The 72,089-nt window shown below is 41.0% G+C and overlaps 2 protein-coding genes and 1 long non-coding RNA gene across 3 annotated transcripts in view; 1 reads left to right on the top strand and 2 right to left on the bottom strand.

Moving 5' to 3' along the window:
* LOC124279605 (prostaglandin reductase 1-like) overlaps positions 1 to 5,920 on the bottom strand; it is a 17,021-nt gene extending 11,101 nt beyond the window's left edge. The window contains 2 exon segments of the mRNA XM_046715449.1: positions 1,179 to 1,224; positions 5,804 to 5,920. Coding sequence (XP_046571405.1) covers positions 1,179 to 1,224; positions 5,804 to 5,909 — 152 coding nt within the window. The 5' untranslated portion in view covers positions 5,910 to 5,920.
* On the top strand, positions 530 to 17,990 carry LOC124279606. The gene is made up of 3 exons (XR_006899421.1): positions 530 to 546; positions 12,185 to 12,189; positions 17,795 to 17,990. It is a non-coding gene; the product is annotated as an uncharacterized LOC124279606 (long non-coding RNA).
* A 17,070-nt stretch (positions 17,991 to 35,060) lies between these two features.
* LOC124279625 (prostaglandin reductase 1-like) lies at positions 35,061 to 71,344 on the bottom strand. The gene is made up of 9 exons (XM_046715469.1): positions 71,180 to 71,344; positions 66,107 to 66,152; positions 53,747 to 53,797; positions 53,353 to 53,538; positions 52,873 to 52,990; positions 51,471 to 51,623; positions 50,076 to 50,181; positions 49,199 to 49,317; positions 35,061 to 35,754 (listed from the first exon to the last, which is right to left on the bottom strand). The coding sequence occupies exons 1-9, from the start codon at positions 71,283 to 71,285 to the stop codon at positions 35,644 to 35,646; spliced, it is 996 nt and encodes a 331-aa protein (XP_046571425.1). The 5' UTR covers positions 71,286 to 71,344; the 3' UTR covers positions 35,061 to 35,643.
* Between the last annotated feature and the right edge of the window lie 745 nt (positions 71,345 to 72,089).

The following is a 72,089-nucleotide window of genomic DNA, read 5'->3' as shown; positions in this document are numbered from 1 at the left end:
AGGAAGGGTGTTTACCTCTACGAGTACATGGGACAGCTGGGACAAGGTCGCCGAGACACGACTACCCCCATCACCCGATTTTACAGCAACTTGACCGACTCGGCCATCACCCAGGACGATTACGACCACGCCTCAGAATGTGTGGGAGAAACTGGGCTTCAGGAACCTGGGTGATTACCATGACCTGTACTTGAGAACGGACGTACTCTTGCTGGCTGACATGTTCGAGACGTTCAGAAAGACGTGTTTCAGGCAGTATCAACTCGATCCCGCATGGTACTACACCAGCCGGTCTCTCTTGGGATGTCTTGCTGAAAAAGACCGGGGTCAAACTAGAACTCCTCACCGATTACAACATGCACCTGGTCATCGAGAAAGGACTGCGAGGCGGGGATTTCCATGGCCCCCTAAACGCTACGCGAAAGCCAACAATGAGTACGTGAAGGGCTATGACTCTAGCAAGCCCACCACCCACATCCTCTACCTTGATGCCAACAACCTGTATGGCTGGGCCATGAGCCAGTATCTACCCACCGGGGATTCAAAGTGGATGCCTGAGACAGACGTCATGAGCATACCGCCTGATTTGGGGAAGGGGGTTACATACTCGAAGTGGACTTGGAGTATCCAGCAGCATTACGCAAGTCACACAATGGCTACCCGCTGAGCTCCCCGAACGTTTGGCGGACGGTGAACCCAGACTGGATGTCTGACTGCCAACGGAACTTGCTGGGGGTAATAAGCCGGCCAACATTGAAAAACTCGTGCCCAACTTGATGACCAAACCAAGTACATCGTTCACTATTGCAACCTGCAGCTGTACCTGTTGCTGGGTATGAAGCTGACTAAAATTCATAGGGTGCTCAAGTTCAACCGAACCCTGGATGGAGCCCTACATCAGAGCAAGGTGAACTGACAATGTGGATCTAAGTATCTTGTCCAAGGATACTACGCAAATGTGCCAACCTCGGGACCCGAACGTAGGTGCCTCCACCGGGGATCGAAACCGGGCCTTCAGCGTGAAATGCTATGCATGTGTGACCTTTTCATAGATCCATTCTATAAGCTTTGTATGCGTAATGTTATATAAGAGCTCGAACCTTGTAGTGGGGAAGTAGCGTAGTTTAACATTATCAAATAAAGTAACTAAGAGAATCATTAGTCCCTTGCGATCTTACCTCATGTACGGATCCACACTAAGATACACTGCATCACAGATGAATTCTGAAACATGTTTTCATAAAGATCTATAATCTACAGAGAAAGACCTTGTGTTGCTTAACGCCGCAATATTTCAACGATATGGCGGCGGTTTGTAGTGAGTGAGTTTAGTTTTACGCCGCGCTCAGCAATATTACGGCTATATGACGGCGGTCTGTAGTGAGTGAGTTTAGTTTTACGCCCACTCAGCAATATCCCAGCTATATAGCGGCGGTCTGTAAATAATCGAGTCTGGATCAGACAATCCAGTGATCAAGAGCATGAGCATCGATCTGCGCAATTGGGAACCGATGACATGTCTGTAAATATTCGAGTGAGGAATAGATAATCAAGTGTCTGACATCATGATCAACATCTAAGTAGAGAAATATTTAATACATTTCATTCGTTATATACTCATGCCAATAATGGCTATCACCCCCCTCCTCACCCCAACCCCCACACATAATACACCTCACACACCCTCTCCAATTAAAAAATTGAAGGGGTGACAACCATTATTGTCATGAGTATATGTCTTTAGAATATCGACGAAAGTGTTTTTGCTAGAATTGCTATGATATTTCATTAAATAATCTTTGATATATCCTAGAGAAGATAACTGTATGGTCAATAAATCAGATAGTTGTTAAACATTAAATGAAAAAAAATCCTGATCTTCCTTTTACACTTTTGATTTCAGATTTACTGAAAATGTTTCTTAAATTATGCTGATCCTATGGCTCAGAAAAGGCCGCTATCACACCTTCCTCTTATTGAATTGTACCTCGTGAAACGTCAGTCTGCCAAACTGTATAGTCATAAAAATAATCTATCTCCGTTAACCATATCCCAATGAGCTCTACATTTGTACGTTTAAGTTTCCTTTAAAATTATATTTAAACACATTTTACAGTGTATTTTGATTGTAAATGACCAACCCTAAACCTAACTCCAACAAGAAGACAATGTCATCAATATCAGTATTGATTGTAAATGACCAACCCTATACCTAACTCCAACAAGAAGACAATGTCATCAATATCAGTATTGATTGTAAATGACCAACCCTAAACCTAACTCCAACAAGAAGACAATGTCATCAATATCAGTATTGATTGTAAATGACCAACCCTAAAACCTAACTCCAACAAGAAGACAATGTCAGCAATATCAATATTGATTGTAAATGACCAACCCTAAACCTAACTCCAACAAGAAGACAATGTCATCAATATCAGTATTGATTGTAAATGACCAACCCTAAACCTAACTCCAAGAAGACAATGTCATCAATATCAGTATTGATTGTAAATGACCAACCCTAAACCTAACTCCAACAAGAAGACAATGTCATCAATATCAATATTGATTGTAAATGACCAACCCTAAACCTAACTCCAACAAGAAGACAATGTCATCAATATCAGTATTGATTGTAAAATGACCAACCCTAAACCTAACTCCAAGAAGACAATGTCATCAATATCAATATTGATTGTAAAATGACCAACCCTAAACCTAACTCCAACAAGAAGACAATGTCATCAATATCAATATTGATTGTAAAATGACCAACCCTAAACCTAACTCCAACAAGAAGACAATGTCATCAATATCAGTATTGATTGTAAATGACCAACCCTAAACCTAACTCCAAAAGAAGACAATGTCATCAATATCAATATTGATTGTAAATGACCAACCCTAAACCTAACTCCAAGAAGACAATGTCATCAATATCCCCCGCAGTGGTAAATACGCTTCATGAATATGTCAAATAGTTATCACTATGTCAAATGTTACATTGTTCTTTCATATTGATCTAACGAACACATACATATATAAACTATTCATATACAAGCAGACCCGTGAAGATCCGATAGAATAGGTCTTCAGCAACCCATGTGCTTGCCATAAAAGGCGACTATGCTTGTCGTAAGAGGCGACTAACGGGATCGGGTGGTCAGTTTCTCTGACTTGGTTGACACATGTCATCGGTTCCCAATTGCGCAGATCGATGCTCATGCTGTTGATGACTGGATTGTCTGGTCCAGACTCGATTATTTACAGACCGCCGCCATATAGCTGAAATATTGCTCAGTGCGGCGTAAAACTAAACTCACTCACTCATATATAGGCGTGCTGGTATCAACAACATACTGCCTGAGGAGTGCTTCTACGGTTTGATGTACATCAGCAATGTTGAAACAGGAGATAGAGTGGTACTGTTGATTTATTTCATTAGGTTCTTGAATACCCACAAAGTGGAATGAGAGTATTAAAACGTTTTGAGTTCTGCTCCGGAAAAGAGCACTACCACCAATTTCAGTCAAAATCAAATTCCTTTGCCATTATTTTACTCAGAAAATAATAACTTCCAGAAGGCACAAGTTCACCAGCAGACCTATCTATGTGCAAGGTTTGGTGAGGGCATATTAAACAGTTTTTATGTTCTGTTCACTCACTCACTCACTCAGATCATAAAGCAGCACGCTGAGTATCGAGAACGGATGGGGTCATGGGGATGGTCCACTGGTCCGTCAAAAGTCGATTTCTTTTGTTCATAACTGATGACCGAGCTCCTGTTGGCGCAACGGAAACACTGCATATGCACAACGGGATATACCTTGGATCAAGCACCGTTGGTGAGGGTTCACTTATGTTGTTGAGATACCTCTTACGTGACTGTAACGAATTCAATTTCCTTACACAGTGACATACCTGTCCCAGATTCGCACGCAGCCGCAATGTAATTGATATTCTGTCTGGTTTACGCCCCTCACGACGAGGGTGAGTTTATTATTATTATTTTTATTATAAGGTATTTATATAGCGCACATACCCAGGTAACTAGTGCATGCTCAAGGCGCTGGTATGTTTTTCCTCGATCATTGGATGTCAATCTCAACGGCACATCGTATTATCAATCTCAACTCCCTGGGAGTTTACAACTCTTGCAGCCACTAGGCGCACCGAGTTATTGTGAATTTCTCATCCTAACGAGGTACCCATTCACAGCTGGGTGGATTGGGACACATAGTCACAGTATTTTGTCCAAGTTCACTGCATCGTTTCTGTACCCGCAACTAGGTGTTTGCGCGTATTCATGTGGCCACCATCTGGTCATATACCAACGGATTAGTGGGTTCTTTTTAAGTACACAGGGTTGTGTACTGTTCACTTGGGGTTGTGACACCACTGAAAGAGTCTGCACGAAAAAAAGTTGAATCCAAGGTTTTACACCCGGTCACAGGTGGGCTCCATCCCGACACCTCAACCTCGCTGGATCACTAGCCTGGCGCCTTACACAGCTCTCCCACCGCGCCCCCACTGTAAGTAGCTATTCAAACGTTTTAAACATATCGTATTGTCCAAAAGACAAATTAAGGGATTGGGCACAAGTTCACCACTTATGGTCTCCTTCACCCTAGCTATTCAAATCATCGAGGTACACGTAAAGATCCGGGTAAGGCTGACAGGAATCAGCTGATAATCCTAATGTGTGTCTGTATTTTGAAGTCTAGTTTCATAAAACCATGGACCCGCGGAGATCCGGGTTAGAATTGATCTTCTGTAACCCATGCTTGTGGTAAGAGGCGACTAACGGGATCGGGTGGTCAGGCTCGCTGACTCGTCGTATTGAGTAGATCGATGCTCACTGGAGTGTCTGGTCCAGACTCGATTATTTACAGACCACCGCCATATAGCTGGAATATTGCTGAGTGTGGTGTTAAACAAACCAACCAACCAATCAAATCAAATCACCCCTGCCCTGTATCCAGCTGCAAGTACATGTATACAAATACCACCACGCATACGTGTATACAAATACCCCCAGTCAGTATGTCTGGTCTAAATTGAATAGAGGTTTCAGATCTGTCCGTGATAGACATATGATCAGGGCAGAAACTGAGGCGATTGGCTATCTGAGTGACGAACCTCTTCCCGCTTGTGACAGGACTGGGTATCCACAGTATATATTGAGCCAGTTCAAATTTAACCTGACTTTTGCTGTATTTCAAACCAAGTTCAGTATTACGAAACCAAGTTCACACACATACACAAGTCCATCACACCTGTAAGTAAGTATGGTTATGCGCTGCTTTTAGCAATAGTTCAGTAATATTCCAACAAGAACAGCAGAAATGGGCTACACACATTTTACCCTTGTATTGAACCAGGATCTTCGCTGTAGCTAACTAGGCTATTTTCGTCACAAGTGATTCGATAGGGCTTTCTTGCTTTGTTTGTCGGGGTACAGGGATACGAATACAAACACATCAGTAATTCACGTTTATACTGTGAGTGAGTGAGTGAGTGCAATATTTTTAAAAAAATGACAACACCGATGTGGTAATGGTAGACTACAAACAAGATGCTTTAAGCAAACGCAGAATGAAATATTTCCCCAGAACGGTCTCAATATCGTAACCGATATCAAGTAGCAACATTATCAATTTATAACTAAATAACCTGAGTATAAGCAACAGCAGAGGCAATGAATAACACGACAATTCATTAACAACGCCGAGCACCGTTATACACCCAGTTAGCTATACGCTAACCCACATCTCAATCCTTCGTCATGCAATATTCTCACCTCCGTCTTTCAAAGCAGGCAGTTCCTCCTCTTCAAGCTTGAAGTCGGAGTCCTTTGGCTCTCCTTCAAACTCTGCAGCAAGTATCCACTTCTTTGATTTAACCATTTTGTCGTCAGCCTGCTCGTTCGTGTTCCCCACGTATATGTGTACCTACTGAGCTGGGGATAATGACACAGCAAAAAGACAAGAGTTTTTACGGATGACAACTTTTTATTGTGAAGGGTCACGACGTTTCGAAGTATACTACTCAAAACAAGTTAAGGGTCAAAACTTTTAATGGCCATAACTACAAATATAAATAACAGTGAAATGTAGCGATCATATAACAACTCGAGCCAACATTTCATGATAACCATAACGGCAGACAAAAACAGCAGGAATGTCCGTAATTGCTGATCAATAAGGTCAAAGTGACCTACTGTCAGAAGTGAAAATTCAAACGCCAACATCGGACTAATGACGGATGTAACCACCCTCGAGCAGTAAGACAAGCAGTACACCTATGTCTCATACTGTTCACCAGACGTTGGAAGAAGCCTTGGGGTATTGCCTGCCATTCTGCAATGAGATACTGGGCCAGGTCTACACCGTTGTTTGGAGAGGAGTGGTTGTTACGAAGCCGACGTCCTAACTCGTCCCAAGCATGTTCCATAGGGACTAAATCTGCTTAATGTGCCGGCATTCCATGTGCTGAACATTGTTCTATATAAGGAAGTCCGTCACAACACGGGCACGGTGTGGTCGGGCATTGTCATCTTGGAATATGGATCCGACGCCGATACGTTGTAAACATGGCAAAACAAGGGGTCTGATAATCTCCCGTAGATAGCGATTTCCGGTCAGGTTACCATTAATGACATAGAGAGGTGTCCTTTGATGAAAGGAAAAACGCACCCCAAACCATCACACCCCCGCCTCCATATGGCAAACGTTGGTTGACGTTAACGTCAGCAAAGATCCCTCCTGGACGCGGATACACACGAGTTCTACCATCATTGAACTGTAGAGTAAAACCTACACTCGTCGGAGAAAGAACTGATGCCCACTGAGCACGTTGCCAACGAACATTGCGTCTACACCAGTCATGTCTTGCCGTCGTGTGTCGCTGAAGGAACGGTGGTCGTACTGCTGGTCGCCGTGCCCGAAGATTGTTACTCGTCAGTCGGTTCCTGACAGTCTGATCAGATACCAGGATACCTGTGGCAGTTCTCAGTTGTTCACAGAGTTGTCTGGCAGTTACTCTGCGGTGTGGGAGGGTCATATTAGTCAGGTATCGGTCTTCTAGGAGTTGTTGATGGAGACCTGCCCAGATCGTGGTCGATTATTCAGCGTTCCAATGACACGAAACCGGTGCCATAACCTTCCAATGACACTCTGACTCACATTTAGTCTCTCTGAGCCACACCTGCATTGAGGTTCGCCATCTTGAAGCCAAGCAAAAGCTCAACCTCTGGGTCTGTCATGCTCAGTTGACGTCTTGCTATTGTTGAATTTCAAGTGACAATAACATTGCGACAATCACAAGTTTTATAGGGAAACTAAGCATGCACAGACATAATCCCACGAAGAACACGTGCAAATGTTGTTCATGATGAAACATCATCTTCCACAAGCACGGTGGTGGCGCTTCTGTGAAGCACTCGATGTTTTAATTTGTTCCTTTTTAACACCCTACCACATGATGACTATTGGCACCACGGTTATCTGCAGCCTTTATCCAGGTTCTGCAATGGTTTGGGATAAAATACCATCCACGGAATGTTAGTGAGTGAGTGAGGTTAGTTTTACGCCGCACTCAGCAATATCCCAGCTATATGGCGGCGGTCTGTAAATAATCGAGTCTGGACCAGACAATCCAGTGATCAACAGCATGAGCATCGATCTGTGGGAGTGGGGAACCGATGGCATGTGTCAACCAAGTCAGAGAAACTGACCACCCGATCCCGTTAGTCGCCTTTACGACAAGCATAGTCGCCTTTAATGGCAAGCACATGGGTTGCTGAAGACCTATTCTACCCCGGATCTTCACGGGTCTCCACGGAATGTAAAATGTTATTCATGCATAATGCAACCAGCCTCGTCAATAACATTACATGATAACATCGCATGACCCTTAACTTGTTTTGAGTAATATTCTGATTCACCTGATGAAGGCATAAGAATTTGCTTCGAAAACGTCGTGACCCTTCACAATAATGAAGTTGTCATCCATAAAAAGTCTTGTCTTTATGTGTATCACTTCTAAATGCCCTTCAAAGACTCAATGACACAGCAGTAATACTGAAAGTCGAGCGTCCTGGCTGACAACCAACACATGCGTCAAAAGGTCGGGTAGAATCTTATCAGCTATCTGTAACTCTCCATACCTTTTACGATCTGGATTGTTCGTGCGAAGCACATACGAGTGGGATGTATATATTTCTCCGTGACTGTCCGATGATTTAGCTGTGCAATTTAGATTTGATATTTATGAAAATTATAAATGGAACTGCTGATGCAGCAAATATCGAAAACGTGTTGAGCTTTTATTGAGGGTTTTGAAGGCTTTGAGTGCAGCTGTTGGTGTAAAAATGAATTAGAAATGTGGCAAATGAAAAATGATGATTTGATGCAGAGGGAAACATATTGTTTGTTTGAACCTAAACTACTTGCAAGTCCTTCACATTCTCCTTACTTACTCGCCATTCACATTTTCTGAAGTTACATGATCTTCACTGTGGCTTTAATAATCCAGATATTCAGTAAATTTCAATACATGTTCATATTACACGGTGCCTTGACACAGATAGCACTGACACGCATTTCATTTTCAGATAAATACTTTCATAGGACAAAGTGCAAGGTTGGGTTTTAACGTGTGTTGGCCTGTCCTCTCTACAACAGCTCATTACTTCTGACCTGGCATATATACTACGTATTCTCGTTTACATACGTACGTACATACATAGAGAATACTACACGAGGTCTCATTACATACTATTTATACGAGTGAGTGAGTGAGTTTAGTTTTACTCAGCACTCTGCAATATTCCAGTGATATGGCCGCGGTCAGTAAAATAATCGAGACAATCCAGTGATTAAAGCATGAGCATTATCTACGCAGTTACGATACGACGACATGTGTCAACCAAGTCAGCGAGCCTGACCATCCGATATCGACAAATTATTCGAAGCTCGTGACCTTCCTATATACGAATTAGACGAAACGAGTGTCATAATCATACAAAAGCGAGGTCAGATACCATAGGAAGGTCACGAGTTTCGTAATGGGACCGAGTATGGTATTTTATTTATTAAACCCACGTCTTACCTGCATAAAATTGACAAAATAGTGTATTTTGGCTAATTCTATGGTTTCAAACCGAAATCGGTTTCACAAAGAGGTTGCGGAAGAATTTTCTTCTTACTTTTGCATGGCGTCACACTGTATTGACGTCACTACACCATTCTTGTCTGCCCCTTCGTTATCAAACGTTCCCTTGGCAACCGAAGACACGATACATGCCAGTTGTCATCGCTTCGTACAGCCCTCGTACAGTAACCTACTCTGTAGCACACCGTTTCTTTGTTTTCAGTAACTGTTACTTCACTCGGCTAACATCACTGGTGGAACATTATGCTTATGTTTTCGACGGATATAATGTCTCAGTTCGACTCACAATTACACAGCAACACTGCAACGTTCGCAATGTTTACATTCCCACAAATGCATCCTGGAATGTCACGTGACTAGGCAGCTCCATCTCCGTGTACTGATATAAACTATTATTATATGTTGTAGAATGAATGAAAGTAGTTCCGTCACAACGTGACCTAACTGAGGGTTATCGGTTATCCTATCAAATTGTCAGAATGTCACGTCTCAGGTCAACACGATAGGACACTATCAGCTCATACAGCGCATGGGGTGAGCAAGAAGAGTGTTTTACCCCAGAGCAAGCAGATATTTAGACATTGTTTCCAAACAACAGATGATATATTTATTCTTCATACAGTCGATAATAAATACTTATCATTATATACTACAAACACAAAAGTATGGGAACACCCTAACATTTCATAGTCATATATAAACTTAAACTTGATGAGGTCATTTATACTCTAAGGTAAATGCAACTTTTTGTGTGCTTAATGGACACTTTAGATGACATGTTAGAACTTGCAGTGAAGCAACTGATTCAATATTCGTTGCGTTTGAGTTAAATGAGACATTGTTAAAAACTGCGAAAAGCAAGGGTGATGAAAGACACCAGCAAGAGGTTTGATCCAAACGCCCAAACACAACAGCCTAGTGCATGTGGAAGACAGACTTCCCGTGCAGCTTGAGAGTATATAAGGGTTTATAGTTTATTTTACTTGAAATGTGAAAGGAAAGACGTTTTCTTTACTTACAAATATGTACCAAAATGTAATAAAAGTCATAATGTCTCACTTAAAACAGGTTATACCTCTTTTTTGAGCGTATGTATGGAGTACGTCAAGGATGTCAATTATGTCCATTTTGTTTCTCCTTTTCATTAATGACCTAGTTGTCTGCTAATAGCCAGAGATTATCGATTTAGATCTGCTGTTCGTTGCCCACATTGTTCTATTTGATGGCACGGTTCTTGGGCTGCAGAGGAATAAGTTAAGCACATACTGCAATAAATGGAAACTTAAAGTAAACCTTGATAAGACTAAAATTATTGTTTTTAGAAAATCAGGTAGACTTAGGAAATGTGAAAAAATCTTTTTAAAAGGAACCCCTCAGAGATAGTTTCATCATATGTACCTATAAATATCTTGGCGTTCATTTCTCTTGCTCTGGAAATTGGTATCAAACTAAAAACACTTTAGCAGAACAAGCCTGGAAATTACTATCTATTGTCAGATCTTCTATAAAACAAAACAAATTTACCATTGAAAGTCTTATTACATATATTCCATGTTAAAATTCTTCCTGTCATCATGTATGGTTCAGAAATTTGGGGTTATCATCCCTCACCAAATATACAAAAATATGACAAGTTTTGTAAGCAAATACTTCACCTCTCTGTTACTATTCCGAGTAGCATTGCACTTTGTGAAAAGGGTCACTATTCTTTGAAGGTTAATACTTACTATAGAATTGTGAAATACTGATCTAGGTTAATAAGTCAAGATAAAAATATTATTTTGTATAAAGTATATAAATATCAGTATCGTTTAGCTGAAAAAGAATCTTGATTTGAGAGTAAAGAAACTTTTCTTCAGTCATGGTTTTGGACATGTTTGGGTTGATCAAAAAACTACAAATGTAAACAATTTCCTGATACAGTTTAAGCAGAGGTGTATTGATATTGATCTTCAAAGGTGGGACTCAGATCTTGAAAAATATACTAAACTAGATATTTTCAGACTGATAAAATGACTGTGTCAGAAGAAATATTACATTAGTGCTGTAAATGTGAAGGTATATTGCGTTGCCCTTTGTAGATTTCGCTGTTCAAATCATATGTTAATGATTGAATATGGAAGACGTTTAAATCTTATACGCAACGAGCGTTTGTGTCCCTTGTGTATCATTCCAATGATCGAATCTGAATACCATTTTTGCCTTGAATGTCCATTCTATCACGATCTAAAAACATGTCTCATACCACGTTTTTATCATGTATATCCTTCTTAAATCAAGTTAGCCCTACTGTTTACTTCTCAAAATAGTATTGTTATAAATAATCCTGCTAGATATATATCTTTAGCTATGAAAAGACTAACGAAATATTTTGCATCATGCTGATCTTGTGTTCACATCTCTGTTTACAATTACACCTCTGTATCCATTCCGTCACCTGTATGACGCTTCATGTCATATCTTAAACCCTTCTGATATGTATGTGTATAATGGGCCGGTAGCTCCCTTACTGAGTAAACACATACACTCGTACAGCCATTAGGCGTACCAAGTTAATGTGGCTTTCCCATCCTTACGACTACCCATTCACAGCTGGGTGAACTGGGACACATAGTCATAGTACATTGTCCAGGTTTACTGCACGTTGCTGTACCCACAACTCGGTGTTTACACGTATTCCACCGTCTGGTCATTTACCAACGGATTCGTGGGTTTTTAAGTGAACAGGGCTGTGTACTGTACACTAGGGATTGTGACAACACTGAAAGAGTCTGCTCACAGGTTGATTCCAAGATGTCATCTCATGAGCGAGAGTCGTATGACGATCTTTAAAATGTTTACAAAGATTTTTGCTTGATTGTGCCTAGAAGCTGGGAGGCTGTGCCTTTTGCAATAGAACACTACATAACGGAATATGTGACTATTCGAAAGCTGATTTTTTTCCTCTATGTCAAACAGTCTTAAATTAAACCTGCTTTAACATTTCGAAAATGACAAAATGAAACAGATCAGGTAGAAGGGAACAATAAATGGTGTCCACGATAATATCTTACCCTAAATCATAGTTTTTTCAGTAAACTTCAGAATGGCAAATTGACCTGACGTTTCAGGACAGATTTATAGCTGTATCTATGGTCACCACCGTTTTTAACAAGTCACATGATCATGGGAAGAAATGTACCTTCAAGTCTGTGGAAAACATATCTGCCTACTCCCACTACAAGCTTATATTCTAAAACATCACAAGGAAAGAAGTGTTCCTTCAAGTGTGTGTGAAAACACATCTGCCTTCTCCCCACTACAAGCTTATATACTAAAACATCACAAGGAAACAAGTGTTCCTTCAAGTGTGTGGAAATTATATCTGCCTTCACCCACTACAAGCTTATATACTAAAACATCACAAGGAAAGAAGTGTTCCTTCAAGTCTGTGGAAAACATATCTGCCTTCTCCCACTACAAGCTTATATACTAAAACATCACGAGGAAAGCAGTGTTCCTTCAAGTCTATGGAAAACATATCTGCCTACTCCATCTGCAAGCTTACATACCTAAAACATTACAAGGAAAGAAGTGTCCCTTCAAGTCTGTGGAAAACATATCTACTCCCACTAGTAGCTTATATACTAAAACATCACAAGGAAAGAAGTGTTCCTTCAAGTCTGTGGAAAACATATCTGCCTACTCCAACTACAAGTTGATATACTACAACATCACAAGGAAACAAGTGTTCCTTCAAGTCCGTGGAAAATATATCTGCCTGTGTGAGAATATGATCATGTTTTGTCACTGGCGAATATAGCAGATACATATGTGTAATATAACTATCTATCCTATCGGACGTTGTTCACTTTGTCAACGGTCTAAGGGAAGTAACTCTGGGACAGCCACATTGATAGAAATTCACTTGTCCATGGTCTAAGGGAAACAACTATGAGACTATTGCATCGATGGAAATCCAGGCCACTGATTGGCTGGAGAGTGTCCCTGCCATGTTCGCTTTTGGAAGAATAAACTAGTGATCACTTGTCTTGACATTTTCATTCTATATTCCAGGTAATTCTGACATTATTGCATCCACTGTAATGCACATTTTCATGCCACATGTTGATGAACACAAATGTATATAAGTTATGTAACCTGAAATTGTGTGTACTGTAAATTTAGCGATTTTGCTATAACGCTATCTCCTGTGTTTTTCCCGCCATTGGCAAAAGGTCTGTTTCAGTACATATTTTGGGTTTAGAGTGTGTATATCATCAGTATATCACTGTAAATGTATTTTAAGGATGTATTATTACTTTTCCTGAAAGTCTAAATTATTTGGTCATGTCATGGACACGATTTTGACAATTTGGCGTTACCTGAATAAGCTAGGAAATTAAGCATTCGTAAAACTTCTTTACCATACATTTTATGCGTGTAAGGGAGATAATCGGTGTATGAATGAATATGGTTGCGGTATTGCTCAGACATCTCAAAACTCGTTTCTGACAGTAGAATAACAATTGTTTGGAGTCTAATTATGAAAACATGCTACCATCCAGTAAAGAATATGAGGTTCATTAGTATATTTTGATTGTTGTTTTTTTTACAAATCAACACTTATTGCAAATCATTGATAAACTGAATGTAAAACTGAATTTCTCTTGAAGAAATATTTATGCTGTAAATATTTCCTCTATTATACTACAAGTAGAGATTTATTCCAAATGTGTTGGAGTATTAATATCATTATGCTAGAACAAGGCCACATTGTCACTGCTAAGTAATTCCAAGCCCTGAACCAGGTTTACATATGTGTGAACTTTATCAATATATTAGCCGTTGCGCACGTGTCCATGGACATGTACATGTATGTAGTTTTGCATTATGATGTTCGGAGAGTGTCCCCGCCATGTTCGCTTTTGGAAGAATAAACTAGTGATCACTTGTCTTGACATTTTCCTCCTATATTCCAGGGTGGGTTACATATTTTTGGCGAGCGTGCCAGGATGACCACCAGCATGGATGAGGAAATTGGCACCTTGCTCTATGACATCAGTTACGTCCCTTCGAAGTACACGACAGCATTCCTGTAGTCTTTGTGAATTTGTATTAAACATCAACATAAAAGGAAACTACTAACCTCTAAATGGTATGTGGTGATGAGTGAACACTCTGCGTATACGTTCTGAGCATAAAATGGAGGATCTAGCCACATACAGGGCAAGGATCGGGACTTTTGTCACCCACCCGGCACCCGCCAAGTCAGCCACATTGACAGGTACACGCCATACACAACATGTGAGAGTACAGCTCCGATATGCCGCATCGCATTATTCTATGTACTTTGCTGCTCACTGTACACCTATCGCTGTCAGCATTACTCGTCAGTAATCAATGTGCACTTTTGCATTTTGAATTTGATCACTTTGTGCCGAAAGAAACTACATTCCTTTGTGTTTCATGTGACGTCACCAACTCGTGTTGTGACCCAGATTTTGTCATCCAACCTTGCCTCACATGCACGAGGAAAATGTTTCCTTGGGGGCGACGGGCTTCCCATGAGGGTCATAACACAGCTCTTACTGTTCTCTAACGATATAGAGACAAACCCGGGACCAACAACTCTTGAAGACGTACAGGCAACAATACTTACAGAAATTGGGGACATGAAATCTGAAATACGCAACGCTAAATCATATTTAAGTACTCAGATTTCAGAGCTAAAGAACGATGTATGCAATATAAATTCAAAGTGTGAAAAAATGGAATGTTCTATTACAGAACTTCATAGTTATCTAAACACCATGAAACAAAACCATGATATCATGTATGAGGACATCGACGCACTCTCAGGCAAGGTTGACGCTCTGTTTGATCACATTTCAAGAGTGGATGATGAACTGGACAGACTTGAGTCATATAGCAGACGTAACAATATTCTCATCCACGGTATCCCTGAAGCAGCAGGCGATGAAAAATCAATGGCGTGTAAAGACACTGTGCTATCTGTCCTCAATAAACATGCTAAATTCAAAACGTGGCAGTCGTTGGACATCATACGGGCTCACAGGCTTGTCGTTAAACGTGAAAATGCAACACGACCTCGCCCAATGATTGCAAAGCTACATATGTCTGACGACAAAGTTCGTGCCTTGAAAGCGAGACCAACATTCAAGGAAGGAGGACTTGGAATTTCGAGTGATCTTATGTCACGTCAATGTCAGCAGTTGCAGGCGCTTAAGGGGACCAACAAGTTTGGGTATTTCAAGGATGGACGATTGATAACAAAGCCTCGCACAGTAGAAACAACACCAACTTCGGCGATGTCTGGCACTACAGAAACGTAAGGAGACAGACGACCATTACCAAGAAGATCGCTCGGAAAATCATCCGCAAACGTGTCTGCTAGCTAGGGAACTGGCCGAGGCCCGGATATTAACCCACAAGGACATAACACGGTTAAAACCGGTGCTACAGTAAACGCTGACTGTCCCGGCGAAACATTCGCTTTCCTCTGTTGGAACATTAACGGTCTACGAAGCAAAATTGTTGACGATGATTTTATATCGTACTTAAAACAATTTCAAATAATATGTCTTGTGGAAACTTTTGTCGACTGCAGGATTTGGCAGTGACTGGTTAGTTGATTATGACATCTATTACAGCCCAGCAATAAAGTTATCTGACTACGGCAGGCTCTCAGGTGGTGTGTGTGTATGTGTCCATCAATCAGTAAGCAAATTTTGTAAAATGATTGAATCCGAGGTTCATAACCTCCTGTGCTTGAACATATCTAAAGTGTTACTTAAAACTGATAAAAGTGTAAACTTGCTATGTACATACATACCACCAGCTGGCTCGTCGTATTTTAACCACGTGAGCTCAGACTGTAGTATTGAACAGCTTGAAGAGTTTTTGTTAGATAATCAGTCGAAGTTTAGGGATTGTATTAGTGTGGTATGTGGAGATATGAATGCTCGTACAGGTGAAGTGAATAATCCTCTCGCCGATTGTTGTTCATAGTAGTTGTGTGTTTCCTGAAGATGAAAACATATCTGTTGGAGATCGGAAATCTCATGATACCATTATTAACAAATTTGGCCAGTTGCTGTTAGATATGTTGTATACATTCCAGCTGTTCATTGTCAATGGGAGAGTGTATGGAGATACCCTGAGAGAATTTACCCATTGTGGAAATCAAGGTGCTAGCGTTAATGATTACTTTATATGTTCTCCCGATTTCTTTGATTATATTGACATGCTGAATGTTGGCGCTCGTCTGGACTCTGATCACTTACCTCTAGAACTGACTTGTAGATTCCCCAATATGAATCAAACAATTAACAAGCTAACATCCGAGGGCGTCACTAAAAACAAATTAATATGGAATGACGAATTATCTGACAATTATCTGAATAAGCTTAATGAAAGTATAACGTCTATTACACACCTACTCTTCGATAAACTTGATAATAACATTGAGGGGGCAATTGATGATTTTGATCAAAAAATGCTGGATTCATCATCTTGTATGGGAAAAGAATTAAAATATAACATAAATGAAAAGACCTCACTTAATGCTGAATGCAGAACTGCAAGACGGAACGCCCGCAAGGTACTACGAAGATTTAGAATAACTCGTGCTAGTCTTGACCGAAAGAAATATTGCGAAAGTAGGAATAAATATAAGAATTGTTGTCGGAAATTCAAAGTTGATTTGCGTAGGCGTAAACAAGACAAATTGGTAAATTCTATGAACAACGCTTCATCTTTCTGGAAAGAAATACGATCCCTCAAATATCGGTCCCTGCTAAGGATATCGGTCCCCTGCTAAGGATAACATATCAAAAACACAGTGGCTTAGTCATTTTAAGAAGGTATTTTCAAATAAAACAATATTAGACATGGAAATTGATGACATGCAAAATGATTTTACTGAATGCTAGCTATACTGATGCTGATGAACTAGTGCTAGATTCACCCACTAATGAAAACGAAATATTCTGTGCAATAGATCACCTAAAAAGGAAGAGCAGCAGGCCCAGACGATATAATTATTGAAATGTTGAAGTGTTCCAGGTTTCTAGTTATGCCTTTTCTAGGCAAATGCTTTAATAAGCTATTTGAGAAAGGTATTTTCCCAAACAGCTGGTCATGTTCTATAATAATTCCACTGCATAAAATGGGGATCGGAATGACCCAGACAACTACAGGGGTATTTCTTTGATGAGCATCCTTGAAAAGTGTTTACAACAATACTAAATAATAGAATTTCTAAATGGGCGAACATGCGTGATAAAATTCCTGAATTTCAAGCTGGCTTTAGAAAGAATTATTCAACATCAGATCATATATTTACTCTTCATGCACTTATCCAAAAGACTTTGTCACGACGAAAGCATAAATTGTTTGTAGCATTTGTAGATTTCAAAAGAGCTTTTGATTCGGTTGACCGCTCTAAGCTATGGAAATGTCTTCGGAAAGCTGGACTACGGGGAAAATGTTTGTTATTATAAAAGCAATATATTGTAATGTGAGGTCATGTGTTCGTAGCAGGGAGGGTGAAACAGATTTCTTTGATTGTCCTTTGGGTTTAAGACAAGGCTGTATTCTGAGTTAAGTCCAGGAGGAGGCTCAGAAAAAGAGTTTGTTCAACACCTACTACATAAAAGGTCTGCCTACACAGTTTGATCCAGGAGAGCCTACTGAACATTTCTAGGTACTATGTAATCCCAAATTATAGGGTAGGTAAAAAGTTAGGGGTCATTCTTTGGTCCTACCCCTATAGCAAAATGCAGGCAAATGTTCGAGAGAAGGTGCAACATTGTGTCCCAGGACTTTCTTTTTAGTGAGCATCTTCATTATCATTATATGATTTTGTGAAGTTTATTTGAAGATTATGCAAAATCACTTAATTTTATTAACACCAAATAAATATAGATGACAAAAAAAATGAAATTTCTTGAAAAAATCTTGTATTCTTGAAAAGAAATTCTGAAAACCACCAACATTTTAATCTTCAATATTCTGTTTAGTTATCAAATGAAAATATTATGTATATATCGCTACAATGGCAATTGAAAAGGATGATTGTAACAATATAATACACCGAATTGCAAGAAAATGTTTAATATATTAACCAAAACACTTTTCTTAATAATCGTTTAGATACATGTTAAAAAAAACCTCAATCATATTTTGAAAACATGATAAATATTCTCGAGTAAATAAAAATATTTGTCTTAGCATTTTTTAAACCTTTTAACAATGGATGTTTGTCACAATCTGATATGTCTCTGATAGTATATAGTATATATACATGTGAATAATGACTGGTCCCTTGCCTGGATCATGACAAATGTGATGGAACATTGTCAGTTCATCACGTTACAGGCTCAAAGCAGATGATCACAATGCTGAACAGAATGGGACACTGTGCTTCATACGGTCAAGCTGAAATCATAGACACTTGTCTTGCTGAGGAAATCATTGCCAAATCTGAGATGCATGGTGTTGTTCCAACCAACATCGTACCTGGTGTCTTTGTTGAAGAGGCTGCAGATGACTTTACTGAAGAGAGACTTGATGGAAAACACTCATCATATTCTACAACCATGTTTCTATGTCAGAAAAGTCAGTCTGGTCCAACAGCCCCATGCATGGTATATGCTGATCACTCTCACAGGAAACGGACTTTTCAGTCTACAAGAATGTGCAAGAACATGCGGGAGTTTAGCACTCACGGCAAACGCTCAGTTATGTGAGGCAAGCAGATTATGATACTGTGACTAATACTGAACATTAAGCTGCAGTTTGAATCTGGCATTGGCGTGGTTTCCATGCTATGTACACTCAACTGTTCCTACACAAACCAACGTTGGTTATTGTCCGATTATTGATGGCGCTTCTACAGCGTTCAGCACTGTGTATACATTAATGAAGACAGTTCAGACCATGATGTCCAGCCTTCAGCAGCATGACAGTGTCATTACATCTGACCTGGCAATCAATGTAAAAGCCGAAGAAATCCAAAGGTCAGAAAGAGTTTTCTGACACTGTCATACGCATTGGTGGGTTCCACATTGCAACCAACATCCTCAAACTCTTGGGTAAAGACATGAAGAATCAGGTATCCAGATCTTCTCATTGAAAGTGTTGTTTATACAAGTGGATCAGTCACTGCACTTCTGAATGGAAAGTTCCACAATCAGGGAGTTCAATGTCACAAGCTATTGATGGAATCCCTTTTTTCATTTACAATGGCAAACATTTGTAATCTGGCTGATTAACAAGGGGAAATGTGTTGCTAATGAATAATCCAGTGTTGACAAAATTATGGCCATCCAAGATGCTGCAAAGGAAGGTCATGACTTTCAAGAATCAGTTCTGAAGTCTTGTAGATGAAATCCAAACAGTCACTCTCCAGTTTACCACTTTCCAGAATCAGATGTAAACAAAGAGCCAAGCATATGCATTTTGGGATTATTACATTCCAGTGGTTTAGCTAAGGCTTCAGTTCATCAAGGCGGAGATGACAGGTATTTGGTCACTACACCTATCATCCACTGCTGCACTGACTCCATATTTCATTGTTATGGACAGTCAGAACAACACAAGATGGTTACCAGTGTACCCTTCGGACATGAACCTCCTATCAGAGAGACATCCAGACTTGCATAAAGAGTTCATAAATGGTACCATGCAATCAGACGATCTTGTCAACCGTTTGCCCAGACATGGACAGATATGGCACTTGAGCAAACTGTGAATTTGGAGACAAAGCACATGGGGTCATAATTGGAATAACTAAAGAGACGGAAGTACAAGAACGATGGTTTCTAACATGTCGTGAACGTGCAGCGACTGCGGGCACACACAAGGAGTCAGCTCCAAATAGATTTAAGCGGAATGAAGATGATGTCCAGCAGTTAATTACATGCTTGGCATCAGGGGTGATGACAAATCTGTTATCATTTCATGATGTATTCGGTGACACAATGCCTCTTATCAACATTGCTACTGGAGTTGTGATGCCCAAGGACACTTCAGCCCGTTTGATACAAGCGTGTATCTGTCCAACAACTCAAACTCCCAGACAGTGACAGAAGTACATCAACAACCCTAAAAACAAAAAGAGAACCTCTCTGATTTCTCAGAAACCTTGACACGTATTGGCCAAGACAACCCCACAGCCACTGGGTTGTGGCTTCAGTGATGGAGAAATAGGTGTACTGATAACAAAGGGTCATTATGAGGATGTCCAGTATCTGACATCAGACCACGAGGAAGTAGACACTCGGCTCCTCTTACATGCCAAACATGCTTCTTCTGAAAACCAGAGGATTGTGATTCAGTCACCAGATACAGATGTTGCTATGCTTTGTACGTTTCTCTTTGCTGATCTCGAGTGTCAAGAACTTCGGTTCCATACAGGCATTATAGACAAGCTGAGGTTTGTACCTGTTCATTCTCTTTGCTCAAGAATCAAGACCGAACGTTTGCAAAGCGCTAGGTCCATCACTGCATGTACTCACCGGATGTAACTTGACCAGTTCACTGTCAGGACTAGGAAAGAAAAAGACATTGCCTTTTCTACTGAACAGTGATGTACACCAAATCAGATTAGCACAGCTTGGTGAATCCCTTGAATTAGGGGAAGAATTATCTTTGTGAGGAATTCATTTGTGCTCTCTATACAGTTGATGACAGGGCTGACAAGAAGGCAGATGGTGTCAGGTACCGGCTTTACTGTAAGAAGCAACTCAACAATGAAAGATTACCGCCAACCTCAAACAGCCTTATCCAGCACATGAAACGAGCAAACTACCAAGTCTATGTCTGGAGAAGGGCATTGCAAGCCATGCATGATCTTCCTGCTGTTGATGGCCATGGTTGGGAGACAAAAGATGGTTTAATTCAGCCTGTGTTGATGACAAAGCATCCCCCACTCAAAGGACTGTTGGAATTGACATCCTGCAATTGCACAACAACATATGCATGTAGTGTCATTGAACTATCTTGCACTGGTGCTTATTTCTGAAGATGAGTGTTATAATCCAAGTACAAGGGATGGGTGATTTTGATAGAGAATAGAGTCCAGTTATTCAGACGTGTTAAACATTGTACAATGTGAAAGGAACGCTATGTTAAAGACTTGTACATTTTGTCTCTATATATTTATAGAATACATATGCAGATACCTTACCAAATGTGACGCAATTCCAAATATTCATAAAAGAATTGGACTCTGACCCGAAGTTTACTACTGATGCTAAACCTTTAGATTGCTAATTTCCTGTTGATGCGTTAAACATGGCATTACCATAAACGTATTGTAAAATGCATGAACAAAACAGTATATGTTAATGAAGTACTTCGTTGTCAAGCCATATATTTCATTGATAAAAACTAGGTGGTGAATGGCGACCATTATGTAAAATGTCTATTATGACAAACAGATATTATGTCTTGACTGGATTTACATCAAGGAATTATTAAAACACTCAAATACACTAAGTGTGCTCAGTTGTATGTGTGAATTACACATATAAAACCAATCACAGGTCATAATTAGTATGTACCATGCCCTTTTCAGAATGGTTAATTTGCCAAATGTCGGCCATTTTTCAAAATGGCCGTCCTGGCTGCCTTTTGTCTTATGTAGTAATCTTCTACAATTAGAAATCTTTCTTGGTCACTGAAGTAATTATGTGCTTTGTTTCATAATGCTGTGACATATGTAACAGTTATTATAGATGTTGAATCTATCTCACGATGCAGATGTATCTATAAAATGAACATAGTTTTTACAATGGGTACCTTCCATTAAAATGCCTCTAACTTTTTACCTACCCTATAATTTGGGATTACATAGTACCTAGAAATGTTCAGTAGGCTCTCCTGGATCAAACTGTGTAGTCAGACCTTTTATGTAGAAGGTGTTGAACAAAATTATTTTTTCCTGGCTTAGCTCCTGTACTATAACATCGCATATAAGGAATCTTCTATTTTCCAATGGTTATGGTATATATGGATATGTCAGTCAGTTGGAAGTGTAGACATGTTTCTTAATGAATTTAGAACTCGGTCTGTTAATATGTTTCATCAGGAATGGCATTCCACTTTAGAAAATAGTTCACGATATGCTTATTATAGAACTTTCAAGACCTTACTTCAACCAGAAATTTATTTATCAATACTCACGACGGAAAGTTTAAGGAAGCATTTCATTAAATATCGGCTAGGTTACCCACCAGTAAACCTTGACGACAACCGTCTGTCCATCACATAAGCTGAACAGATCAAGCAAGTTCTCTATGAAGAATCAGGTGCATTCTCACGAAATGAAGATGACATAGGCTATGCAACAGACTTGAATTTAGAAATCAGGCTTAAAGATCCAGATCCAGTACAACAGAACTACATCTCTATACCATTACCCTTGTACAAAGAAGTGAAAGAGTACATCCATGATTTGGTCAGAAAAAGTAGATCTCCAAAACCCTAAACCTTAGTCAATTCAAAAACTGGTTTGGATTAAATTTCAGATTGGCTGTGAGAATTTATCTCTATCACACACATGGTGATGGATGCCATGCGACTAGTGACACTGCTGTCCCAATTCTTCCAGAAGGAAAATGTTGACGTTGTTGACTCAGTGCAATAGCTGTCATACTTTGATGCTTTATCCACTCTTCACCTTAAACTTGACAGTCTCCTCACCTACCTGTCTGAAGCTGGAACAACCAAAGATCCGACAGCAGTGGACTCAAGAAAAAGGTACATATTCTACCTAGATTAACATAATCTTAATGAATCATTTCAAAATTGTATTATAATGTGATCAAATAGTAATTAACTCTTTGAAAACCCTAAACATTAGTCATTTCAAGAATTGGTTTGGATAAAATTTCAGATTGGCTGTGATAAATTCATCTCCATCACACTCATGATGATGGATGCCATGCGACTAGTGACAGTGCTGTCCCAATTCTTCCAGAAGGAAAATGTTGATGTTGCTCTTGTGGAGGTAAACCAGTGAACAGAAATCGAAAAAGAAACGTTTTAAGTGTAACATAATTTATTGATGTTTTCTTCAATTGAATTTATCAGAATCTTTATTATCTTTTCCTCATTCCAGGTGAAGTTTGACCATTGCTTGAGAGATTTGTCACAAGTCAAATCTCTGCAAACAGTTTACCTAAGAACTGAAAGCTGATGATGAACAGTTGAACTTCAAAGGCTACCATGTTCTGCGAACCCCAAACTTCAATCTACAGAGACTTGTTGATGAATTCATTGCTGTCTTGACAGATAACTTCATATCAGGTCTAAGAAAATTAATTGTGTTTGTTTTATCATATTGAGGAAACAAGATTACATACTGAAAATACATACGGAGTGAAATGAGAAGCTCAGAAAAAAGAATCAATGGAATGTATTTACAAAGTACATTTTAATATCAAGAGTTAGTCAATTGTTTGTAGTTATAATTATGTCAGTAATTTAAGGCAGTATTTCATTGAAACATTACAGATTACCATTAGATGACCTTTTGACGTCCCTGGACATACTGTCCATGCGTCCTATCAGCTTCTTGAGTGATGACAAAGTTGACCAGATGGCAGTAAAGAGCTTGATATCCCTGTCGTCACTATGGTCAGAAGGTGGACTCTGAAGAAGAGTGGAGTTTGCTGAAGAAGGTTGTGCTAGCACAGCAGTATCCACTGGAGTCGATCCATGAGCTCTGGAAGCTGCTTGGGAATTACCATGCAGACGAGTTCCTAAATATGATCAAGCTGGCCCAGCTGTCACTGACACAGGCTGTGCATACTGCCGGGTGTGAGAGGAGGTTTTTATGCAGAATCAAACCTTGACCCCCTCTTGCAACAGGCTTACAGTAGCCAAGCAGGACACAGAGAGTCTAATTTAGACCGCGCACTTGCGCCATTGGCGCATGATATTTAAAAATGAAGCATACCTTAACCTGGTGGGTCTGATTGATGTACTATAAAATAATTTGACTCGTATCAATCATGTGAAAAGATACCTCTCAAACTCTTTAATATTTACAACTTATTTTCACAATTTCGAGCAAGCTATCGGCATTCGTAATCTCCGCAGTGCTGTACACGCTTTCCCGCATCTAATGCGGTGCCTAAATCAATGCATGGAGCTTAAAATACGTAGCTTATTCAAGTCATGCGGTTTCGTTTTACATTATGAGTCACGCCCCTTACCAGTGTATTTCCCCAGGTCTATATCAAAGGGCGTTAAAACAAGTTGAAAAGACAGTGTGCAGTTATCGAAACAAAATGTCGGGTGAAAAGACGTCTGCCGCTGTCAAGCCGCAGGCGAGAATACATTTGTTTTCGATACAAAACAACAAAACTGATAGAGAAAATGCCAAAACCGCTGCGAAGTCAAGTGATGACAGTTCTAATTCAGTAATTGAAACGGAACCATCAAAAAGCCGACACGCTGACCGATGCTGAAACTGAGAGCAAAACCTCAACCCGTTCGTCCCAATCGAAATGGCAGGGTTTGTATCCGCGGGTTCTGTAAAATGAGTGTAAAACAAAATGACTTGTGCACTTTGTCTGAAAAATGGAAAACATAATGTTTTCACTGATGGAACTGATAATTTCCGTACTTCCACGCTCAAGAGACACGCTGATAGTGCCGACAAGTTTTGCCGTGCAAGCTGAATCGTTGAAGGGACAAATGAAATGGCAGTGAAAAAATGTGCTTAGTGAAAAGAAAAAAATGCAGCAATTCAATGTATGGAAGTAGTTCTTTGGATGGTAAAGGAATCCTTGCCCACTCAAAAGTATCCCAGTTTGAAGAATCTTTTGAGAGAACTATGTTGTCCTTTCACTGAGAATTTAAAGATTGGGGAAGGCTGTGGGTCAGGATATACAGCATACACCAGCATTCCAGCAGCTAACGAAATGGTGTCGGCGCTGGCATCGGTTATGAGGAGAGACTTGGACAACAAGTTTTTCCGTTCCCCGTTTGTAAGCATATTGACTGATGAAAGTACCGACATCACCGTTTACAAAAAGTTAACAGTGTTTGCAACTGTGATTGACCCAGAGACATTTTCTGCATCTACACATTTCATTACTAATGCCAACAGGGTACAGGATCTGCAGTAGCAGAGACACTTACAAATATCCTTGATGAAAAGAATGTTAAATGTATGGGTTTTGGAAGTGACGGGGCATCTGTCATGACAGGTTTGGACAAAGGCGTTACTGGACGGTTGTTGAACAAAAATCGTTTGATGAGTGTATTGTCTATTCTCTATGAACCGTTACTAGTGTTTCAGAAGAGAAATCCTTATATTTGTCCCCGCCGCAACGCGGAACAGGGGGACTATGTATACAGGTGTCCGTCCGTATGTCCCGATTCTTGTTAACGCGATATCTCATGAACTGTTGCACCCAATCTCTCCAAATTTGGTGACAGTCTACATTGGGGATTACCCAGACACCAGTCGACTTTGGTGACCTTGACCTTATCTTCAAGGTCACCATGACACTTTGAACACTTTTCAAACTCTTGTTAATGTGATGTCATGCACTGTTGTATCCAATGTCTTCAAATTTGGGGACAGCCTACATTGGGGGATTACACAGACACCAGTCGATTGGGGTGACCTTGACCTTATTTTCAAGGTCACCACGACACTTTGACAACTTTCAAACTCTTGTTAACGCGACATCTCATGGACTGTTGTACCCAATGTCTTCAAATTTGGTGACAGCCTACATTGGGGGATTACGCAGACACCAGTTGATTTGGGTGACCTTGACCTTATCTTCAAGGTCACCATGACACTTTGAACACTTTTCAAACTCTTGTTAATGCGACATCTCATGGACTGTTGTACCCAATGTCTTCAAATTTGGTGACAGCCTACATTGGGGGATTACGCAGACACCAGTTGATTTGGGTGACCTTGACCTTATCTTCAAGGTCACCACGACACTTTGACAGCTTTTCAAACTTATTTAAACGCGATATCTCATAAAACATTGCACCCAATGTTTACAATTATGTTGACAGCCTACATTGGGTGATTATGCAGACACCAGTCATTTCAGGCATCTTGTATGTGACCAAAAACTAAAAAGTAGTAAATATAGATATTCCATTCTTTAGCGGCGGGGACATTGCCATATCAGTGGCAAACATTTGTTCTCTTGTGCAAGTATCAGTAGAATATTCCATTTCATTTCTGAAGGAACTTTGTGGTGAAAAGTAACACACAAAAAACTAACTACATGGATCAGCTTCAAATTGATGTGACACTAAATGAATCAGAAATAGCGCAGTTCAAGTCCAATCATCTGCTGAAAGGTAGAAATGACATTGAAAATATCAGAAATAACTTTATTCAAGCTGTAATAAAAAAATGAGACAAGGTTTCCAAACGACAGCATCATATATGCCTTTGGTGTGCTTGGTATGCGTCCAGTTCCATTTCTCGCCAATGATGAAAACTTGAAATGTGGGGAAATCTGAAATTAGAGAAGCTACTGGAACACTTTGGGAGTGATAAATCACGGGTTGTTGATGGGACTGAAGTACATGTGAAAGCAGTCAATGATGCTGCTAATGCCCGGGTGGAATGGGGGAAACTGAAAAAGCTAGTTAATAACTCAGGTTATCCAAGATATAACATGCAGAATCTGTGGAGTTTGATACACAGCTACCACTCTCAAGACTTTCCTAATCTACTGATTCTTGCTTCAGTTGCACTCGCAGCACCCATCCACACATCAGACGGTGAGAGAGGTTTTAGTTCCCAAAATTTGGTGAAAACATCACTCAGAAAGCAACTTTCAGATGAGAAACTTGATGAACTACTACTCATAGCTGTTCAGGGTTTTCAATTTTGAGGACAGTCTTAATGAATGGAGATCAGTGAAACAGAGAAAATTATTTCAAAAGATGTGAAAGAATTTACCTAGCGCCCAGTATTACCAAAGTGACTGTAACTGTTTCTATTTTTACTGTCCATAGTATGGTGATCTACCTTAAGTTGTTGGCAATACGTAGCCCGTTTTTATATTGTATTGTCTTCTGAAATTCAGTTGTTTTAGAGTAACATACTAGTTTTATATTCATATCTGTGATATTCTAGTTGGTTTTACTGCCCTTCATTGACAGTTTTATTTAAAACTTTTACCTTTATGTATTCTAGAATTATTACTTGTTTTTAGTCACGATATGGCTAAAATATTGCCGATGTGACTTTAATCTTAACTCACTCACTATTTTTACTAACTCAAAATTAAAACAGACAGAGTTAGAAGATAATAACGTTTATGGCCAAATCAACAGTGTTTAAATTAACACTTTATTTGATACAACTGAACAGCTATTTGAATGATAAATTCATTAAAATTGATGAGTGAATGCATTGTCTCCCTTTTTTTATGATGACCCACCTACAATGGCAAATGTCCCACTAGTTTAATTAACCATGAGCCCAGGGCCCACTTCATCTGAAAAGTAAATTAGACACTGAGGACATGCTCATGCGTGTAAAAATGGGTCCATCCAGACAGGACTTCAGTTTTGAATCTGCTCTTTCAAAGTGGAAGCAATCGAAGGACAGGCGATTGTACGAACTGAAAGCACGTTAATAAGTAGAGGACTTACAGGCCAGTCTGCAGTGTTTGTTGTTCATTGTCAGTTCTTTCTGTATGGGGAATACATGAGAAAGGCCCTTCTTTGTTGGTTTTGATTATTTGATCCTTTCTTCTACTAAAGTGTGAGGGACTCACACAAATTTCTAAAGGACTCATTACTTTTCAACAGAGTGAGTCCCAGGACTCACACACTTAAAATTGTAGACTTATCCCAGCAACTATAAAAAACATTGACAATAATGTATATGTCCTTAAATATTCCTTAAGGTCCACACAATACTTAAAACAAGTATTTTCCTGAATATTCTGTCACAATCCTCACATTAATTAAATGTCCGAAAATTACACAATTTCCCAAATATGAAATAATGAAATACACACTAAAATAGACTACAGAAGCTATACTAACTTCATGTCAAGAGATCAACAGTTAAAGGGAAGCAACTCCTTATGGGTTATACTGCATATAATATGTATAATTATTTTAAGAGCGCTTCACTTTAACAACTTGAACATGAAAGTTAGGGAAATGTAAACCTAATGACTTGCACATATAACAAGAGTACTGGCTGAGTTTTTACAATAAATCATAACTGACTTAAAATACACATGCTGTGATATAAGTCTAAAGCAATATAAGCTGTAAAATGTTGTACATAATTTATGCCTGAACGTAAACTGAACAGCGCTACTTCGTAGATTACAATAACAAACTTATATTTACTTAACATGCCTAAACTGATACTTAAGCAGCTAGACTGGCTCCCCTAGATTTACATGGAAATACAAAATATAAACTTAATACATACTCGCTCGTTGCTGTGTATGTCCTAATGTTCCTATATGATGTTTTCGTTCCGGCCATGCCACCTAAACCCTGAAAACTGGTCCAACCCGGATCATAGTTCCAGACTGGTATTGTTTATAGATTGCGCAAGAAATAAAGCACCTGACTGGTTTAGTCTATTGATTGCAAAAGAAAAAAAGCGCTGTTTTGCACATGAAACAGTACACTTTGCTTTTACAAATTCTGTGTAGGTTGAAGTTGGTTTTATGTGTCCATATACTGGCAATCACTATCTTTTAATCATCTTAATTTTAGCACCTCAAAAAATATCTTGCTATCATTTCCGATGAATTTGTTAAAATGACATGGATCTGAATTGATGTATTATTTCCCTAAAATGTTCATTCGTAACAACTCGCCTCTTTCCGTGACCTACAAGAAGATTCGTACCCCTATCGTACGTCATTATTGCTAAGAATCGCGGTAAACCAATCAAATCGCGCGTAGTAAAACGCATTTCGAAGCATGAGAATGGCGGCACCGTTGAAATTTGTAACTTCGCTAGCTATGCATAATTTAAACGTAAACTTTGAGCTAAAGGATCTGAAACTTCAACCACTGAAACATATTTACTAAGGGAATGACTGTATTGCTGTTTTGCCCAAGGGATATATGATATTCTAGGAGCCATGTATGGAAATTCAGAGTTATCTTTCCCTGGTAATAGTACTAGACTATTTTCATCTCCATGCCCGTTTGCGCTTAGGCAGGGCCCAGTCGTAAACATGGCCACGAGAGGAGTACGAGACGCCACCCGGCTTGCCGGAATAACACGAGTAGTTACGAATGTAAAATGTTAACCCATATTATAGTAAGCAGCTTAAGTTGTAACATAATTTCTAAACAGATAATCGTCTCACAGTTAGGGATACGTAAGTCCCAAAACTTAAAGTTAAATTTAAACTTACCAGATTTGTAAAACGTAGTATTTTTGTTCTTTTAAAATTTTTGACTAAATATTTCCTACAATCACCAGCGGCTGAAAGTATGATGTAAATCCAACCAGGGTCCATGCATGTAGCAAAGGCACTGTAAGTCCCCACGGTCCCTGGTATGGTGATCTACCTTCAGTTGTTGGCGACCTAGCCAATTTTTATATTGTATTGTCCGTAATTGAAATCCAATTTTAGAGAGAGAGATGCTAGTTTTATTTTTTGATACTGTGATATTCTAGTTGTTTTTCCGTCCTTCGATGACAGGTTTTTATAATTTACATGTATTTATGGTGAATTCTAAACTTGTTTTAGTCACGATGTGGCTGAAATATTGCCGATGTGACTGTAAATCTTAACTCACTCACTCACAGTTAGGAAATATACTTTCATGTCATTCCGTCAAATACTGAAATAATTCACAATTTTTTACAGAATTTTCATCTCAGGAATGGACACCGGTAATTCAATACAAAGTACTGCCTCTTCTGAAATGTCCAACGCATGCTTTTATAAACACACACATGAATTAAAGTGATTTTTCTTGAAAGAAAGCCTGTGACTTAAATTCTGTATCACTGCTGAGATATTTTGCAATATTAATAGAAGGCCTCTTGGGAATCTTTCTGATTCTGAAACTAAACAATTATGACACCTTTTAGGTTATAGCTGTACAAGGAATTCTAAGACGTTTTTGTTCAAACTATAACTTGAACACTTTTGGTTGGGTTGTCTTTGTGGGGACCAGCATCTTTGTTTAAAGGCGAGGTGCAGTGCAAATTAGAATATTAATGAATATTCTTTATGAATAATTACGTTAATGTAACAATTTAAACTTACTTTTCAACCAGTAACTTGGATTGTTGGATTTTCAAAATTGTGTCACTTCTTTGAGTGGCATATTTAGAAGTTGGCGAGTCAGATAAGGACAAACTTTATGCATGAACAACTTCTTTTATTCGGGAATAAAAAAGTTGTTCATCTATAAAGTTTGTCCCTATTCAAATTTGTGGACCACCAACTTTGTTTACAGCTTCGCCTATAAACAAAGTGATAGGTTTGATTATGTTAGGAAATTTCTTTGTGTCTTCAAAACGGCTTGAAGTTTTCTAAATAAAATTTAACTGTGTTTTCAATCCTCTTTATGAGGATCTGGTTCCACCTCTGGGAGTAAGGGTCAAACCTTTCCTTTCTGCTGCTGACATTGACGTCCATGTTTCTAATATTTCTACGCACTGTCAGAAGTTTCTAATTGAAATGTTTTATAACGGCAACATTTATTTATTATTTTTTAAAAAGTTTCTCCATACAATTTTTTTTTTTTTAAATTGTTTCTTGCCTTGTGGTGACTGCTCCATGGGAAGTCTAAGGGAAGTAACTCTACATTACCTAACATTTGCTGTATTGATTTTTCTGAGTAAAGACCTTCGTTACAAGTAAATGTTCCTTGTTGAATTTGTACCCGGTCTCCCCAAGCTACAAAGTACATGCTACATTTCAGGGGGTATGCACATTAAATAAAACACGGAGATCAAGTAGGGTTGGTCCTAAGCTAACGCTCATCACGTACCCATTTTCATTTGTTTCACTGTTTCAACTACGTACTGTGCATACCCCCTTGTAATACAAACAAATAATGGCGATTTGAATCTATGGTCGCCAACAACTGAAGGTAAATCACCATACTAGGAACCATGGGGACTTACATTACTTTTGCTACCTGCATGCATGGATTTACACCATCCCTTCAGCCGCTGGCTATTGTAGGAAAACTTAGCCGGCAGTTAAAAGAACAAAAATACTACGTTTAAAATGTGGTAAATTTACATTTTACTTTGAAAGTTTTAGGACTTAATTTTACAGTACTTTAACCCCCTTTGAGGGATCATGTATGAACTTCACGTGAAGCACATGCACAGAGAAGAGTCTGTGTACGCCTGTATGAGAAATTCAAATCGCAGGTGACCTAAGCACTTGCTTAAAATGCACCAGAGCAGTGTCTCAGTGAACAAAATGGCGAACTGTGGATACTTTAAGAGAAGCATCAATATCAAAATTTTCACTAATGTGTTTGCAAATCAAATAGTGTAATTGTTCGACCGGGGAACAAGTACAGACAAAAGAGGTTGCAACGAAACCTTGAGTGAATGAGTGAGTGGGTTTTACGCCGCTGCTAGCCGGGATCGGGTGGTCAGGCTCGCTGACTTAGTTGACACGTCATCGTATCTATTATATTTTGTAGATTGATGCTCGTGCTGTTGTTCACTGGATTGTCTGGTTCAGACTCGATTATTTACAGACCGCCGCGTATAGCTGGAATATTGCTGAATGCGGCGTTAAACAACAACCCATCCATTCACTTTCAGCAATATTCCAGCAATATCACGGCGGGGGATACCAAAATCAACGAGACATGGACATGGCGGGACTAGAACACGACACCTAAACAAGATGGTCTCTTTACATCAATACTACTATGTATACGAATCAAATTTGCTTCAGTTATCAACAGAGAATCACCTACAAAAACAGGATGGCGAATTTTTCTCCCGTAGCGACGAGCGACATGACTGGGCAACAATTCTTGGCTTTGGTCGGAATAGGAACGGTTGTGCCAAGGTTTTGGGCGGTATCACAAATGACAGGAAGACTTATTTTGGTTATTACGAAGGGAATTTGTTATTTGTATAACAATTTTTTGTTATTTGTTGTGCATATATTATAGGCGTTACTTGTTTTTCAATTTGGAATTGGACCCGTAACAATATGATACACAGTTACTTTTCCCATTAATGTAAATGTACCATGTATATCAACAAGTTTTCCAACCTATTTTTTAAGCAATTTTTTAAGCAATGATGACTGCACTAATGTACATTAGCAATGGTGTTCACACTAATGTACGTTAGCAATAATGTTCGGCTATAATCACACTTCCACATTGTGCAATTCCACCTTTTAAGACTCTTCAAAACGCGTGCGATTGAGAAATCTCCCCCCGTCTGTCGTCAAATGCGAGGATGTCGCCCACAGTATGTAAGCGCGACCTTGTCAGCGCAACCAATGACAGACCATTAAGGGATTAGTTTCCGCCCTCCTTTGTTTTCAAGCACACTCAAGACAGATTGTTGTCATACTGAGCTAACTTCCAGGCATAGAGACCCGTGATGGTCCGGGTAAGAATGAACCTTCAGTTACCCATGCTTGTCGTAAGAGGCGACTAACGGGATCGGGTGGTCAGGCTCGCTGGCTTGGTTGACACATGTCATCGGTTCCCAATTGCGCAGGTCGATGCTCCTGCTGTTGATGACTGGATTGTCTGTTCCAGACGCGATTATTTACAGACCGCTGCCATATAGCTGGAATATTGCTGAGTGCGGCGCAAAAATAAACTCACTCACTCCCTTGTCGAGTTACAGACCAGTAAACCATTGAACGGATTGTCTATTTACCGCCCATTCAGATGCACGTTCTATACGTGGAGTATATTGGTGTGTTTGGAAAAGCGACAAGCAAAACAATTTATCGGATCGTTCGTCTGTAATAGGGGAAAAATGTAGCTCTCGAAATTCAAATATGGCGGTCGTTTGACCAAGACAGCGACGTAGTCTTCTTCATTCATTGTACTGCTGTATATCTGACAGGCGTATTTGGTCTTACATGTAGGTTACATCTTTAAACTAGTATAAAACTGTTGTGAAACATACGAGCATGGACATGGTACTTCCAAACAGTGTGTGAAATAGCCACTGGCCCGCTAACCCGTGGCTAGTAAAAATGCAGTCGGGCCAGTAAATCTCCACAGTCACTGGCCCGACAGGCTCGTGGATTTTCATAGGGTCATTTTGTAAATATATCACTCTCTCCGCTTCGTTAAGTCATAATACACTTTTAAATCATGCAAAATAATTGCCTGGCAAAAATGTTCATCATATTAGCAGCTTGATGATGAAACCCATGCCGACAATATCTTATTCACATCTATTTTCGTAATCTTTTGCTTAGTTTCTCCATTCAAATTTCAGGCTAGTGAATTATTTTGTGGGTCGGTAACTTCAGGCATTGCTAGCCCGACTGGCTAGCAAAATTTGGAAGCTATTTCGCGCACTGCTTCCATTAATCAGGAGTTTTATGAAAAATAACCAAATGAAAACATTGATTACACAACAGTCTCGTTTCCTGTTGACTGGGTTCCGTCCTATTGCGCAACTTAGTACAATAACCAGTCCACAATTTTGAGACCAATTAAGTTAAGTGGATACATAAATATTAATCAGTATTATTTGATACATCTAAGCACTTGTATATTGCAACACTACGCTCCTTCCAATCCTTACAAACACGTCGTGCATCGTGCTCTGTCGTACAGCTTGCTCTGACAGACTGAAATCTGGAAATCGTGGAAATCTCAAAACGAGGCTCTGCCGCTAGAAAAGTTTGTCTGTCTGGTACGGACTTGATATTATCTCAATCACATTGTACGTTACAACACTACACTGAATAAGCGCAAAAAAAACACATAACAGGTGGAACCAGTGAGCCAGATGCATTGTGAATCATTTTACGACCTCATCAAACAGGGGCAGTCTGTGACCACTTTCTTATGAAACAAGAAATTCGAATTCAGTGTAACCATAGTTGTTTGTGATGTCTATTTTCACTTTCACACGAGAAAATTCGGATGGAAAGTGGGTCATAGTCTGAATAGGTTAATGAGACTTATGTTTCAGTTTGATTGCTATCCTCACACAAATCAAACTAACAGCAACAACTGCAATTATGACACTTAACAATTAATGACGTTAAAACATTTTTGACGTTAAAAACATGTCAAGGAACAAGCACTTAAGAGTGTTAATGCTGTACGTTAGCATGTTTGTGGTATCATATCTCTCAAGGAATCAACAAGACCATGCTTGATTTCGGTCAACAGACAGGTGATTGTGTGAATCAGCGTTCGTGTGTCTGCACGTCTCAAACGGGGTGACATTGCACAAATCTTCCGTACAATCACGCCATAACATGCAATGTGACATGACACTGAAATACGTTATGCTTGGGCACACAAGTGCACTGGTATGTTCAAACTTCTGTGGCATGTCATTGCGCCCAGGCTGAGACAATAATGATACAACACGTCTTTAAATGTCATACAAAGACTTTATTATTGATGCATAATAAGAGGGAGGACCCATTTTCAATAAGCAAGTGGCGTTTTCGCGTTTTATCCCCTCTCGAAAACAAAGAGAACTTCTGAATGAATATTAGCTATATGAACGTAAGTGTAAGTATTGTGATCTGACTGATAGAGTCGCTAACATTGGGATGTTCTTTCGTGTAACCAAAGCCTGCCTAACTCCTGTTACTGCCTGGCACCCCTATTGGTTTAAACGGTGTCACGACGTAGACCCGGGTTTGAATCCAATGATGGGTACAATATGCGGATCTCCTTTCCAGTTGGAACGTTCCTCCATTCAGTGTAAAAGTTGCCTGATCAATTGATAGTTGATGTAATAAAACAATAGGAGACACTGTACACTTGTGATCGATCTTTAATCAACACTTGCGCGAAATTTCGGTTACTTTAAGCTTGCTCTGTTATGCTCGCTGTGGACGTTGCAACAAGCTGATATAAGGTGCTTCGTGGCAGACAGGGCTTAAAGCGTGAAGTAAATACATGTTTGTGGCAAAAACGGGAAAAATAGTATTTTTTTAGTATTTGTAACAATTCATATTTTCGTTAACCAAGATTAGTTACCTGTACTGTCTATTTCGACAATAGATTGGAAGCATAAATCTTTCATTCTACAATAAATTTTAAACGCTTCTTTTGAACGTCATATTGTTTTGCTATTCCTTCCTCCTCGGACTTAAAGGATACAAAACACGTATTATACATTAAACATTATAACTACGTCATAGATGTTACAAACCTTCAGCGAATTTACAGTCAGCTATAATGTCACAATAGTTTGCACACTTGAGTATGTATATACGAGTTTATGCAGACTGAAATGATCAATGATCTCTTTGATATCTAGGCTTTGACGACCATCTTCCCAATGTTGGCTCCTTTCAAGAGCGACATGAAGATCTTGGGCATGTTGTCGAAACCACCTTGGACCGTCTCTCTGTACTTGATCTTTCCCTGTAATATATAATAGAATAGAATGTGAAATATGTCCTGTTGAAATTATCAGATGCCCTTTGGAAATGATCGTCACACCGAAAACCCGGGGTCAATTCTACAGATGTGGACAAAGTGCCGATTTTTAGTGTCACCCGCCGAGATATTGATGACTTTTGCTAAAAGCGGCGTAAAACCATATTTACCTACTCACTCGGTATATTAATACCCACTCAGACCCTTATTGTATATATAATATGTTCTTAAACTGCAAGTGTTGCACCACATGATGACCATATATCACTATAAGTAATCACGCGAATTTGTTTTACAGGGTTTAAGGTCATGTGCATGTACACTTAGTAACCCTTTACTTTGGAGTGAAAGATTACAGGCTACTTCGATGTTGCTTCTCCTAGTCGCTTCTAAAGTTTATAAACGTATGCTTCACAATCTTTCTTAATCTTATCCGAAGCCGGGTCACAGTTTGTTTGACCGGGTTGGTGTCACAGGCCCTCGTGTCTTTGCGAAGATAAATTTTCTATTTCGCTCACTTCGACCAAACCCCCGTTTTGTGCGGACATATCGTCATCCATTTGTGTCAAAATCGTTTAGTTGAGGGTCAAAATCGGGTTTCAATCGGCTTGCAGAAATAACAATAAAGAATTGGTAGGTGTCATGAGTGGGGATAGATAGGCCAATCATCCATGATTATATTTACATTAAGTTTTAATCGATTTTATGCGATGGTACCGTAGCGATCGGCCAAGCAGGCGGGTGTGGTACACCAAAGTGCCCGGCCGTGTCATGATTTATTGTACTGTGAAGCATTTCGAGTCGGGGTCATCTAACAAGAAAAATCTTCTCAAAGACACGAGAGCCTGTGGTCGATGTCCCGAGGCAAGATTTAAGACCTCCGCAGCAAAGGCACTGTAAGTCCCCATGGACCCTAGTATGGTGATCTACCTTCAGTTGTTGGCAATCAATAGTCTGTTTTTATATTGTGTTGTGTATAGTAATATATTTTATGATAGTGGACTAGTTTTAAATTAAAAGCTGTGATATTCTAGTAGTTTTACTGTCCTTCGCTGACAGATTTTTATGCCCCCGCCATATATATGGCTGGGGCATATAGGTTTACCCTCGGTGTCCGTCCGTCTATCCGTCCGTACGAAACAGGGAATGTATTCTATCCACTTTTCCAGCATAACCGCTCTGTGGAATTCAATGAACTTATACATGGGCTTTCTTGGGACTCTAATGGTGTGCATCTCATATTTTGTTTTTTTATTTTAATGGTTTTTTTGTAAGTTTAGAGACATTTGAACTTAAGTACATTTTGCTGAATTTCTCAAGTGTAATAGGGGATGAAGTCTATCCACTTCTCCACACAAACTGCTCAACAGAACTTCTACATGCCTTTTGTAGGGACTCTAAAGGTGTGCATTTCATATTTTTGTATGCAATTTCTTAATTTTGTCACTTTTACAGATGTTTGAACTTAGTTGAATTTTGTTCTATTCAGCCAGTGTTCGTTCCATCCAACAGGGGGTGTACGTTATCCACTTCTCCTCAAAAACTACTTTATGGAATTCATTTAGATTACACATGTGCTTTATAGGGACTCTAAAGGCGTGCTTCTCATATTTTGATTTTGTATTTTATTTATTTTTCCAATTTTAATGCCGTTTGAACTTAGATAAATTTTGTTGAATTTCACTCTGAATATAGTGTTGTAGTGGGTGAAGTCTATCCACTTCTCCACAAAAGCTGCTCAACAGAATTGATTGAGCTTCTACGTGTGTTTCATTGGAACTCTAAAGGTGTGCATCTCATACCTTGTTCATCCAATTTCTTAATTTTGTCACTTCTACAGATGTTTGAACTAAGTTGAATTTGGTTCTATTCATCCAGTTCGTCCCATACAACAGGGGGTGTACTTTATCCACTTCTCCTCAAAAACCACTGCACAAAACTCATTTAGCTTACATATGTCTTTTATAGAGACTCTAAAGGTGTGCATCTCATATTTTGTTTTCGTATTTTATAATTTTTTGTATGTTTAGAGACATTTGAACTTAGGTACATTTTGCTGAATTTCTCTCTGATGATAGTGAAATAGGGGATTAGGTCTATCCACTTCTCCACAAAAAACTGCTCAACAGAATTGATTAAGCTTATACATGTGTTTCATTGAGACTCGAAAGGTGTGCATGTCATAGCTGCATAGATGTTGATTGAACTTTTTCGTGAATTTTGTTCAATTATTGATCTTTATATGATAATACGTTGTGTTATCTAACCCGTCAACACATTGTTTTTAGTGTTTTCAGGTACTTGTTTAATGTGTGATAATTTGTTTATGGTTTAATTTGTTTAATTTTCGAGACTTTGTCTGAAATAAATAAATATATATGAACTTTTTTTGTGTTTTCTCTCTTGATTTTTTCCTGATTATTGAAGATGTGATTTTCAATCCATGTATGTGTCATTTTTTTGTGGTAATGAAATGAACACCTGCAGTGGCACTCCTGGCAGCCAACTTCCTCGTAGTGAGTGCCGGTAACATGAACAGCAAGACCAACATTACAAGGTAATCATTTTCTGTGTTTGTGTGAACTTGCACTCGACTTGTGGCTTTGTGTAGCTGTAGTCTGTGTAGCTCATTCTCCCATACTCTTGCACCATTCACCCTGTGGTAAACCTTCACCCAACTCGTGTCTCTGAACACCCCTGTTGTGCTTTTGGTTTGCTTGTATTCCCTTCAAAACTTACTATTGTCCACTTCAATCCCTTTAAGTATTCCCATATAGCATCACCTGAGTAAAACAGCTAGCTTCATGTCTTGCTTTTCATGGCTAAAGGGCTGTCCATTAATCATATGCATGTTTCTCCTTCTAATCCTAGATAAGATCAGCATGTTGCTTCCAGTAGCCGTCCCATTAGCGATGCCTGTTGCATTAACTATCTTCACTTTGCAGATGCATCCTCTCATAGTCATTGTGCTGTAGTTACTACATACACTCCGTAGATCTTATAGTATTTTACCTTTCAGGAATTATTGATTCAATATGGATGAAAAGTTATAACTCACAGAAATGGTTATATTCAGTGGAATATTTCTGTTAGTGGGCCATGCACTGGTAAACAATCCAGTTATTATAGCAGGATGACATAAAGCTTTGCTTCTACCCAGGAGACAAGTTTACAATTTGATGTCATGAGTTCCACACCAACAAAGAGGTCTGGTACAGACCAGGGATTAAGTACACCCGAGAAGCTGCCCAGGTACACAAGTCCGATCAGTACACCCGAGAAGCTGCCCAGGTACGCAAGTCCAATCAGTACACCTGAGAAGCATGCTGCTGGGAGACCGAAGACAAGCCTTACTTCAGTGGCTGTGGGTTTATTTTCATCACTGGATGACATTGACACTCAAATATCTGCATCACTCTATAAATTTGGTCAGGCCAGGTCTAATTCATATGATAATGGAATTCAGCAATTATCTCAAGCCTTGGAGAAACTGTCAACCCTCAGAAGCACATTGCCAAGAGACATCTCCCAAGTTGATCAGGAGTTTGCAATGGCTATTGACAGGATAGCTGTCCTTGAAAGGCGGATCGTTAACATGGAGAGGACACAGCACTACCTCCGTAATGAACTGAGTAAGAGACCTGCTGCTACTATAGCCAAGGATCCAACACAAGAACTAGAGGATGATGATGATGATGTTTTGTTGTCAGCTCCAGATCCTTCTACTGATGACTCATTCTTATCTCAAACAGGACCTGCCACATATGCTAACCAGACGGATACAAATGATAATTAGAACACTCAAGACAAAAGACATGGATCTGAATAATCTATTGTTAATCCATAATCCTATGTTAATGTTTCATTACAACTTTAGTTGTGTTCAGTAAAGATTTGTTAATGTGTTACCCATTAGTCATAAGATGACACAAAAGATATACTTTTCAAACTTAGTAATCTAAACTCTTAAGATCTTATCCTTATAAGTGTTTACATTCACAGTGAACTGTGGTTTTGTTGTACTAAGATAATGTGTTTATTTCATTTATATTCACAGTAGACTGCTACTTACTTCAGAAGAAGGATAATGTTGTTTTAATGTATCAGTTTCAAAACAATAAAGTTTGTTTCAGATTGCTGACTTGTGTGGATGATTGCTGTTTTGACTATCTGCTGTGTCTGATCCTGAGTTGTGTGCCTCATCACAGTGTTGCAAGACAAGTATTGTTAGTCACAAATTTATCTCATGTAAAGTACTCTAAAAGTACAATAAAATATTCTTTCACTATGTGGTATCTAAAACCCTAACACAAATTACTTAGTTCTTCCCTAGAATACCTTAGAGTTACACATGGATAAATTGTACAATTACTACTTATGGTTCTACTAAGTCTTTGATTAACTTCCCACAGAACTCCTAATGTGTTTGCAGGTTATTGATCATGCTGAAGGTCAGAAGGAAGGGTCGACGAGTCAGACTGGCTCAAATGAAGGAGTACCATCAAGAGAAAACTGCAGCTGAGCGGTAGGCATTGTGGCATTTACTCATATCAATTATATATTCATAACTGGTTTCTTGGATTTGTTTATCATTGTCATCTAAATTTTCTTTGGGAATGTAGCACTCTGGTGTACTAACTTCAAGTTTACTGAAAATTAAGTTTGTGGACTACCCGTTCATTTCATGCCATGTTCACGTAATAATAATGACTAAGCAGTTGATACAGATTCTTTCAAATTGTGACAATTTAATTGCTCAGAGTGAACAAGTTTTCTTACTGAGTGCAAAGTATATGTTCAGTGTTAATTTCAGAAATATCCCTGCTTCTGACAACGAAGACCCGGAGATACCTGTCCAAACTAGCTGTTGTACTGTGACACCCAGTCATGTATGTATACTACTGGCATGTACTCTTACTCCAGCAATCATACTGTTAATAGTGTTATTGTTTCATGGTAACTTGAACTTTAATCAGTAGCTGTTGTCTTTTGAAGAATATATGTTTGGAAAAACAATAAACTGGTAAAACTGTATATCATGTTTCTTTCTTTCCCTAATTTTCTACTGATTATTTGAGATCAATTAATAATGAAAACAAGTATATACATTTATATCAAAAAGTGAAAATAAGCATTATACGTTTTTCCTTTTTTGTTTTACAGAGTGATGATTTGCAGTTAGCAATCTTCAGTGGACTAAATCCACAGAGTGTTCTGGATGGTGAACTGGACATACAATTATTGGATTATGCAAACTACCTACTGGCAGCTCAGTTCCAACCTAATTATGGATTGGTATTACCATCTCGACTCTACGCTTTAGATAGCGAACACAGTGTTTAACCAAATGGACCCATTCCATTGGATGCAGATGCTGTTCAAATTCATTATGGAAATGGTCATTATCTAGAGTCTGCACAAATCAGTGATCAGCTCTATGTCTATGACAGTCTGCTCAACATATTTCATTTAAAAGCCATCGAGGGACAAATGAAACTTATGTACTCCAATGTATGTATCCCACGCATAAAGTATACCATGGCTCAATCTCAAGGCTGTAGTGTTCTCTGTGGGTTTTTTGCTATCGCCAATGCTTTCAACCTCCTCAGTGGAGTCCACCCACACTCAGTTCTTTTGGATGTCACAAGAATGAGACAACATCTCCATGACTGTCTGATTGAAGGCATTATCAGAGGATTTCCAATACAAAGACGTTTAAAGAGAAGAATTGATGTTATTGTGTGTGAAAGTGGAAACCAGGAAGTGTCAAAAGCTGACATGACAAAGAAAACCATTCGAGAAAAAGAACGGGAGGGAGAACAAAGGTTTCAAGTATCCAAAAGGACTTCATTAACTAAAGACACAAGTCAACAAATTTGTGAGAAAGAAAGGCAGCGAATAAAACTTTACAGAGCCAAAATGAAAGCATCACTGACAGAGGATGCAAGGATAGAAATGTTGGAGGAAGAAAAGAAGAGAAAAGCTAGTTGCAGAGCCACAAAGAAAGCATCACAGACAGAGGATGCAAGGATAGAAATGTTGGAGAAAGAAAAGAAAGAAAAGAAGAGAAAGCATCAAACAGAGGGATGCAAGTGTTGCAGAAAGCTAGTTGCAGAGGCACAAATAAAGCATCACTGACAGAGGATGCAAGGATAGAAATGTTGGAGAAAGAAAAGAAGAGAAAAGCTAGTTGCAGAGCCACAAAGAAAGCTTCACTGACAGAGGATGCAAGGATAGAAATGTTGGAGAAAGAAAAGAGAGAAAGTTAAGAGCCACAAAGAAAGCATTACTGACAGAGGATGCAAGGGAAGAAATGTTGGAGAAAGAAAAGAAGAGAAAAGCTAGTTGCAGAGCACAAGAAATCATCACTGACAGAGAATGCAAGGATAGAAATGTTGGAGAAAGAAAAGAAGAGAAAAGCTAGTTGCAGAGCCACAAGAAATCATCACTGGCAGAGGATGCAAGGATAGAAATGTTGGAGAAAAAAAAAAGAAGAGAAAAGCTAGTTGCAGAGCCACAAAGAAATCATCACTGCCAGAGGATGCAAGGATAGAAATGTTGGAGAAAGAAAAGAAGAGAAAAGCTAGTTGCAGTGCCACAAATAAAGCTTCACTGCCAGAGGATGCAAGGATAGAAATGTTGGAGGAAGAAAAAAAGAGAAAAGCTAGTTGCAGAGCCTCAAAGAAAGCATCAATGACAGAGGATGCAAGGATAAAATGTTGGAGAAAAAAAGAAGAGAAAGCTAGTTGCAGAGCCACAAATAAAGCATCACTGACAGAGGATGCAAGGATAGAAATGTTGGAGAAAGAAAAGAAGAGAAAAGCTAGTTGCAGAGCCACAAATAAAGCTTCACTGACAGAGGATGCAAGGATAGAAATGTTGGAGAAAGAAAAGAAGAGAAAAGCTAGTTGCAGAGCCACAAAGAAATCATCACTGACACAGGATGCAAGGATAGTAATGTTGGAGAAAGAAAAGAAGAGTAAAGCTAGTTGCAGAGCCACAAAGAAAGCATCACTGACAGAGGATGCAAGGATAGTAATGTTGGAGAAAGAAAAGAAGAGAAACGCTAGTTGCAGAGCCACAAAGAAAGCTTCCCTGACAGAGGACACAAAACAACAAATGAGTGAAAAGGAAAGGAACAGGAAGAAAGAGTTTCGAAAAAACAAACAGAAGAAACAACCTGAAAATAATCAATCAGACAAGGAAAGTAAATCCAAAATGACTTTGAGGGAAGATTGTTTAAAGCGCTTTCTTTAAGACATCCTCAACTTTCCGAACTACATATGCACTTGTTGCAGGAGAGTTCTATACAGAAGAAGTGTGCAGAGAGTCACCAGCAAATATCAGAGCTCTTCTAAAGAGGATATTATCAATAAATGTGTGACCGGAAGATCTTCAGTGGGAGGATTCGAATGGATCTGTTCAACTTGCATTTCTCATATTCAGAAAGCCAAAATACCTCCTCAGGCTCTTTGAAATGATCTTCAAGTTCCAGAACAACCACCTGAATTGAAAGATCTTGTACCTTTGGAAAGACGCCTTCTTTCTCGAAGATACCCATTCATGAAGTTGGTAGCACTTCCTAAGGGCAAACAAAGTGGCATCAAAGGATCTGTTGTCAACATACCTGTTAATGAACAAACTGTTTGTTCTGAGCTACCCAAAACACCGAATCAGGCAGGCTTTATTGCATTAAAGCTGAAACGGAAAATAAAGTATAAAAGTCACCATAATTTTGAATATATCAGACCACACAAAGTACTTCTTGGATTGAAATGGTTGAAGAACAATAATTATCTTTACAGAGACGTAAAGGAGCAGGAAAACTGGGAATGTATGTGTGCCGATGAGGATCCTGAAGTATGGGAACGGTTAACAAATGAAGATAAGTGAGATGACCCTCCTCCTTCACAAAACAAAAGTTTGCAGGAAGACAGTTTAGGTCTGTCACATGATGTGGTCAAATCTTCCAGGGTGCCACAGGAAGATAAGTTATTGTCTCCTTCATCTACATCCAAAACTACAATTGGGACTGTGTCTTTTGACCAACCATTATTGGTATCTTCTGGTCTCACAAATGTTAACAAAGACCAGCAGACATCACAAGAAACAGAGAATGAGGATGATTACACCAGTGATCCTGTGTCCAAGACTAGAGGAATTCAATTTGAAGTGTGTGTCCAGAATGTTGATCCAACAATTGACATAGATAAAGTTCTGAACATTGCAACAGGGGAAGGAAAAGTGCCACTAAATATTCTCATGGACAAACATTTTGAAGAGCTTGCATTTCCTCATCTTTTGACTACAGGTAAATTTGGATGGAAACATGAAAGAGCCATAAAACTCACTCCCAAGAAAATATTTTCAGAAACGATTGTTGGATGAAAATCCTATGTTTTCATCTGATGTAGAATACATATTTGTTGCTCAGGCATTAGTGGAGTTGCATGATATTATGTCTGGAATGAGTATTGCTCTGAGGAAATCATTCCGAGGTTCTTCTGGAGATCCACTGACAGCTGGTCATCTGCGCAACTCTGATACTTTGAAACGTTTTCTATTGAAAGACCATGGCTATAGATTTCTTCAACCAGTCAAAGGTTCACCACCATACTGGCAGAAAGTACAGTACAAGCTGCTGGCAGCCATCAAACAACTTGGTATTTTCACTTGGTTCTTTACCTTATCTGCAGCAGATCTACGTTGGAATGATACAATCCAGGCTATAGCAAGTCAACAAGGAGTTAATATCAAGGATGTGGCAAGTTTGTCTTGGGAAGAAAAATGTACATGGCTTCGTTCAAATCCAGTAACAGCAGCACGTCACTTCCAATACAGACTCGACTGTCTGATGAAACACATCATCCTTGGCAAATCCAGACCTCTTGGAGAAGTGAAGCATTTCTTCTACAGGATAGAATTCCAGCTTCCAGCAGAGGGTCACCACATGCTCATGGTGTATTGTGGATAAAAGATGCTCCCCATCCAGAGAAAAGTGATCCACAAGAGATAGCATCGTTTGTTGACAAGTATGTGAAATGCTGCTTACCAACACAGGATGATGCACCTTTACTGCATGAACTTGTCTCTCACTTACAAAGGCATGCACATTTTGCAATGTGTCAGAAAGGATTCAAGAACTGTAGGTTCAATTATCCAAGGCCAATTTCTACATCAACATTTCTGGCAACACCACCTGAGGATGAAAGCATTTCACCAGAAATAAAAGCTGCTCTTCAAAAGTCATCTCGTGAAGTATTGTCAAGAGTAAAGAAGACATTGACAGAAGAACCAGACATAGATAATCTCAGCCTAGAAGAGGTGCTTACAAAGTCATCTACTAATACAGATGAATATCAGCAGGCTCTTTTTACCTCTGTCAACACAACAACTGTCTTCCTAAGACGGCAGCCATCTGAAACATGCATCAACAATTATAACCCAGACATCCTTAAAGCATGGCAGGCAAATATGGACATACAGTTTGCGGCCAATCCATATGCATGTATACAATATGTGGTCTCTTATATAACCAAAGATGAACGTGAAATGGGAACTCTTCTTCAGGCAGTCAGTAAGGAAGCATCAAGTCAAGGTATAAAGCAACAGATGAAGAAATGTGGCCAAGCTTTCCTTAATGCACGGTCAGTTAGTGCTCAAGAAGCAACCTACAGAGTCCTAGGATTGCCTTTATATAAGTCAGATTTTCAGACAGTCTGAATAGCTACTGGCTTGCCACATGAAAGGGTTAGTCTGTTGAAGCCCACTAATGTCCTGGACTCAATGGAAGAAGAACGTGAAGATATATTCACCAGTTCTCTCACTGACAAGTACTCTCAGAGACCTGCTGCATTAGACTCATGGTGCTTAGCACTGTTTGCTTCCTGGTACAAGTCAGTTTCAAGATTTGACGACAAACCAGACATTCAACCTGATATCCTAGAAGATGGTACAAACATGGACACAGCTGCATCACAGAGTGATTTGTCAAGCAACCTTGACGTACTTGTCAAATGTGCTCCCGAAACTTTCACAGTTCAGTTGGATTCTTCTACCCAACACATGAAGAAAAGACAAAAGAAAGCCATGATCAGGTTCCACAAGTTTAGTGTAACACACAACCCTGAATCTTACTATCATTCAGAACTCTTCCTGTTCAAACCATGGAGAAAGGAAGAAAGTCTTCTTCAGTTGCAACATACCTATGCTGACAGTTATCACATATCTCTTGAGGAAATCAAAGCAAACAAGACTCACATACAAGAATACTCCGAACTTATTGATGCGTCAGTAGAAGACTTCCTTGAAAATGGTATACCTACAAACTCTTCGGATCTGCTGAACCCTGAATTGCAACAAGCAAATGATGATATGATTGCTGAAGGCACTGAACCAGACCTAGACCATGCTCTAATAGATCCAGACTCACTGTCTTTTAACAGAGGAACACAACTCCCACTCGCTGAAGTTAACACACCCCATTCTGAGTCTTATGAATCCCTTCCAACAATGTGGTCTGATGATGACTATCGCCAACATGTGCAGTCACTGAATGTAGAACAACGTAAGGTGTTTCAGATTGTTCTCAATTGGTGTACATCTGTCAGTATACAGAGAATGTCAGGAACTTTACCAGAGCCCATACACTTGTTTGTGACTGGAGGAGCAGGGACTGGAAAGTCGCATCTGATCAAGGCAATCTATCAAATGACACAGATCACCCTACGGAAGGAAGGGGATGATCCATCAGCTGTGAAGACACTTCTGCTTGCACCAACAGGGACAGCTGCTCACAACATTGAAGGACTAACATTACATGCAGGTTTTTGTCTTCCTCTTGGCCAAGGGAAAAACAATTCCTCATTTAATAGACTTTCAGATGAAAAGAAGAACACTCTAAGGTGTAAATTAGCTCATCTAAAGATTATCATCATTGATGAAATTTCTATGGTTGGCAGTGACCTGTTTCTGCAGCTTCACAGACGACTGAGTGAACTATTTCACAGTCCACATGACTTTGGAGGATTGACAGTGATTGTATTTGGTGACCTGTACCAATTGCCCCCTGTTGCACAAAGGATGATCTTTCAACCACCATCTGATGATTATGCACGACTTTCTGGAAATTTGTGGGATCAGTTTGTCTTTTATCCTTTGACACAGATTATGAGACAAAAGGAAGATCTCATATTTGCAGAGCTGTTGAACAGAATAAGAAATGGTACCTTTACTGAGCAAGACATTGATATTCTAAAGACCAGATGTGTTCATCCATCTTTGATGTCATTTGAAGATCCACTACACATTTTTGCAACAAATTATGAAGTTGATGCACATAATGAGCTAATGCTAATCAGACTTGGTGCAAATATTGTAGACATACTTGCCAAGGACAGTGCACCAGAAGCACTTCGGAAGTTTCCTATTCCAACAAAAATGCAGTTCACTGGAGGTTTGCCCAAGATTATTAGATTGGCAGTTGGAGCCAGGATCATGCTGACAAGAAATTTGGATGTATCTGATGGCTTAGTCAATGGTTCACAAGGGACAGTGGTTGATTTCATTTACCAGCAACAGAACAAAGGTGTGCCAGTGGTTGTTCTTGTTCAATTTGATAGCCCCAATACAGGTGTGAATGCTCGTTTGAAAACAACTCTCAACCTTTCCAGATTATGAGGAATCAGTTGTACCAATCCAGCCAATTGACACAAAATTTTCACTTACAAGGTCCAAACCTAATCTGCATGTTATCAGACAACAGTTTCCACTACGCTTGTGTTGGGCTTGTACAGTGCACAAGATTCAGGGACAAACTTTGGAGGAAGTTGTTGTTTCATTTGAAAAGAAATATGGATATGGTCAAGCCTATGTAGCTCTCTCAGTCGGGCAAAGACTTTGTCTGGAATGAAACTTCTTCACTTCAGCAAGGATAAAATTAAGACCTCCTCTGTTGTCACAAAGGAAATGATGAGACTGGAAGCAAGTGCCCTTGTACAGAACCCTTTTCCAACAATTGAGTCTGGTACATCCAACACTCTCCAAGTGACCATGCTAAATGCTTGATCTGCCAAACTACACTTTTGGACATACAGAATGATCCAGTGATTTCAGCTGGAGATATCATTTGCCTTTCTGAGACCCATTTCTATGCAAATCAGCTGCAGAATTATCATCGTTCTGAATACCAAACATATCATATACCAGCAAGACATTCCACAAACATACATGGATTGTCTCTCTATTACAAATCATCACTTGACATTTCACTCCATAACAGATCAGAAACACATTTCTGTGAAGCTCTTGTTGTATCTGTCCACTACAATCCAAAGTTTAAGAACATTCTTTTCCTCTACAGATTTCCATCTCAAATGTCAGTGACTTTCTGAATGTTTTGAGAAAATACTGCCAGAAAGCAGCTTGAATCATTGTCTAGTGCTTGGTGACTTCAATATTGACAGAGGGACACCTAGGGAAAACAACTGGAGGATGTTATGACTGCTCTTGGATTTGTACAGTGCGTAACCAAGGCCACAACCATCTATGGATCTTGTTTGGACCATGTCTACAAATCTTCACACAATGAACAGCTCACTGTTGATATACTTCCTAACTACTTCTCCGATCATTTCACCATATGTCTGCATTTGTAGCAGCTGAAGAGATGGAACATTTTACACCAGGTCAAAGTCATTGGATGCAAGCCTCAGGAGTTACATCATCTCAATGTTGATCAATCTTTGTTTTATGACTAAAAATCTCTCAGTTGCTCAGTTTTTAACAAACAAGCCCATCTCAACTCCTCGGAAATAATTATGGACTTAAACAGATAAACAGTGTGAGGTATGCAATAATATCTTGTCATTGAACAGTTAACTTTTAACCTGCCATATTGAATATGTTCCAGAACATGCCAAAATGTACCACTTTTGCTTCTACAGCAATCTATTGCTTTCTCTTGCCTCCACAGTGATATTGCTATTGCTAGTTTATTTACCCTTGTACCATGAACCTTCATGATATAGGTTTAATTGTACTGTGGTAAGTTCATTGTGACATACATTTACAAATAAGTATTTACCTTGGACACTTTGGATATATTTATTTTATGATCAACCATGATATTTATTTAGTAGAAATTAATCACCAGAGCACGCTCAGTGTAGGGAACACTTCCTACGCAGCGGTGGCATCCGTGTCCCTGGACACAATTTTTTCTTGTTATGTTCTGAATTTTTTGTTTCTTATATTGATATAAATCAAATTGTTCTCGTCACGATATGGCTGAGATATTGCCGATGTGACGTTAAATTTTAACTCACTCACTTAAGACCTCCGCACCACTGTAAGCACGGGGTTAGTCAAGTGTAGTCGCTGTTATAAGTAAATGATATTTGAATAGTTACTTTTGCACTCAGATACTTACCTCATCTATCCATTTCTTCATTTCAGCCTTGCCTTCCAAGAACCTGTCCCACCATCGAAGCACGATGAAACCTTCAACTTTCAGTTGTTTGAACACGATCGTCATGAAGGGATATGGACCTGAGAGAAGACAGAATAAATTCACATGAATGTACAGAAGAAAATAGGAAGCCTGTTGGAAATACAGATTTCATCTTCCACATTACATCACTGCTCACCCTTTTGACTATGTTGCTGACAAATAACACGAACATTAATGAGACTGCACCTAATGTACAAAATATGTATTAACAGAGACATACAAACATCTTCATAAAAGCCTCCAACAGTCCAATTATTGAATAAGAGCCTTCCAAGAGTTTTCACTTAAAGTTCCTCCTCCAGTAGTATGATTGAATAGTCATGTTTATGTCGTAATTGATTATCATAGTTGGGGGTCGTACTCAAAAATCGTCTTTTCAGAGAAGAGACACTAGGATGAGGTCATTCTATCTGATGATGCAATTTTAAATGCACATGATCAAGTTACAACAAACTCTCATGGTTCCTGTCATAGACAAATAGAAAATGACTCTCCAGCATCTGTGGATTCACATATCAGGTATTTTGCCACGTATTTTAAATGACTTTGTTTTAATTTGGATATGGTCCTCAAAGTCTAGATAATGTTTGAAGGCCTAGAACCAGGTCCACGTGCAAAACTAACCACGACATTTCGGACCATACACGACTACAAGGCTTACATGGGTTTAAATATAGATATAAAACCGTTTGGAAACAAAGCAGGAGTTTGGTGCACATGCATAAACAGACATCTCAACAAATATCCAACAAATTCCAAGAGGGTATGGGTAGGGTATTGCTCGATAAATACTTACCGATGGGTGGCTTTGTGGCATTGTAGGCTGAGATACCACCACAAACAGAAACCCTACCAAACATATTCATATGCTGAAGTGCTGTAGACGTGAAATCTCCTCCCACCTGTAAAATTATATGCTTGTTGTTAGCTTTCAGTTATTGACCAGGTGTCTACACTATTGGAAGACTATCCAATGTCATAAACCTCATTGACTCCAACTGCTTTTTTTAGCCTCCTTATTTGACAGTGTCCTTGTTTTCTACCCAACTGTTAACCACCCGGGTCTTATCCTGCATAATATGTTGATGACGCGTGATCTTCTGCACAATTAATAACTGTTCCCCTACTGCCGAAATACTGTTCAAATGTTGACACACTCTGCCCAATGAGTGTTCAACCCTGTTCTACTGCTCAATTAGTGTTCAACCCTGTTCTCCTACGTCCCAGTTAGTGTTCAACCCTGTTCTCCTACGTCCCAGTTAGTGTTCAACCCTGTTCTCCTGTCCAATTAATGTTCATGGCCCTAATCCACTGGTTGGCGTTCCACACCATGATATTGATGAAATATTACAAAAATGTGGCGTAAACTCCTATTCACCCACTCGCTACCCACTTAGTGTTGAACCCTGGTCTCCTACTGCCCAATGAGTGTTGAACCCTAGCCTCTTACTGTCCAATGAGTGTTGAACCTTAGTCTTCTACTGCCCAATGGCTTTTGAACCCCGGTCTTCTACTGCCCAAAGAGTGTTGAACCCTGGTCTCCTACTCTCCAATGAGTGATAAAACCTGGTCTTCTACTGTCAATGAGTGTTCAACCCTGTTCTCCTATTGCCAATCAGTGTTCAACTCTGGTCTTCTACAACCCAATTAGTTTTCAGCCCTAGCCTTCGATGGTTCAATTAGTGATGAACCCTGGCCCCGTTCACCACCATACTTCATTGTGTCCTTTGTCAGATACTACCAAAGGACAGTTCATCTTTTTGTTCAAATGTGATATACAATGTGTATCTTAAGTAAGCAAATAAGAGTTGCAATGTTAGTCTTTGCACGTTTTTCGAGAAGCGGCCATTATCTTGACAGTGGGCAGGCGCTGTACTTGCAGTATGTTGCCAATAGAAAAATGTTGTACGTATAGTATGTTGGCAACTGGATGGTGTTGTAGATGCAGTATGTTAAATGTATTTTATCCCTGTTCGTATAGGTGTTGTTGTACGTTCAGTATACAGAAATAGGGGGTGCTGTTCACAATATTTACAGATAATATGTTCACAATATGTTCACATAAGTACAGTATGTTCACAATGGGTGGATGTTGTACGTACAGTATGTTGACAATAGGTGGGTGGTGTAGGTACAGTGTGTTGACTATGGGTTGGCGTTGGAGGTGACAATAGGTGGAGGGTGTACGTACATTATCAAAGTAGCAGTCAATTCCGTCGGGGGCCGCCTCTTTCAGGGACTTGTCGATGTCTACTTCCTTGTAGTTGAACACGTGATCAAATCCAAGACTCTTCACCCAATCACATTTCTCCTTTGATCCAGCAAATCCAATCACCTTGCACCCCTGCAAACGACGTTAAAACGATTGGTTATCAGTTATCAGTGTTCGCGTTAACGCAAAAACCTGCGTGTTTCACGCAAGTAGATCTACATTTCACGCACCATATTTTTCGACCTGCGTGTTCTGCACGCAAAGCATTTTGCGTTCTTGGAACAAGTAACCGAAAAACGTATTTTCTCCAAGGAAAATAAAATAAAGTATCTCTGAGCTAATTTGACAACATGCACTTAAATGCAAAGAAATTTCAAAACTTTACAGGGAGCCCTGTAACTAGGGACCGATCAAAATTTATGGTTGGGGTAGGGGTAGGGGTGATGGATGTTGATGATGATTTTAATAGGGGGTCACCCATTTTGTTATGGGGAGGTGGGTGTGGGTGTGTGTGGGGGGTGGGGGTGGGTTGGGGGTGGGGGTGGGAGCAATTTTGTAAACATGAATTGGGTGGGCCAGCAATTTTGTACCTAAATCTATTAAAAAATATGATTAAAAAATATGGGAAGGGGGAGCGGTCCCTAAAGACAGGCGATCTGGGGCTTATGATCTCAATGTACTCAAACAAGGCCTCGCTGATTCACAAACCATGAGCAAATATACAATCTGATTAGCTAAGCATCATTCTGTAAAACCGCTATTACTGAAGATAACTAAAACCATTTTCAGACAATCGACAAGATGCAAAGACTGTCGGTTGTGTGACCAGTTATCACCTCGTAGGCAACTACTTTGACCCTCTCGAGCCAGGAACTTCAGCTTGGTTAGTAAGGCAACAATGAGCACTGAGGCACTACTCCTGACATAAGACGTAACTCCAGAAGTAACTCGGTAGATACCAGCCGGGACCTATAAAAGTCCAGCAATGCCTAGAGATAGTTACGCTTGTGCTAAAGTTCTTACACCCGACGCCAGAGAAAGTAGCTCGCGCTAGCTGGTATGGTTCTCTAAGTGCCCCAGGGATTAACCGCTGCACTCAGCAATATTCCAGGAATATAGCGTAACTAATGGAGTCTGGACTAGGCAATCCAGTGATCAAAAGCATCAGCATCGACCTACGCCACTGGGATACGATGACATGTGTCAACCAAGTCAGCGAGTCTGACCACCCGATCCCGTTCGTCGCCTCATACAACAAGCATGGGTTGCTGATGACCTATTCTAACCCGGATCTTCACGGGTCCACTTTGGCAGTGAAGAGCGACCCAGTGATATATGGCAGTTCAGTCTATTACACTGGTGTTATATGTTATATTCTCACCTTCATCTTGGCAATCTGTCCGACAAGACTGCCCACCGCTCCCGCGGAACCGTTAACCAGTACAGTCTCTCCAGCCTTTGGCTGACAGATCTCCAGGAACCCGAAGTAGGCTGTCATCCTGAAATCAAAATATCACAACCTGGGGATGTTCACGCTGTTCAAATAGAATCCAAGTGGCACATTCATTGACATTAACACTCACGTCATCGTACTCGACGACATTGGACGTTTGTCTTGATATCAACCACTAGTTTGTCTAGTTGTCTGGACTCTCTTTCTATGATATATAGGTCGGTCTCCTATTCTCGCGGGTTTCCTATTCTCGTGGTAAACACGTTTTCTGCCGAAATCGCCGATGCGCGACACTTAGCCGTCATGGTATCCCAGTTGCGTAGATCTGTATTCTAGATCTAGATTAATAATGCTGAGTGCGGCGTTAAATAACAAACCAACCAATCCACTGTTGATGAGAACACCTACCCTGGCATCCCCAAGATTCCCAGTGCAAGAGATGGCTCCAGTGTTCCAAGATCGGGCACTTTGAGGAAACGAATGGTTTCCAAGTCTTTTGGCTTTGAAGGGTCGACCAGTGTACGTGAACGCCACCCCGATTGCATCTGCACCAGGCATCCGACGGGGTAGTCCTTGTTTTTACTCTCCGACACCCTGGGAACAAATGCTAAATAGTGAACTATATCTGCATACCCCTGTTATCTTTTTCATAAATCTAGACAAAAGTAAGCGTTAGACAAAATTCATACTACATACTATTCAACTACATTTAACCAAATCTATCTGCTTGTTAATGCTAACGAGTGTCTTGTGAAATCATCGCAACACAAATTTGTTCAGTAGATATCACCAATTTGCTTACCTCGCTACCTGTTCGCCGATGATGCAACTCCCGACAGGGTAAGAATAAGCCCTGAAAAAGCAGTGAAAACAAAATACAATGTGGGTGAGGTATATGTTATAAGTTGTTCACTGGTCACGAGGGGGCATGGGTTGATGTACCCTCGATGTTTGTTTATGTTCCCTGAGATTTATCTTAACACCTTAATGTTAATTTCGAGTACAAATCTTTTTGTAGCCATCGCTAGATTTTGCTGACAGGAAAAACAGATTTAGAGTTATCTCCCTTCCATCGATTTGCATTCGCAAAACATCGGTAATTCTCGTACATCCTACGTGATTCAATGTAATTCGAGTAAAGAATTACTACCACGAAGTACCAAATGAGTTGCCATTGACAGCGGGGTACATTGAAAATAATAGAAGCGCTCTCAGCCAATCAGAAAGCGACATTTATGTGTGATGTAAGATAAGTATACTTGTTAATAACGTGAACTTGAACATTAGGTTTGGGGCACCGGGACAAATATATGCTTAACTGCAGTGGATCATCTCTTCCTAAAGTCTGGAAGCTATTCATATGTGACTCTGTTTTAGAGATCCACTCTATAGGTTCTTCATGTGTGACTATTTGAGAAATCCAATCTGTAGGCTCTTCATGTGTGACTCTATTTGAGAGATCCACTCTATTGGCTCTTCATGTGTTACTCTATTTGAGAGATCCACTCTGTAGGCTCTTCATGTGTGACTCTATTTGAGAGATCCACTCTATAGGCTCTTCATGTGTGACTCTATTTGAGAGATCCACTCTGTAGGCTCTTCATGTGTGACTCTATTAGTAGTATATACACCCGGGGTACGAGATCACTTTTGCCAAAAGCCTCTGTAAAGCTTTATTTCTTTGGTTTTCGTATTGAAGGCTTGCCGAGCTTGTTGTACCCCTTGTTCTATGTACTTTTTTTTCTCGTCTTCGCTGATGACAGTGCTTTTCTGAGACTTGGACCGAATCTCTTGTTTCATTTTGTGATATTTTGTGAGTTCAGAGAGGACCAAACGAAACTCTTCCTTTGAGATTTTACTGTCCGTGAGTGCGGTGGAAATATGGTCGCTTACCGTGTTTAACTTTGCTTCAGCTAGAATTCTAATTTCGTCGTGTTTCAATGCTTTACGATGTAACTTGCGAGATGCAAACTTAAACACCAACCCCACCAACCCTGATATCCCAGCTGTTTTTTCAATACCTAGCACTATAGGTGCGGCCACGATGGTGGTCAACAACCCGACACCCACCGCTCCAAATCCCATGCTGGTTGTCATAAGGGTGGTATCGGCCCCGTCCACGAAATTGAAACCCTATGGTATTTCTTACATAATGCTGCCCGTATGTCGCGATCTTGTTCGAGTTCATGTTTTATGTCACATAACTGTTTCAACCGAAATCCATCTACGGTTTCCAGTGTTTTTGCTACTTCTTCTACGACTGGGTACAGTCCCATCCTGTGCTTGTGTATTATATATTATAAGATAAAATTTAATTGGTTTTTCGTTAATTTCTTATCAATGTATTTGAGGCTTATAAGGTTTAGATTTTCATCCACGGTAATCACTGAGGCATTAATAGGCATATCTTGGACCGGAATACGGACCCCCTCGAGGCTTACTAAGGGGGCCGATCCTGGTTGTACGACGATACTGCAACGTTGGTAATTGTGCCTGTATTCCCAGGTTATTACCAACCACTGTAAAGGGCTTGCCCTGTTACGAGTGTTCCAGAGATAGAGTTCTATGATGAGTGTGGTGTCTGGCTCCATAACCGAAAGCCCCCGCTGGTAATCGGGTGATTCGGACCTTAAATATGCAAATTCATCGTTTGGAGCTAACATGTTGCCCGAGTGACCTGGTATTCGTATAGCTTGGGTATTATCCGCTGGAATGAAAGACGTGAGAATGATACCGTTGTTCTTAATTTCGGAGACGAAACCATTTTTTTAAAGGAGATGTTAGGGTTATGTTGATCAACCATTCAGGCTCTTTAAAGTCTGTCAGAGACACCCGCTCGTACACGTTGTCTTTCAAATGTAGGATGTACAAGGTGTTTTCCTCACCAGGCAGATCGAATCCCTCTGTGTCTCCTAGATCACCGAGTGTGACGTTGGGAAGATGATTGTTCATCGCCTATATAAAATGTTATAAAATAGTTTCCAATTGTTTTTCTGATAATTTCTAAGGTGTGCACTTTAACCCCATGAAATGTAAGTTGTCGGGTAGGAAAATTTTGGTGAGTGATATCGTGTCTTCCACGGTCACAGTGACTCCCTGCAGACTGGTGTGGAAATGGGCGTTCACCCGCACGTAAACAGAACAAACGTGATATTGATGTTGTTTGGCCCACCGGAGTTTGATTCCTTTCACGATTTCGACTTCACGCGACGATGGCTCACCGAGGTAGACTTGGATGATCAGCGTGGAATTCTCCGGTATATTTTCCAGGATGTTGGCCATGCTGTCGAATTTAGACACTATTTGCAATCCAACGTTTTGCGCCCCTGGTTTGCTTGAGAGTATGTGAGTGAGTACATCAAGGCGCTGACAAGGCTTCAACGACCACGGTGCATCTCTCGCGTTGGGACATAAACCCGAGCAGCGTTCTGTTGTTCCGCGACTTTGTTTAGGTAGTGGTCTTTGTTTTCTGTGAACACGTAGGGAGTGCCGAGTGATGTTGAGAAACCAGTCAGTTCGAGATTGTACCAAAGCGCCATTTGTTGCCGTCGGTGAAGACAAGGCTGTACTGCTTGTTTTCGAACGACGATCGTGGTCTCGACGTTGTCAAGGTCGAACAGTTTGCCACCGAACGCTGGGTATATCGTCCGTTCGTCCTCGTCTCGTTGCGGACTAGGCCGTACCGAGTGTTGCTAACAGCTCCTGAGGTATCGACAATACCACTTAAAGTGCTGTCGGGTCCGTCCAGCAACTTCAACGCCTTTGTAAACGTTATTTTTCAGTTGCAAGGCGTACAGTTTACCTTCTATTCCTGGGTCGGCAAATCCACGAGTGTGTCCCCGAGGTCGGAGATCGCTAGGTTGGCACATTTTCTTAATCGCATTCCTCTAGGCCGTCATTATCGTATGTGCAGCGTCATGCTGAGGTACCCTATATTCACAGGATTATGTTTTATCTCTAAAATACATACTTTCAATTCCGAGATGGTACCTGGCGTTAATTTCTTGGACTGCCATGAAGGGAACGATTCGGTTCGGTTAACACGACCGTGCCATTCAGAATCGTTAATTTTGAGTTCGACCCCAACGGGTTCAAGACTTTATCGCTGGCGAGCATACACTGTAGTAGCCGTCCGTTATTTGGTTACGGTTCTCATCAATGAACAGCCTATTTGTTGCTGCTGTCGATGTTGGTCCATCGCTGTTCTTAATTTCGGAGACAGAAACCATTTTTTTAAAGGAGATGTTAGGGTTATGTTGATCAACCATTCAGGCTCTTTAAAGTCTGTCAGAGACACCCGCTCGTACACGTTGTCTTTCAAATGTAGGATGTACAAGGTGTTTTCCTCACCAGGCAGATCGAATCCCTCTGTGTCTCCTAGATCACCGAGTGTGACGTTGGGAAGATGATTGTTCATCGCCTATATAAAATGTTATAAAATAGTTTCCAATTGTTTTTCTGATAATTTCTAAGGTGTGCACTTTAACCCCATGAAATGTAAGTTGTCGGGTAGGAAAATTTTGGTGAGTGATATCGTGTCTTCCACGGTCACAGTGACTCCCTGCAGACTGGTGTGGAAATGGGCGTTCACCCGCACGTAAACAGAACAAACGTGATATTGATGTTGTTTGGCCCACCGGAGTTTGATTCCTTTCACGATTTCGACTTCACGCGACGATGGCTCACCGAGGTAGACTTGGATGATCAGCGTGGAATTCTCCGGTATATTTTCCAGGATGTTGGCCATGCTGTCGAATTTAGACACTATTTGCAATCCAACGTTTTGCGCCCCTGGTTTGCTTGAGTATGTGAGTGAGTACATCAAGACGCGACAAGGCTTCAACGACCACGGTGCATCTCTGCGTTGGGACATAAACCACGAGCAGCGTTCCGTTGTTCATGACTTTGTTTAGGTAGTGGTCTTTGTTTTCTGTGAACACGTAGGGAGTGCCGAGAGTGATGTTGAGAAACCAGTCGGTTCGAGATTGTACCAAACGCCATTTGTTGCCGTCGGTGAAGACAAGGCTGTACTGCTTGTTTCGAGCGACGATCGTGGTCTCGACGTTGTCAAGGTCGAACAGTTTGCCACCGAACGCTGGGTATATCGTCCGTTCGTCCTCGTCGTTGCGGACTAGGCCATACCGAGTGTTGCTAACAGCTCCTGAGGTATCGACAATACCACTTAAAGTGCTGTCGGGTCCGTCAGCAACTTCAACGCCTTTGTAAACGTTATTTTTCAGTTGCAAGGCGTACAGTTTACCTTCTATTCCTGGGTCGGCAAATCCACGAGTGTCCCCGAGGTCGGAGATCGCTAGGTTGGCACATTTTCTTAATCGCATTCCTGGGCCGTGGGCGCTAGTCATTATCGTATGTGCAGCGTCATGCTGAGGTACCCTATATTCACAGGATTATGTTTTATCTCTAAAATACATACTTTCAATTCCGAGATGGTACCTCGCGTTAATTTCTTGGACTGCCGTGAAGGGAACGATTCGGTTCGGTTAACACGACCGTGCCATTCGAGTCGTTAATTTTGAGTTCGACCCCAACGGGTTCGAAGACTTTATCGCTGAGCGAGCATACACTGTAGTAGCCGTCCGTTATTTGGTTACGGTTCTCATCAATGAACAGCCTGTTGTTGCTGCTGTCGATGTTGGTCCATCGCGGCAGGTAGGTGATATCGCAGAGTTGATCCGATGTGTTATCAATCACGTGCATCAGTTGAACGGACTCACCGCTTGTTATTCCTGGAAGTGTTACGTACATATTAAAGTATATATACCCATTATATAATACTTTTAAAATGTACAAACCGGGAGTGTTTTACCCTAAAATGGATATAGATTTCACGAACATGAAGACCGTGGTCGATGCGGATGGTTTACATTTCAGAGCACAGTTTATTGATGTGTTTAAAAATTACAGGGTTTCGGTGACGAATGTGAAAACGGTGCACGCTTGGTTTAACAATCCGATGCAGTTCTGGCAGAATCAATTCAATTTCGTCGTGTGGTGCGCTACAACGGGTTGCGGCTTGACGTTGAGCGACACTCTGCGTGGCCCGCTGGGTCGGTCTGTGTTTATGTTTCACGTGTTCTATCAGATCAGACGTATCCTCAAAGAAATCAGTGTCCGCTTCAACAGGACAAAGCATGGGATGCAGTGAACAATCCGTATGATCGACGTGCGTCCGAACGAATTTGCAATGAATTCGAAATCCACCCAAAGACAGTTGGAAGTTTGACGGTTCCGAACCACGGTTTGGGTATTCCATATGATGGTGTGCGATCCGTGAAAGTCAGTGATGATTTACTGAAACGAGATTTACTACGTCAGGACTTTGCTTTGTCGAGTAATGAATGGCGAGATGATCGTATGAACTTTAAAGGTGGTGATGCTTTCACCGTCCAAAAAGTGGAGCAACCCAAAGACTCCGTGGACGATTGGAAAATGTTCATGCTGGACATGTTGAAAGGGTTTACTCGTGCCCGGGGTCATCAGATTGAACGATTCGATTCGAACGTACGTGTGGGCGCTGGTGGGTGCGCAGACGCAAACGCGTTCCAGCATTGTGGGCACCAGGACTGCTTACGACGCGCAGGCACAGTTCGTGTCCAATGTCGAGGATGCCATCGCCGCTCGGGTCGATTTGCCTAGTGCCATCCAACGCTATCAAAACGTGTTGGAATACACCAGGTCGAAAGTCAACTACGCATTCGGTGTTGGATTGTATATGGCTCCGAGCGACAGCTACGTAAGCCAGCCCGGCCACGGCAACAATGAACGCCTACAGGTTTTGGCCCGAGCCACGAGACAGTTTTCGAGAGAGTGCTCAGCAGCCACGAGACGATGCTACCCAGGATGCCGTGCAGGGCCTTTACGGCCTTACCCGCGAGTTTAGGCAGGGCCTCCCTGAGAGATTTCATGTGTCTTCTCACCCAGTCTCTGACGTCACAAGCACCTGGTGGGGTTGGGGCGATGTGTTTATCGATTGCGTCCAGTTTGGCCGTGTTGTCCACGAGTGATCCGCGAATGGTTTGCATGGCCTTGTCCAGCCCTCGCAGTTCCCGAACGGTAACTTCTAACCCAGGTAAGGGTTTGTTATGGTACGTGTCCAACATTTTTTCGATTCTGTCCGAGGCGTCCCCGCCACTGCTGAGTTCGGCCCTGGTAGCTTGCAGATCTTGGACGACCTTCGGGGGAAGCTTAGGCCGATAATCTATAAGGTTTAGTTCATCGCGGATCAGTTGCTCACCATGGGGACTGGTGAGTGTCGATAAGGCAAGCGGGTTTCTCGTGCACGCGTTCAGACGAGATTGACCTCCAGGTGAGCCTTCGATCGCAGCGTGCCATTCTTGTCGATGGTGAACTTGGAATAGTCTCGGTACAGTGGCTCGGCCTTGTGTCTACGCCTCAACACGTCGTAGTATTCGTCGACGGTCTGCTTCAGGAGTCTGTTGCCTTGCGAGAACGAGGTTTCCTCCTCACCCCCAAACGAGTGGGCACTATTATCCCACAAGTCATCCATCTGGATGTCATTGTAACCACCATCTTCGGCCATTATATTAATTATATTAAACTTTTATATTTTATGTATATAACAATGTCACAATACGGAAGAAAGTTAGATCCTTTCCGAAGATTAAGAGATCAGCTTGACGACTTCGAGTTGGTCAAGGGACACGCGCCGTTTTACCAGGCCGGCTGGGTGATCGGTTGGAATACGAACTCACGTTTAACGACTACAGCAAATTCCTGCGTACGCCAAAAAGTGATGCTGGTAGTTACGCCATCCAAAACATCTCGCTGAAGTTCGACATGGTAACGAGCCCGGAGCTGGCCCGGCAGGTTCGTAACCAGTACTCGGGAAAGCTGTCCATCCTGTACGACCGAGTCCTGCGGCATAGAAGGATCGTCGGGACAAGAGCGACACGCTGTGGAACATCAACTTGAACGTGCTGGCGAGATCGATGAAAGGCATCTTGATCGTTCCTGTGGAGGATTACGAACCGTTTCGAAGAGACACCAAAATCACGAAAGTGGAAGTAACCATCGAGGGCATGCCCAACCAACTGTTCAGCCAAGGAATGAGGGCACACCAGCAGTGGGACGAGATAACAAAGCTACCGGCCATCAACGACGTCGCGAAAGAACTGGATCTATCCTCAGTTCAGATCGGGGAGTACCTGACCACCAAGTATGCGCTGTGGTTGCACATGCGATCCAGGGACGACGATCGGTTGCATGGCCGTCGACAACGGCGGCGATGGGTAGCCTTATTCCACTGCAAGGACAGGGATTCGTTCGAGGAATGCTTGAGAGAAAACGACGTGATTCATAGCAAACAAGAACGAGAACGACTGAAGAAGCAGCTCGCCAAAACGAAACACGCCAAACTCGTGTTGAAAACCGACCAACCCGTGGCCTATCGGGTGTTTTAGCATTAGCTAAGCAATGCCAGTTTTGAACTGCTCATCGTGTGTAACTTAACCTTCATCTCGCTATGTTTCGCGTGCATCGGGTTTTTATTATTAGAATTAAAAATCGCTTGTTACATTATAGGATGCAGTGCAATGAACTGCTCAAACAATTGTTGTTGCCGGATGACAAGCTGGTGCCTGATGATAAATGCAACGACAAGCAAGAGAAACTGGTAGCGCTGGCGGCGCTGGCGGTCGGTAGCAAAGCCATACAGTACTTTGGGGACTACGCTCCAGATAAAATTCAGAAACTACCCGCCGATGAGATCGATAAGCTGGACGCAAGATACGAAACCCGGCTCGGGGCCAAGATGACAAAAACTATAGGGTCGACAATGACGCAGATCTACACCGGTTTAGCGTCGTACTTCCTTCCCATTCCCCCGGAACATCGACTTTACGTGTGGGAGGATCTCGAGAAAGATCCCTTTATCGAACACACTTTGGGCGCCGTCAGCTTCGTGTTGTACCACAAATACGGTATGTTTTTAGCTCCGGTGACAGCTGCGATTATCACGGCGAAGCATTGCCAATTTAAAGAGAAAAAAAAATAAAATAATAGTATACAAGAAGGTAAAAAAAATAATAATAGTATACAAGATGGAAACTGCCCAGCAAGAAATGACTCCAACGGAGGAAATGCCGGCAAAGGTCACCAAGAAGAAGAACCCTAAATGGGTCGCCGCCGGTAGAAAAGGCGGTTTAGCTAAGCACCACGAAAAAAATTATACTCTGTGGGTTGCAGGCGCAGCTGCTGCTGCTCTCTCATTATTCATGTTATATAATAAACCAACCCCCACCCCACAACCACAATTAGAGGTCAACCCCCATATTATGTTATAATTAAAAATATATTATATTTTATATACATAATGTCTGAGGGAAAAACGTTCGTTAACGACGCATACCACCCCACCATGGTTGCCGGTATAGCCGTAGGGTATGCTCGTTTGACCAAAATGGCTACGATCGCTATGATGGTCGGGGGGAACTTTAGTCAACGCCCTGGCATTTCCCGGGAGCAATTACCTCTTCTCGAAAATACGGGAGTCGAACGCGGCCGAGGTAGAAGCGGGACGAAAACGCCACGATATAGCCGCGAAAGAATACCTGCTAACCGGTAAACAGCTCAAACCTTTGATGAACTCAAACTCTCTCAGTATTACGCGCCTTCCCCGGGGCAAAAGGACCGAGAACTGGCCTTTGTCGTGCTGGGCCTAGCAGCGACTGTGGTGATCGCAAAGCAATTAAACTAGGTACCCATATGAGTATAAAAAAGATGAGACCTGACCCGTATCGATGCCAGTACGTGCTTATGGGGAAAACCGAGACCTGCGGTAGGAGATGCAGGACTGTGGGGTAGTGCTGTTTTCACAGAAGTTGTTTCATGAACTACACGTGCTCTGTGTGCGGCATCAGAGTGAAATGCCACTACTGCATATGTAAAACCCACGGGCAAACGTAGTCTGACACCAGCTCATCTACGAGAAGGAAAAGGACTACATAAACGAACGTAGGCGCCTCCTCAGAATTAAAATTTGCCTGGCAGATAGAGTTACCACCCCTCCATAACCGTGGGCTCTAATAGAGATTGAGTTTGCATCTAAGTATAACAATGACTACTGTTCGAGAACTGGCCGATCTACAGTTTGTGCAAACTATACCACCCCCCCCGTAAGGGATTATCTGATAAGCTGGCGGATGAATATATACAAAAATATAGATATTGACGATGCTGATCGCTGACAAACTCGAAGAGGAACTGAGCGTCCTGGGACGCCTCGAATTTCAAATAACGGTGGTAATACTGTTTGTTATAGATGAGGAACACATTCGGGCTCACTTAAAAGATGGCCAAAGAGTCGTGACCGAACCCGAGATGATAGATGTGCATGTCAATGACTCGCTGCGAGAAATACGAGATTACATGCTAAACTGGGACAGAATCGATAGGATCTATCTAAATATAGCTTAGCGGGTTTAGGCCTTGCGCTTCATTTTTTTAACTTTATAACTGGTGGCCCAATTAGAGATTGGATTTACATCTGAGTATAACAATGTCTACTGTCCGAGAGCTCAGGAAGATTGCGAGAGAATGAGGTGTAGCCGGTAACTCCCGAATGAGGAAACCTCAGCTGTTGAGATTGCTCGACATACAACCCCTTCCCACGGTGAAACAACTGAAACTCCAAGCTGGGGCTGACGGGTTATTCCCGTATGAGGAAAGCCGAGCTCGTCGGACTGTTGCACCAACACAGAGTTGTCGATCTACAGTTCGTGCGAACTAAACGCGTGGTAGGTAATTATCTGAGAGGTTGGGGGATGAATGTAGACCAAAACATAAACATCGACGACGTCAAGCCTCTGATCCCTGCCAAAGTCAATGAGGAACTGAACGACCTGGAAGTCTCAAACTTCAAATCACGGTGAAAATGGCTCTTGATAAACAGCAGACGGACGGTGCCATTGAGTACGTTCAGCCTTACTTCAGAGGTAAACAAGAAGTCGCGACTCAACCCGAGACGATAGACGCGTCCATCGACACCTCGCTTCAGCAAATACGAGAATACCTGGGATGGTATAGACGAACCCACCCCCATATCTCAGGTCACCAAAATCGAGAAACAGAACCCCATAGCCATCAACGTCTTTGGGCACGAAGGCAACAAAACGATCGTGCAACAGCCCGGTGACCGAGGGTCGCGTGATCAATATATTCATGATCCAGCGAGGTGACAAGTGCCACTACGTGTGGATAAAACACTTCAGCAGGCTGTTGTACGATTAATCATCACACAGAGAAAAGAGACACTTCTGCGAACGGTGCCTGCACGGCTTCACCCGGGCTGACCTGCTGGAATCACAGGGAGGATTGCCTAGGCGTGGGGCATACGGCCATACGAATCGACATGCCCAAGAAACGCGACAACACCCTAAAATTCGACAACCACAAGAACCAGATGCCCGTGCCTTACATCATCTAAGCCGACTTCGAAGCCCTCGTCAAACACGTTGACATCGGGCCGTCCCCCAACTCGCACAAAACGCATGAGCACGAGGTGTACAGAGGCTGAAAAGTTTCTCATGTGCTTGCAACAGGAAGAGAAAACCATCAGGAAAAAGTTGTACACCGTCGTTCCCATGTGTATGACCCAAGCCGACCGGCGAGCTCACGGCTGCAGCACTCACTGCCACGTGTGTGACTCACCCCTGGATGGTGATTCAGTGAGAGATCACTGTCACATCACCGGTGAGTACAGAGGCGAGGCTCACAGCGTGCAACCTCAAGCTCAGAATCAACCCCAAAACAATCAACATCCCCGTGGTCTTCCACAACTTGAGAGGGTACGACTCTCACTTGATCATGCAGGCCATCGCGAGGGTCGACGGCAACCTGACGTGCCTCCCAACAACATGGAGAGATACATCTCCTTCTCCCTGAACGGCCTGAGGTTCATCGATTCAGTTCAGTTCCTACTGTCATCTCTCGACAGTTTGACAGAGACTCGACCCCTGCTGATGAGGAAGGGTGTTTACCCCTACGAGTATATGGACAGCTGGGCCAAGTTCGCCGAGACCCGACTACCCCCCATCACCCGATTTTACAGCAACTTGACCGACTCGGCCATCACCCAGGACGATTACGACCACGCCCAGAATGTGTGGGAGAAACTGGACTGCAGGAACCTGGGTGATTACCACGACCTGTACTTGAGAACGGACGTACTCCTGCTGGCTGACATGTTTGAGACGTTCAGAAAGACGTGTTTCAAGCAGTATCAACTCGATCCCGCATGGTACTACACCAGCCCCGGTCTCTCTTGGGATGCCTTGCTGAAAAACACCGGGGTCAAACTAGAGCTCCTCACCCGTAAACAACATGCACCTGTTCATCGAGAAAGGATTGCGAGACGGGGATTTCCATGGCCTCCAAACGCTACGAGTATGTGAAGGGCTACGACTCTAGCAAGCCCACCACCCACATCCTCTACCTTGATGCCAACAACCTGTATGGCTGGGCCCTGAGCCAGTATCTACCCACCGGGAGATTCAAGTGGGTGCCTGAGATAGACGTCATGAGCATACCGCCGGATTCGGGGAAGGGTTACATACTCGAAGTGGACTTGGAGTATCCAGCAGCATTACACAAGTCACACAATGGCTACCCTCTGAGCTCCCGAACGTTTGACGGTGAACCCGGACTGGATGTCTGACTACCAACGGAACTTGCTGGGGGGTAATAAGCCGGCCAACGTTGAAAAACTCGTACCCAACTTGATGACCAAACCAAGTACATCGTTCACTATCGCAACCTGCAGCTGTACCTGTCGCTGGGTATGAGGCTGACTAAAATTCATAGGGTGCTCAAGTTCAACCAAAGCCCCTGGATGGAGCCCTACATCAGAGCAGGGTGAACTGGCAATGTGGATCTAAGTATCTTGTCCAAGGATACTACGCAAATGTGCCAACCTTGGGACTCGAACCTAGGTGCCTCCACCGGGGATCGAACCCGGGCCTTCAGCGTGAAATGCTATGCATGAGTGACCTTTTCATAGATCCATTCTATAAGCTTTGTATGCGTAATGTTATATAAGAGCTCGAACCTTGTAGTGGGGAAGTAGCGTAGTTTAACATTATCAAATAAAGTAACTAAGAGAATCATTAGTCCCTTGCGATCTTACCTCATGTACGGATCCACACTAAGATACACTGCATCACAGATGAATTCTGAAACATGTTTTCATAAAGATCTATAATCTACAGAGAAAGACCTTGTGTTGCTTAACGCCGCAATATTTCAACGATATGGCGGCGGTTTGTAGTGAGTGAGTTTAGTTTTACGCCGCGCTCAGCAATATTACGGCTATATGACGGCGGTCTGTAGTGAGTGAGTTTAATTTTACGCCCACTCAGCAATATCCCAGCTATATGACGGCGGTCTGTAGTGAGTGAGTCTTTTACGCCCACTCAGCACAATCCTATATGATCAAATAATCGAGTCTGGATCAGACAATCCAGTGATCAAGAGCATGAGCATCGATCTGCGCAATTGGGAACCGATGACATGTGTGTAAACATTCGAGTGAGGAATAGATAATCAAGTGTCTGACATCATGATCAACATCTAAGTAGAGAAATATTTAATACATTTCATTCGTTATATACTCATGCCAATAATGGCTATCACCCCCCTCCTCACCCCAACCCCCCACACACCTCACACACCCTCTCCAATTAAAAAAATTGAAGGGGGTGACAACCATTATTGGCATGAGTATATGTCTTTAGAATATCGACGAAAGTGTTTTTGCTAGAATTGCTATGATATTTAATTAAATAATCTTTGATATATCCTAGAGAAGATAACTGTATGGTCAATAAATCAGATAGTTGTTATACATCAAATGAAAGAAATCCTGATCTTCCTTTTACACTTTTGATTTCACATTTACTGAAAATGTTTCTTAGATTATGCTGATCCTATGGCTCAGAAAAGGCCGCTATCACACCTTCCTATTATTGAATTGTACCTCGTGAAACGTCAGTCTGCCAAACTGTATAGTCATAATCATAACCTATCTCCGTTAACCATAATCCCAATGAGCTCTACATTTGTACGTTTAAGTTTCCTTTAAAATTATATTTAAACACATTTTACAGTGTATTTTGATTGTAAATGACCAACCCTAAACCTAACTCCAAGAAGACAATGTCATCAATATCCCCCGCAGTGGTAAATTCGCTTCATGAATATGTCAAATAGTTATCACTATGTCAAATGTTACGGTGTTCTTCATACTGATCTAACGAACACATACATATATAAACTATTCATATACAAGCATGCTGGTATCAACAACAGACTGCCTGAGTGCTTCTACGGTTTGATGTACATCAGCAATGTTGATACAGGAGATAGAGTGGTACTGTTGATTTATGTCATTAGGTTCTTGAATACCCACAAAGTGGAATGAGAGTGTTAAAAGGTTTTTAAGTTCTGCTCCGGAAAAGAGCACTACCACCAATTTCAGTCAAAATCAAATTCGTTGCCATGGAAACACCAAAAATATTTTACTCAGAAAATAATAACTACCAAAAGGCACATGTTCACCAGCAGACCTACACTCATGTGCCATATTAAAGTTCACAAAATGGCTGCTGTGATTCTTGCCAGCAGTAGCTGGATCTTTTAAATGAAAGTTTATTTCATCTTAGCAATAGTTATAGGGTATGAAATTTTAGGGGGTACACATTTGACTTAACACCTGTTACATTTTGTAAACAAAAGGGGAATAACTCTCAAGTGCTTAGTATGACGTCTGCTCAAAGTGTCATGGCACCTAGAGGGAAAGATCTTACTGCCTATAAGAAAAAGCTTATATTAAGTTTGAATCCAGAAGGCAAGAGTGGAAGTGAAATAGGTAAAATAACTGGAATTAATAGGTTTACTCTCTGTAAGTTTCTGAAGAGGTTTTCTCAAGGAGGAATACAGAAAATTATCAGATAAGTGGCAGGAGAAGAAAATCAACTGACAGAGATACTAGGGCTTTATTGAAGATTGTTAAGTGTAATAGGAGGAAGTCTCTTCAGGATATATCTTCACTTTCGAACCAGACATCTCAAGTAAGAATATCCAGGAGGACAATAAAAAGGTGTCTTCATGAAAATGGTTCAAGAGAAGAGCCTTTGCCAGAACACATTTGAGATGAAATGTAAATAGAGATTGGTCTTGGGTAATATTTTCAGATGAGACTCAAGTTGTTGTAGGAAAAGATCAGAAAGTTTATGTTTGGACGACTAATGAAGAAAAGTGGAAATCCCGCTGCCTTGGTGTGTATAGGGATAAAAATGACCCGCGTCTCAGTGTGATGTTCTCGGGGTGTATTTGTTTTGAAGGTGTTGGAACACCTTGTCGATGTAGATGGTCATATCAACTCTACAAAGTATATTGATATACTGGACAGCAACCTTTGGCCAGTAATAGCCAAAGTTCCAGCATATTGGGGCTATATATTTCAAGAGGACAATTGTCCTGTCCATGTTTCTAGACAAACAATTCAGTAGAAACGTGACAATGACATTCAGACAAGGAATTGGCCTCCTCAGTCCCCAGACTGTAATATCATTGAAAATGTATGGAGAACTCTGAAAATATGGCTACAAAGACAGTTACATGAAATAAAAACCAAGCAGGATCTGATAGATCACGTTCAAGGTATCTTGACATCACTTACTCCAGAGTACATAAAATCACTGTATTCTACTCTACCTAAGCGAATGAGGGCTGTACTTGCAGTAAATGGCTAAATAAATACTGAAAATATCAGGCTGGCATTAATAAACTCTAAAAATCACTGTATTCTACTCTACCTAAGCGAATGAGGGCTGTACTTGCAGTAAATGGCTGTATTAATAAATACTGAAAATATCAGGTAAGTGGCTTCAGGCATTATTTTAAAACAAACTTTATTTACTTCCAATCACAGTTAGCGAAATTAACATGGCGGCCATTTTGTGAACTTTAATATGGCACATGAGTGTATCTATGTGCAAGGTTTGGTGAGGACATATTAAACAGTTTTTATGTTCTGTTCACTCACTCACTCACTCAGATCATAAAGCAGCACGCTGAGGGTCGAGAACGGATTGGGGTCATGGGGATGGTCCACTGGTCCGTCGAAAGTCGATTTCTTTTGTTCATAACTGATGGCCGAGCTCCTGTTGGCGCAGCGGAAACACTGCATATGCACAAGGGGATATACCTTGGATCAAGCACCGTTGGTGAGGGTTCACTTATGTTGTTGAGATACCTCTTACGTGACTGTATCGAATTCAATTTCCTTACACAGTTACATACCTGTCCCAGATTCGCACGCAGCCGCAATGTAATTGATATAACAGCCTGTCGCTGGTTTACGTACCCTCACGACGAGGGTGAGTTTATTAGTATTATTTTTATTATAGGGTATTTATATAGCGCACATATCCAGGCAGCTAGTGCATGCTCAAGGCGCTGGTATTTTTTGCCTCGATCATTTGATGTCAATCTCAACGGCACATCGTATTATCAATCTCAACTGGCCACTAGGCGCACCGAGTTATTGTGGCTTTCTCATCCTAACGAGGTACCCATTCACAGCTCGGTGGACTGGGACACATAGTCACAGTACTTTGTCCAAGTTCACTGCACGTTGCTGTACCCGCAACTAGGTGTTTGCGCGTATTCATGTGGCCACCATCTGGTCATATACCAACGGATTAGTGGGTTCTTTTAAGTGCACAGGGTTGTGTACTGTACACTAGGGGTTGTGACACCACTGAAAGAGTCTGCACGAAAAGTTGAATCCAAGGTTTTTACACCCGGTCACAAGTGGGCTCGATCCCGACACCTCAACCTCGCTGGATCACTAGCCTGGCGCCTTAGACAGCTCGCCCACCGCGCCCCCACTGTAACTAGCTATTCAAACGTTTTAAACATATCGTATTGTCCAAAAGACAAATTAAGGGATTGGGCACAAGTTCACCACTTATGGTCTCCTTCACCCTAGCTATTCAAATCATCGAGGTACATGTAAAGATCCGGGTAAGGTTGACAGGAATCAGCTGATAATCCTAATGTGTGTCTGTATTTTGAAATCTAGTTTCATAAAACCATGGACCCGTGGAGATCCGGGTTAGAATTGATCTTCAGTAACCCATGCTTGTGATAAGAGGTGACTAACGGGATCGGGTGGTCAGGCTCGCTGACTCGTCGTATCCCAATTGAGTAGATCGATGCTCACTGGAGAGTCTAGTCCACACTCGATTATTTATTCTTATAGCTGGAATATTGCTGAGTGTGGTGTTAAACAAACCAACCAATCAAATCAAATCAAATCACCGAGCCCTGTATCCAGCTGCAAGTACATGTATACAAATACCTCCAAGCATACGTGTATACAAATACCCCCAGTCTGTATGTCTGGTATAAAATGAATAGAGGTTTCAGATCTGTCCGTGATAGACATATAATCAGGGCAGAAACTGGGGCGGTTGGCTATCTGAGTGACGAACCTCTTCCCGCTTGTGACAGGACTGGGTATCCACAGTATATATTGAGCCAGTTCAAATTTAACCTGACTTTTGCTGTATTTCAAACCAAGTTCAGTATTACAAAACCAAGTTCACACACATACACAAGTCCATCACACCTGTGAGTAAGTATGGTAATGCACTGCTTTTAGCAATAGTTCAGTAATATTCCAACAAAAACAGCAGAAATGGGCTACACACATTTTACCCTTGTATTGAACCAGGATCTTCGCTGTAGCTAACTAGGCTACCTTCGTCACAAGTGATTCGATAGAGCTTTCTTGCTTTGTTTGTCGGGTTACAGGGATACGAATACAAACACGTCAGTAATTCATGTTTATACTGTGAGTGAGTGAGTGAGTGAGTGCAATATTTAAAAAGAAAATGACAACACCGATGTGGTAATGGTAGACTACAAACAATGTGCTTTAAGCAAACGCAGAATGAAATATTTCCCCCAGAACGGTCTCAATATCGTACCCGATATCAAGTAGCAACATTATAAATTTATAACTAAAAATCTGAGTATAAGCAGCAGCGGAGGCAATGAATAACACGACAATTCATTAACAACGCCGAGCACCGTTATACACCCAGTTAGCTATACGCTAACCCAGAGCAATACATGACGTTATGACACTGTGGGTGGGAGATCTCAATCCTTCGTCACGCCATATTCTCACCTCCGTCTTTCAAAGCAGGCAGTTCCTCCTCTTCAAGCTTGAAGTTGGAGTCCTTTGGCTCTCCTTCAAACTCTCTAGCAAGTATCCACTTCTTTGATTTAACCATTTTGTCGTCAGCCTGCTCGTTCGTGCTCCCTCACGTATATATGTACCGACTGAGCTGGGGATAATGACACAGCAAAAAGACAAGAGTTTTTTACGGATGACAACTTCTATATTGTGAAGGGTCACGACGTTTCGAAGTATACTACTCAAAACAAGTTAAGGGTCAAAACTTTTAATGGCCATAACTACAAATATAAATAAAAGTGAAATGTAGCGATCATATAACAACTCGAGCCAACATTTCATGATAACCATAACGGGAGACAAAACAGCAGGAATGTCAGTAATTGCTGATCAATAAGGTCAAAGTGACCTACTGTCAGAAGTGAAAATTCAAACGCCAACATCGGACTAATAATGGATGTAACCACCTCGAGCAGTAAGACAAGAAGTACACTTCTGTCTCATACTGTTCACCAGACGTTGGAAGAAGCCTTGGGGTATTGCCTGCCATTCTGCAATGAGATACTGGGCCAGGTCTGCACCGTTGTTTGGAGAGGCGTGGCTGTTACGAAGCCGACGTCCTAACTCATCCCAAGCATGTTCCATAGGGACTAAATCTGCTGAGTATGCCGGGCATTCCATGTGCTGAACATTGTTCTGTCTAAGGAAGTCCGTCACAACACGGGCACGGTGTGGTCGGGCATTGTCATCTTGGAATATGGATCCGACGCCGATACGTTGTAAACATGGTAAAAGAAGGGGTCTGATAATCTCCCGTAGATAGCGATTCCCGGTCAGGGTACCATTAATGACATAGAGAGGTGTCCTTTGATGAAAGGAAAACGCAATTTGTTCCTTTTTT

This window comes from Haliotis rubra, unplaced genomic scaffold (assembly GCF_003918875.1).
Source record: "Haliotis rubra isolate DU_JTF1 unplaced genomic scaffold, ASM391887v1 Scf253, whole genome shotgun sequence".
In the NCBI taxonomy this organism is placed as follows: Eukaryota; Metazoa; Mollusca; class Gastropoda; order Lepetellida; family Haliotidae; genus Haliotis; species Haliotis rubra.
Note: the sequence above shows the minus strand (reverse complement) of the source record. Positions and strands in the feature narration are given on the sequence as shown.

What these genes read in the sequence shown, in the direction of transcription:
- LOC124279625 (XM_046715469.1), bottom strand. Translation starts at nt 71,285, where the DNA reads ATGGTTAAATCAAAGAAGTGGATACTTGCTAGAGAGTTTGAAGGAGAG. An exon ending in AGTGTGGATCCGTACATGAG is followed by an intron (nt 53,798 to 66,106) that starts GTAAGATCGCAA and finishes CTGCTTTTTCAG; the next exon opens with GGCTTATTCTTACCCTGTCG. An exon ending in ATCGGCGAACAGGTAGCGAG is followed by an intron (nt 53,539 to 53,746) that starts GTAAGCAAATTG and finishes ATTTGTTCCCAG; the next exon opens with GGTGTCGGAGAGTAAAAACA.